Source organism: Arachis hypogaea, chromosome 14 (assembly GCF_003086295.3).
Source record: "Arachis hypogaea cultivar Tifrunner chromosome 14, arahy.Tifrunner.gnm2.J5K5, whole genome shotgun sequence".
NCBI lineage: Eukaryota > Viridiplantae > Streptophyta > Magnoliopsida > Fabales > Fabaceae > Arachis > Arachis hypogaea.
This window is the reverse complement of record NC_092049.1, coordinates 133149211-133221299: the sequence shown is the minus strand read 5'-3', so window position 1 is coordinate 133221299 and position 72089 is coordinate 133149211. Positions and strand designations below refer to the sequence as shown.

The window sequence follows — 72089 nt, the reverse complement described above, 5'->3', positions numbered from 1 at the left end:
CTCGAACCGGGCTCGTTCTGAGGACCGCAACACTTCCAGGCATCGTCAGCTGGACACCCAACACCCACCTAGGGATGTCGTTGTATGACTCATCCCAGTCACCGTAGATGAGGGCAATAGCCTTCTGCTTTGCCATCCATACCCTCCTGTAAGTCGGCCTAAAACCAAAGTGCGCTGCCGTGGCGTTTAGGAGCACCTTTATGCTCACGGATGCGTCAGCCCTAACCATTGGCATAATGAACGCCGAAATCACATGATAATCCAAACTCCTGTGGTCGCTAGAGATGGATGTGGCCAGGCAAGTGTGAGGTCCGTTGTACCGTTTGACCTCCCAAAGACCCTTGCGCTTCCGGAGACTCAGTCGAATCAACCATGTGCACCCATTCCCAAACTCGGAACACTTGCCCACGTACCTCCGGTGATCGGACTCCAGCACCTTGTACTGTACCCCTCGCCGGATGCTATAACTCTTCACACTTAGCAGGGCCTCGTCTTTATCCTGGAATTGCTGACCAACCTGGAACTCTGTCAGACCAGCAGTCCCTTCCGCATCTCTAGCTCCGAATCCAACAGCGTGCCCTAAAACCCCCTCATGCCTCATGGCGTCCAAGTCCAATGAGGAAAAATGTGGTGGATATTGCTGTGTGCCAGAGCTAGAACCACCGCCCGCCAATGCAGGACCAGTCGCTCCAACCTCGTCGCCGCTGTCATCCTCAATCGTATCCGGCTCGACGTCGTCCTCATCTGCATCACCCAAGACTCCGTCTCCGACGCCAACCGGTGGAACGCCCTCTAAAGCGTTCGGCATAATATCAAAGGATCCTGCCTCGTCGCCTACGCCGTCATTCAGATCAACAGCAAAAGACGGGGAGGCGACAAGTTGGACCGCTGGCTCGTACACTGGGACGGAGGAAGAAGCCACGGCAGCCCTGGAACTGGAGCCAGCTGCCGTGGCTACATTGGTGGTATTCCGGTTGGAACCCCCTGAGCTGGATACCACATCAATCAGCTTTGCGAGCAACTCTGGTGTCCTCACCTCCGGAAACTGCCTCCGACAAAGAAACATGACTTGCAGGTCCTCATCACTGCCAATCGTGAGACAATCATACTTCACCGTATCGTGCAGGATCGTGACTGGAATGCGATAGAAAAACTTCTTAACCCGCTTCGCACCTTCCAGGCCAAGTTTCATCAGCACAGATCTAACAAGGTCATCATAGCTTGTCGTCGAATTCACGACAATACAGAGAGGATCCTTATCTGTGAACTTCACTTCGGAACGAGTTTTCCTCTTAATGGATCCTCTGTGGTGAACCAGAACAACAAAACTCTCCTCACTAGCCATCTTACTGGTCTAATGAGACCAACTCACGCTTAGAACGGTTATATAGAGGCCTATCTCCCACTAATTCGAACCGGCCCGGTTCGAATTATGGTTTGTGTAATTCGAACCAGCCCGGTTCGAATTACTCAGGCCGGATCTCTCTCTATAATTCGAACCTACCTGGTTCGAACTTTGTCCAGTCAAGGTTCAAACCAACCTGGTTCGATTTATGAAGAATATTTTGGTGGGAGTTCGAACCACGTTGGTTCGAATTACATTCAAAGCTACTCTCCTCCTAATTCGAACCACCCTGGTTCGAATTACTAAGGTTTGTAGTTCGAACCGACCTGGTTCGAATTACATAAAATTAGGTTCTGGCTTATTGCTGAAACGATTTTCAGTTTGGCGTATTTACGTTACACATTTCCAACGTTGGCTTATTTGGATTTTTTGCCCTTTTATCTAATTCTCTTAAATAAAAAATTAATTTGTTTTTATAATATGTCTAATAATTATTAAATGAATTATATTCTATCATTATAGTTAATATTAATTTTTATTTTAACATAAATTTTAAATGATAGAAAAAACATCTTGAAACAACCAATGCAATAGATGAAACCAATTCATAAACAATGATTCACAGTTTATGCTTTAAGAAACATTTCAAATGCACCGGAGAGTAGTGACGGATCCAAAAATTTTATAAAAAGGGGTCAGAAATAAAAAAAATTAAAAGTACTATATTAAAACTGAAAATTTTAATAAAAAAATAATTATATATTTTAATATTATTTTAAACTAAAATTAATTTTAAAAAAATTATTTATACCAAAGTTTTTTTCATAAAATTTTAATTTTTATCTTTATTATAAAAGATATAACATAAATAATATAAATTTGTTTCTCTAATACTTTTAATATATGTATTTAAAATAATTTAATGAATATAATATATAAGATATATTCATATTAATAAATAATTCACTTAATATATTTTGATTTTAATATTATAAAAGATAAAATTTAATCTAATTTATTTTTATGTATATATTTTTTTATTACATTCAATTAAAAAATTATTGTAAAAACTAAAATATTTTTATATAATAATAGATAGAAGAATTACAAAAGAAAATTGAATTTTTATTCTTATTATAAAAGATATAACATAAATAATATAAATTTATTTTTATAATACTTTTAATATATGTATTTAAAATAAATTAATGAATATAATATATAAGATATATTTATATTAATAAATAATTCACTTAATATATTTTGATTTTAATATTATACAAAATAAAATTTAATCTAATTTATTTTTATGTATATATTTTCTTATTACATTCAATTAAAAATTATTATAAAAATCAAAGTATTTTTATATAATAATAGATAGAAAAATTATTAAAAAAATAATTGAAAGAACAAAAAAAAATAAATTTTAAATGCATGACATGGGACTTGAATCCATGCTTTGAAGTATATAATATCTTTCTTTAACCACTGAACTAGAAAGTATATTTGTCAAAATCTTTAAACATTATATCTAATGTATTTTAAGTTTTGAAAATTTAGGGGGCCATGGCTCATACTGGTCCCCCTAGATCTGCGTCTGCCGGAGAGTATCGGTGCACCAATTGTTTTAACCGTTGATTCAATAATATATATTATATATATTTTTTATAATTCAGATCAACGGTTAAAACAACTGGTGTACCGATACTTCCGATGCAATTGAAATGTTTCCTATGCTTTATATTATTTTAAACGCAAAAATGTTTAGTAACAAAAGAAAATCAGCCAAAGACAGTCATAACTTGCCTTTAGCATTCATTAATTATTGCGACAATTAATGAATGCTAAATAAGACAAGTTCTGACTATTTTTTTTTGTCTCCCTAACATTACCCTTTTAAACGTATGTAAACTGCTCTATTGTATCTTATAACAATTTATGTTTAACTTTTAAAATTTTTACCGTTTATAGCAGTTTATATAAATTACGGACTGAAACGTAATAATTTTACAAATGTTACAAATGAGTAATTTTAAATACTATTTTGTTTAAATATGCAATTTACTCCAAAATTTATGCATAAAGAAACCAAATAAAAAGTTAAAAACAGTGAAGGTTAGAATAATATTTGTGAAATTCATGCTTATTAATCGATCATTATGCAAAAATATATTTAAATATTCAATGGAACATATATATCTATTGTGGGGCTGATGAAGCAGATATTATTCATGCTTGTGATTATAAGTAAAAGTAAAATGTTATCAGACATAATAATAATGCATGTGGTTAGCATAAAATTGGCCAGACATTAGAAAAAACAATCAAATGTGAAATGATTCACTAGTTTTGACAACTTTATTTTTGGCCATTCTTCTACAAGTTGAAAACAATAATCTTGATTCCACACCACACACTAATTTGACAGATATGAACAATTTTCTGTTTTATTTATTTGTTTGTTTAATTGGTTTGTTTGTTTGATTGATGGTTATAAATCAAATTATATATTAATGCATGTAGGTGTCCTTTTCCTTGCCATAAAAGTCATTTCACAACAATTATAGTTCAACGGCTTTTCATCTCACTAGTAAGCAATTCAAAGATCTTCAATCAAGCAGTTTTTTTTTTTTTTTTTTTTGGGTAGTAGTTAGCTCTTGTAGTCCTGTTACATTTAATTAATTGGTTAAATAAAACATTTATATTTAAAATATAGTAGATACTTAAACAAAAATTCTATATTTGTCTTTGTATGAAGATATTTTTTATTATTAGATGATAAACTATAAGATTTAGTTTTGATATATTATAAAAAATGCAATTTTTATTTAAAATATAATTAAATAAAGAAGTCACACTTTTAACACAATTATTCTTATAAAAAGATATTTTTATTACAAAGGACATATTAAAAGAAAATTACGTTAAGATATATATATATATATATACATATATATATATATATATGTATATATATATATATATATACAAATAGTAATATTCAATATTATAGTCTTCGATATTTTTGTCGTTTTTTAATTTTTATATTGGAGATGAAATAGTATTTTCCATCGATATTAGAATTGAATGTGTTATTCTTAAAGGTAGAAAATAGCTATAAACAAATAAGATGGTCAGATTTAGAAAACCACAAATTAAACCTTTAGATTGGATTTTTAAATTTTTTTTTTTACAAGACCTACCCTTAGATTTAGGTTTTCTAAAATTTTTTTTTCTCCAAAATCTATCCACCGATTGTTTCCTCTAAAATATAAAAAAAAACTTACCTTGCATAAATCGGATGTTCGGTCATTCCAGTCAAATATAAACTTCCAATTTGCAATTTAAAATAAGAAACTCTCTATATTAATTAAAATTAAAAAATACATCATCATTAATCTATATCTGAGCATAACACATATTCATTTTCTATTACTAAAAAAATAGCCTATCCTTGTTTCTATTCTTTTATGTAATCTCTTCTCCCATCATAAAAGATCATCAGAAGAAAATTACGTCCATGGATTTATTTTGTATTATTGTTATAGTTTTAAATTTAATTCACAGAATTTTATTGTAAAATTAATGATAATTTATTAGTTATTTATTCAATGAAAAAATAAAAATTCCTTCTCTCCTCTCCTCTTCTCTTTTCTTCTCTCATTCTCTTGTTATCCTAAAAAAAATTATATTTAATATTTTTTAAGTAATTATTAACTTAAAAAAATAATAATTCCTTAGTTGGACAAAAAAATCTTTCTGCTGTGTGTTATAATTAAATTTTCACACACATAAGTGAAAGGACAGTATGGAGCATATTAATTGTGTCCTTTTGTCTCCGAGTACAATGCCCAACCAGATGAATGTAGCTAATAGCCAAAGCATATATCTATCTTATAAAATAAAATAGGTTTAATTATTTTTTTAATTTTTATAATTTTATTAAATTTATAATTAAGTTTTTATATTTTTTAATTAAATTTATACACTATTTTTAATTTGTAACTAAGTCATTTATATAAAAAAATATTAAAATTAATAGAATATTATTTTCAAAAATATGCAGTCAAACATTTAATTATGTTTTTAATTATGAATATTTTCAATTTGTAGAGAAATATTTAGTTAGTTCTAATATTTTTTACATTAGAAAAAATTTAATTACAAAATTAAAAGTAGTGTAGAAACTCAATTGAAAGAAAAAAATATAAAGATCTAATTGTAAATTTAATAAAACTATATGAACCAACAGAATAATTAAATTAATAAAATATTATATATGACTAATAATATTTTTTATTATTTAAATAAAATAAATTAATTATTTACTCAATTAAATAGATTTTCGAAATTTTACCATTTTAAATATTTATGCACGATTTTACTTGGCACAAATAGTGAAATCACATATTGCAATAATTACGCAATATTACACCATTCACCCAAATAAAAAAGCGTTATATGAATCTTCCCGATCATGTCTCTATGTAAATCGAATAAGTCAGACTAGATTTATCTCTCTATATAAATCTAATCAGCCTGTTTCGATTTGTGCATGCATGCATAAAGTCCTAGTAAATCTAGTCACCTTTTTTCAATTTATACATGTATACAAGATGTCCTAGTAAATCTAATCACCTTATTTCGATTTATGCAAGTACGTGAGCCCATAGTAATTCGACACAAACCGATTCTATTTACACATTAATATTGTCCTTATATAATTCGAATGGTGCTGATTAGATTTACTGTGAGGCCAACCTATATAAATATGATATGAACGTGAATTCTGTATGAGAGTGAAACACAATGGTTAGTGAGAATAGTTTTCTAGTATTGGTGCACTATGGAGTGTCGATTAAGAAAAAAACACGTTCTGGAATTAAGTTTACTGATAAGGATCCCCTTAGTGTTTTTTTGAAACCTTCAACGAGTTTCACTGAGTTCTTAAACTCTATAATCTAAAAACTGGGGTTGTAAGGCGTGAAACGAGTTGAGAAGTTATTCTATAAAATTCCGATTTCAGTTTTGCAGGATGGCGTGAAGTACGATTCGTTTGTCATTAGGAGTGACGAAGATTTGGAAGTTCTCTATTGTCGTCGGCAATTTTCCGAGGTCAAGATCCCTGAACTATTGGTCAAGTTTGTAGATATGGTCTCCAATTCAGGTGATTCCAACCAAAATTTTTTAGCTCCAGCAGCAGTAACTTGTTCTAATTCGAAATCTAGTGGTGCCTCTTTATATGTGCCTATAATTACATCTGAGCAATGTTAAATTAATTTATTTTATTTAAATAAAAAAACGACTAATAATAGTGAAAGACCTAGTTTTATATGATTCAATCAATTTTGCCTAGGATTATAATACACAACTAATTTCCAAGTTAACCATACACACAGCAATCATGATTCAATAAAGTAAAACAACCAATTTCAAAAGCTTCCACTCAAAACAAAATCTTATTTTAGTGTAGTAAATTGTGAACGTTTTAAATGACGGTCTGATGATAACCATGATTGCGCAATTTAATTTCTCCTCTTAGTTGTTTTTCTTTTTTCTATTTTATTATAGTTGAAAGTTGATGTTGAACTTAGACCTCTAAAGGAAGGGTTATAATAATAATAATAATAATAATAATAATAATTTATTATTATTATTATTAGACTTAATTATACTATATATATTTTTTATAGTTTTACTAAAGTTTTAACGATATTCTTTTTAATTATTTTCTGTTAAAAATATAATTTCTTTTTGGAATATTTATTTTTTCCTGTTTGATGTATGATCAATTATGAAATATTCTAAAAGCAAATATTTTAAGATTATTGATGGTTTTAGTGGCTAAGAGAAGGGGGGTTGAATCTTAGCCCCCTTTTTACGTTGCTAACACTTGCTGAACTCAGAGGAGACTTTTCTGTTTTTGCTCGTCACTGGACACGAGCAACTTTGTTTTGTCTCGTCCCTAGCCACGAGACTTTTCTTTTTGTCTCGTCACTTGGCACGAGATAATATTAGTTTTTGCTCCTGTGCAGTAGAAATAGAAATGTAGGAGAGAAGAGTTGAAGATTACACCCAGATATATCCTGGTTCAGCTGCTAAGTGCAGTGCAGCCTACATCTAGTCTCCATCACAAACATGATAGAATTTCACTATAATCAATCTGATTACAACTTGTAAAGTGCTAACCCAACTTACAAGGGGATTCCCACAGAATCATGAAAACACAACATAGATGAACAAAGGAACTCTAAGACATCTATGGCTTTTTCTTTTAATTTTGCACTCTCTGCCTTTTTCCGCTCTATGGCTTTTTCATTACAAACCTCACTGTTTGCCTTTTACCATGAGACTCAAGACATGACAAAATTAAACAGAAAATTACAAAACAGAATACATTGAAGGAGAAGAGAAAACTGTTAGCTCAGGTAGCTCTGAGAACACTGTGCCTTGCACTCTCAAATTTTCTCCTTGCTTCAAACAGTGGCTGTCCACCCTTAATATAGAAGAGGGGAGCCTCCACTTATTGAAGCCAAAACCGAACCAACTTCTTCCTCCTTCAACAAAACCGGTTCGGCCACAAAGAGAGAGAAGAGATAACCATGCATTAACCAACATGCAATTACCTCTAGTCCTTTCTTGATCATCACCCTTCATCAATCCGAGCTCTCCATCCTTGGCTTGCTCTCCAAGATGGATTTCTGGCCCTTGATGCTTCATGATGATAATGACTTCATCTGCTTTAATCTCTGCCTTCAACCATCACTTCGCCACTCTAGCTACTCCCTGTGGTGGTTGAGCAGAATCAAAGACAAGCCATGCTTCAAGAATCTCCCTTGCTGGCCGAGATCTTCTTCTTCCTTTTTGAGCATGCAAAGCTCAAGATAACCTTACCAAATCTGACCATATTTGGTAAGTATCTTAGCCACAGCTCATTTTTATTTTAGTATGTTTTCTTGCCATCATTAGCTTGATGGACTTGATGCATGCAACTCCTTCTTTTCGGTGATAGTAGCTTGGTGTAGCTTCCATGGTTCTCTGGTTAAGGACCGAAGAAAGAAGAAGAGAATGATGAGAGAGAGTAAAAGAAATCTGAAAGAAAAGCAAAGCAAAGTGGTTAATCAAATTGAATAAGAATAGCTTGCTTTTACTTCCCTAGTATAGAGTGGCGTGTAAGTCATAATAACCATCAATCAATTTCAGCTGAACTTTCTCTCTCATGTTCCCCATGCATTAATTAACAATGTAATAGATTTTGAAATCCATCACATGGTTGAAACTTGGTTCCGTTGGAAGCACTTGGCTTTCATTTTTCTTTGTTTTCGGACCAAGCTTGAAAACATTCATCACTTTGTAAGACTTGGGCTTGTAGTATTGAAATTAAAGCTGGCCCAAATGATTAACATTTGCTTTCCTGATGAAATTTGGAATATGCACAAAGCAAATGAAAATCATGTAACACACTTGGGCTTGGAACAATCAAGAATCACTTGGGCCCAAGTAACATCAACTTAGCCATATTCATCATATATTATCAAAACCAATGGCTGAGAGTAATTTGGGCTAGCACAATAAATTTGTTTTCGGCCCATTATTAAAACCTGCAGCAAAATTATAACATCAATATATTGAATAAAAATTCAGATCAATTAATTTTGCAATTAATTAATTTTGATAATGTTTAGTCATCACAAATATTAATTTAGAGTTTTCCAAACTCATCAATCTCCCCCTTGATGACAAACATTATTAAAATTGAAATGGAAAGAAATTTAGAGATTGAGTAAAGGATACTCCCTTTGAATTTGAATTTCTCCCCCTTTCTAAATGTCACATAGCTCCCCCTTGATGTATGCTTATTTTTCCAAGGGAAGCATAAACCTGTAACATTTGAATCAAGCTTCTAATGACAATGTTATTTAGCATATTTTATGATGCTAAATGCTTGATTTATGAGCAGTTTTAATTGATAATCAAATCTCTTTTGATATCACAAACTGATTTACTGCTCAAACATTTTCATACAACAAAAAGTATCCACATATTTTTCAAACATTTTCTTGTTTAGGATATTAGAGCAAAACAACATGATGAAAAATATTTGAAGAACAAAACAAGGCAGTTTTTATATTTTACACAATTTAAAGGAACTGCCAAAAATAAATTTTCAATCCAACAAGTTTATCAATGATGAATCAACAGCCAGGCATCAAAATAAATCAAACATCATTATAAACCAAATGCCAAATAAACTAATCATGATAAACCAAATGCAGTTTAAGCAGCAACCATAGTAAATGCAATATCAACATGCATTCTTTGAACAAAGGTGATCATGAATTTTCAATTTGAAAATTTTATCCTTTGTTCTCATCCCCTGTTCCAGCCCCTGTTTCGTTCCAGTTTCAATTTTGGAACACAAAATTTCCTCCCCCTTTTGTCATCATGGGGGAACCTGCACAAAACATGTTTAAGAAAACAGAATATACAAAAAACAGTTCAAAACATAATTAAACAGTACCAACAAAGTATTTCCTAGGTAGCTATTGTCAATTGCAACCTTAACAAAAAAACAAAAAAAAAACTAATTGAGCCAATAAGTGCCAATATCAAATAGTAACCAGAAACTTAATCATCAAACAGATTAAAGTCATATTCCTCCTCATCTTCATCACTGCCAGCTTCTCCTTCAAATTTCTCCAACATCAGACTGACCCTCTCTTGGCATTTCTTCCATGCCGACTCATGCTCATAAGCAAGTTTGCGAGCAGATTTGTGAAATTGAACCATGAGATCGGACATATTGATGAATTCTGTGAGAATTTCTCTGCGAGACCCGGTCATCCTTGAGGATTCGGGATGGCTTTCAAAATCATCATCAGAGGCCACGGATTTCTTTCCCTTTTTCGCAGTCCCGCCTGCCCTGATCTTGGAGACCTTATTCTCAACAGCCTCATTTGTTAAGTCTACCTTAAAGTACTCAAAAATGCATGTAAGAAACATTCCATAGGGTAAATTGGCCTTTTTTGTACTTTTCACGGATTCCCATATGTGACGAATCATAATATAGCTAAAAGAGATGGGAGTTGAAGTAACAAGAGTAAATATAATAAGACAGTCAGATACGGTTACCTTATTGTGAGATCCACTTTGAGGAGTGAGAATGTGTGTGATGATGCGGTGCAGCAGAGAGTTAGTTTGTCCCAGGGCTTTATGAGTTGGAATAGTTCCATCCAGACCAGACAAATTTTCACAGATTTGATGAATGACCTGCTTGTATGTAACTCCAACATGCGAGTCCCATTTATCACTCATGTAGACCTTTGGCCCTTCATCAATGTATCCAAGGGCAGCAGAGATGGTTTCAGAGTTCAGAGTGATCTGAACCCGTTTCACATAAGAATGAAGGCCACCATCAATAAACCTTAGATTTGCATAAAACTGCCTGACCAGCCCAGGGTATACCAGTTTATGAATATGGAGCAGAGGTGTCCATTTGAGACCTTCAAACATGGGTTGTAAGTCGATTCCTTTGGATGCTAGAGACTCGAGATTCACTAAGTAAGAGAGACACAAATGCCTTTTCTCAATGACTTCCTTGTGGAATTCAAACGCAGCACATGTAGAGAACCTGGCAGGATCGAAATGTGAGTGTGGCTTGTGAAACTTGTTTTTGAACTCCATTGACCCAAGGTTCGTGGGTTCTTTGGTCTCATGGAACTCGAAGTCCTTTGCCTTCTTGGAGCTCTTCCCTGATGCATGAGGAGTGGTTCTCTTCGGCGATGATGGAGGAGGTGAGGTCTGAGACTCCTCTACTTCTTCCTCAACGCTTGGCTCCCTCGCCTTCTCGCTCTTTCTTCTTCCAGAGGATTTTTGAGCAATGACCTTGCGCCTCATAGTCTCGGTTCGTTTGGAGGGTGGTGAAAGGGAAGAAGAAGAGGTGGAATGGATGTGAATGTGAGTATGTGTTTGAGGTGTAGAGGGTTTTTGAGATTGGCGAATTATCTCACTCTTCCTTGGGGCTGTTTTCTTTTTCATAATGGAGATGGAAGTTGGAGATGAAGGGGTGGCCGAATAGTGAGGTGAGTGATGGGAGGTTAGAGAAGCATTAAATGCTTAATTGGAGAGAGAATGAGAGAAGTTATTACCCATTAAGAGAGCGGTTATTATCCATGAGAGGGTTTCAAAAACTGAAAAGAGGTTTCCCTAAATCAAGGGATTAGTTGGAGGGAAAGATTTGATTTGACGACATGCTTCTTCCAACAAGATTTGATGAGACAACCAAGGGATTTTGTTGATTTAATTTTTCAAAAGAAATGAAACTAACAAAACTGTCATGGTGGGGTCAAAGAATTTTTGGTGGGGCCCATAAAATTTGAATTCTGCGTTGCCTCCCCCTTGACTACAGCTCTTCCATTCTGCCATTTATTGTTTCTCGTCCAAACCTACGAGCAAAAAGCTGATCAGAATCACATATTCACAAATTTTCAATGAAACTTAAATCAAACATTCCCAAACTTTTTCTCAAGGTACAGAATCTATCTTCAGAGAGGGGTTTTGTAAAAATATCAGCAATTTGGTCTTCTGATTTTACAAATTGAATATCAATAGTACCCTTTTGCACATGTTTCCTAATAAAATGATACTTTATCTCAATGTGCTTGGTTCTTGAGTGCAAAACAGGATTTTTTGAAATATTTATTGCACTCATATTATCACAAAATAGGGGTATACTGTTGATTTTTAATTTGTAATCTTCCAATTGTGTTTTTAACCAAATTAATTGAGTGCAACATGCAGATGCGGAAATATATTCTGCTTCAGCCGTGGATAAAGCCACTGTAGCTTGTTTCTTGCTTGACCACATGTTGAGTGAGCTTCCAAGGAAGCAACACATGCCGGACGTGCTTCTTCTATCCACTCTATCTCCCGCATAATCTGCATCACAAAACCCTACTGCACCAAATTCATCAGATTTAGGATACCACAAGCCATAATCACAAGTTTCCTTAATGTATCTAATGATGCGTTTAACAGCCGTAAGATGGGATTCTTTTGGGTGAGATTGAAATCTTGAACATACACCCACACTTTGAACAATATCCGGTCTAGAGGAGGTAAGGTACATAAGTGAACCTATCATTCCTTTATACCTTGTTTCATCCACATCTTGGCCATCGTCATCTTTTTCAAGTTTTGTATTAGGATGCATTGGAGTGCCCATTGCTTTGGAATTTTCTAGGCCAAATTTTTTAATAAGTTCCTTTGCATATTTTCCTTGGTAAATAAAAGTACCACTAGGAGTTTGTTTAATTTGGAGGCCAAGAAAGAAAGTAAGCTCTCCCATTAAACTCATTTCAAACTCACTAGTCATGAGTTTTCCAAACTCTTCACACAAGGAAATGTTGGCCGAACCAAATACAATGTCATCAACATAAACTTGAACAAGAAGTATATCATCATTAGATGCTTTAATGAATAAAGTAGTGTCGGTGGTACCCCTTTGAAATTCATTTTCCAACAAGAAGGCACTAAGCCTTTCATACCAAGCTCTTGGAGCTTGTCTAAGTCCATAAAGAGCCTTAGATAATTTAAAAACATGATTTGGAAACTCTTTATGTTCAAAGCCGGGGGGTTGTGCCACATACACTTCTCTATCAATAAAGCCATTAAGGAAAGCACACTTAACATCCATTTGAAACATTTTGAAACCTTTATGGGCGGCATAGGCAAGAAGCAACCGAATTGCTTCCATTCTAGCTACCGGAGCAAAAGACTCATCAAAATCTATACCCTCTTCTTGATCGTAACCTTGGGCCACTAATCTAGCCTTGTTACGAACAACTTGTCCATCCTCACCAAGTTTATTTTTAAAGACCCACTTAGTACCCGTTACCTTCATACCATCCGAATAAGGTACTAATGTCCAAACCTCATTCTTGTCGAATTGAGCCAGCTCCTCTTGCATAGCCTTGACCCATGATGGATCTTCAAGAGCTTGTTTGACATTGTTGGGCTCCATTTGTGACAAGAGAGCAAAGTTGCTAGGTTCGGTTTGCCTTTTGGTGGAGGATCTTGTTGTTACACCATGAGAGGGATCACCAATGATGAAGTCATGAGGATAACCCCTCATAGACTTCCATTCTCTAGGTTTTCGGCCAGGTGTTGAACTTTGATGAACTTCTGGTGGTCTCACTGTTTCAGTTTCTCGTGTCTGCTCAGGAGATAAAATGGAAGTTTCTCCTACAATCTGACGAGATAAAACCGGGCTGACAGATTCTTCATTTTGCACAGATTTAGGATTTTCTTTACTTGTTGCAGCCTCTTCACAATCTGAATCAATATCCTTCACAATACTGGGAATTAAGTTAGAATCACAAAAAGTAACATGTATGGATTCCTCTATTGTCCTATGCTCCTTGAGATAAACTCTATAGGCCTTGCTTGTGGTGGAATATCCAACAAACATTCCTTCATATGATTTTGGATCAAATTTTCCAAGGTTTTCTTTATTATTAAGCTCAAAACATTTGCATCCAAAAATATGAAAGTACTTAAGATTTGGAGGAGTTCCTTTCCATAACTCATAAGGTGTTTTCTTTAACCCTTTTCTAATGATTGTTCTATTCAAAATATAACATGCTGTGTTCACAGCCTCAGCCCATAAGAATTTAGGAATTTCACTCTCACATAACATAGCCCTAGTCATTTCTTGAAGGCTTCTATTCCTTCTTTCAACCACCCCATTTTGTTGGGGGGGGGGGGTTCTAGGACATGAAAAGTTATGAAAAATCCCTAAGTCATCACAGAATTTTTCAAAATCTTGATTTTCAAATTCTCTTCCATGATCACTTCTTAAATGGGCAATTTTCAAATCCTTTTCATTTTGAATTTTCTTACAAAGGGTGGAAAAAGCATGAAAAGCATCATTCTTATGAGCAAGGAAAAGTACCCAACCAAATCTAGAGTAATCATCTACCACCACAAGACCATAATGTTTACCTCCTAAACTTTGAGTTCTAGTAGGACCAAAAAGATCAATATGTAACATTTCCAATGGCCTTTTGGTTGAGATTCCATCTTTTGATTTAAAGGAGGATTTTACTTGTTTGCCTAATTGACAAGCGTCACAAGTAAGATCCTTATCAAACTTGATGTTTGGGATTCCTCTAACCAAATTTCTTTTGACTAGCTTAGAAATTTGATACATGCTAGCATGTCCCAACTTTCTATGCCAAAGCCATTTTTCAGATTCAAAAGATGTGAAGCATGTTACATTTTGTTCCTTTAAATCCTCAAGAGTTAATCCATACACATTGTTACATCTTTTAGCTTCAAGAAGAACATTCCCAGTTTTTTCACACACAACTAAACAAACAGATTTCTTAAAGATAACTTCAAAACCCAAATCACAAAGTTGACTAACACTAAGCAAATTATGTTTCAAGCCATGTACAAGGAGAACATCATTTATACAAGTAGAAAAGTTTTTACCAACTTTCCCAACAGCCACAATTTTTCCTTTTGCATCATCACCGAAAGTGACAAGTCCTCCATCATAGTCATCAAGCTTTATGAAGAAGGTTGCCTTTCCGGTCATATGCCTAGAGCATCCGCTGTCCATATACCACACATTTTCCTTCCTTTTGGATGCTAGGCACACCTGATCTATGTGGTCTGCCATGAGACATGTTTGTGACTTGGTCTCGGTTTCTTCATCATCATCATCAGAGTCATTCTCCAAGTCTTCCCATGTGGCCATCAGTCCTTTCTTCTTTCCTCTTTTCGGCTTTTCCTCCTTTTTCAGCTTGGGACAATCAGATTTGAAATGCCCCATTTCCTTGCAATTATAGCAAGTTACCTTGCTAAGGTCTTTCTTTATTCTCCTTGTGCTGCTGCCTTTGCCTCTGAGCTTAGCCATTTTCCTGAATTTTTTTGCAAATAAAACAAACTCATTTTTAGAAGAGTTATCACTGGATTCATCATCCAGAGGGTTAGTCACAGAAAAAAATGCAATTCCTTTCTTTTTTTGTATCCTTTTTCAGATAGGTATTTTCAAAAGCAAGAAGATTTCCTCTCAAATCATCAAGTGTCATGGAGTCTAGGCTACTGCTCTCAGAAATAATTAAAGCTTTAGTCTCCCACTCTTTTGTGAGACATCTCAACACTCTTCTTACTAGCACAGAATCAGAATGTGTAATTCCCAGAGCATCTAAGCCAACAATGATAGCATTGAACCGTTCGAACAGTTCATCAATGGACTCTCCTTCCTTCATTGCAAACATTTCATATTCTCTATTTAGCATATCTGTCCGAGTCTTCTTGACAATGGTGGTTCCTTCATGGGTGATTTGCAATTTGTCCCAGATTTCCTTTGCCGTTGTGCATCTTGATACCCGTCGGTACTCCTCGAAGCTGATAGCACAATTGAGCAGATTTATTGCCTTGGAATTTAACTCCACCTTCTTCCTATCTTCCTCGGTCCATCTTGCTTCTGGTTTGAGAGAAACAACTCCTTCTGCACTTGTGGTAGTTGGAAATTGAGGCCCTTCAAGAATAATCTTCCAAAGTCTGTAATCCACTGCTTGTACGAATATCTTCATCCTCTCCTTCCAATAGGTATAATTTTTCCCATTGAAAAGAGGGGGTCTGTTGCTTGATTGTCCTTCAGTTAGATTATAAGACACCACATTTGCGCCACTGTTTTCTGCCATGAGGATCTTTACTCCAAGCTGCAAAGCTTGATCTCTTTGAGACCAAGCTCTGATACCAATTGATGGTTTTAGTGGCTAAGAGAAGGGGGGGTTGAATCTTAGCCCCCTTTTTACGTTGCTAACACTTGCTGAACTCAGAGGAGACTTTTCTGTTTTTGCTCGTCACTGGACACGAGCAACTTTGTTTTGTCTCGTCCCTAGCCACGAGACTTTTCTTTTTGTCTCGTCACTTGGCACGAGATAATATTAGTTTTTGCTCCTGTGCAGTAGAAATAGAAATGTAGGAGAGAAGAGTTGAAGATTACACCCAGATATATCCTGGTTCAGCTGCTAAGTGCAGTGCAGCCTACATCCAGTCTCCATCACAAACATGATGGAATTTCACTATAATCAATCTGATTACAACTTGTAAAGTGCTAACCCAACTTACAAGGGGATTCCCACAGAATCATGAAAACACAACATAGATGAACAAAGGAACTCTAAGACATCTATGGCTTTTTCTTTTAATTTTGCACTCTCTGCCTTTTTCCGCTCTATGGCTTTTTCATTACAAACCTCACTGTTTGCCTTTTACCATGAGACTCAAGACATGACAAAATTAAACAGAAAATTACAAAACAGAATACATTGAAGGAGAAGAGAAAACTGTTAGCTCAGGTAGCTCTGAGAACACTGTGCCTTGCACTCTCAAATTTTCTCCTTGCTTCAAACAGTGGCTGTCCACCCTTAATATAGAAGAGGGGAGCCTCCACTTATTGAAGCCAAAACCGAACCAACTTCTTCCTCCTTCAACAAAACCGGTTCGGCCACAAAGAGAGAGAAGAGATAACCATGCATTAACCAACATGCAATTACCTCTAGTCCTTTCTTGATCATCACCCTTCATCAATCCGAGCTCTCCATCCTTGGCTTGCTCTCCAAGATGGATTTCTGGCCCTTGATGCTTCATGATGATAATGACTTCATCTGCTTTAATCTCTGCCTTCAACCATCACTTCGCCACTCTAGCTACTCCCTGTGGTGGTTGAGCAGAATCAAAGACAAGCCATGCTTCAAGAATCTCCCTTGCTGGCCGAGATCTTCTTCTTCCTTTTTGAGCATGCAAAGCTCAAGATAACCTTACCAAATCTGACCATATTTGGTAAGTATCTTAGCCACAGCTCATTTTTATTTTAGTATGTTTTCTTGCCATCATTAGCTTGATGGTCTTGATGCATGCAACTCCTTCTTTTCGGTGATAGTAGCTTGGTGTAGCTTCCATGGTTCTCTGGTTAAGGACCGAAGAAAGAAGAAGAGAATGATGAGAGAGAGTAAAAGAAATCTGAAAGAAAAGCAAAGCAAAGTGGTTAATCAAATTGAATAAGAATAGCTTGCTTTTACTTCCCTAGTATAGAGTGGCGTGTAAGTCATAATAACCATCAATCAATTTCAGCTGAACTTTCTCTCTCATGTTCCCCATGCATTAATTAACAATGTAATAGATTTTGAAATCCATCACATGGTTGAAACTTGGTTCCGTTGGAAGCACTTGGCTTTCATTTTTCTTTGTTTTCGGACCAAGCTTGAAAACATTCATCACTTTGTAAGACTTGGGCTTGTAGTATTGAAATTAAAGCTGGCCCAAATGATTAACATTTGCTTTCCTGATGAAATTTGGAATATGCACAAAGCAAATGAAAATCATGTAACACACTTGGGCTTGGAACAATCAAGAATCACTTGGGCCCAAGTAACATCAACTTAGCCATATTCATCATATATTATCAAAACCAATGGCTGAGAGTAATTTGGGCTAGCACAATAAATTTGTTTTCGGCCCATTATTAAAACCTGCAGCAAAATTATAACATCAATATATTGAATAAAAATTCAGATCAATTAATTTTGCAATTAATTAATTTTGATAATGTTTAGTCATCACAAATATTAATTTAGAGTTTTCCAAACTCATCAATTATTATATTGAGTTAATAGTTAAATTAGTCCCTGAAAGATAAGACATTCTTTAAATTCATCCCTGAAAGATTTTTTCAATCAAATTGGTCATTCAAAGATTGTGAATTAATCATATTTGTCCTCGAGTCGCTCCATTAACAATTTTCTTCAAAAATTGATGTCGTAAAATGTTAATTGATAACATATATAGTATCTGATATGTTTAATTGGATATTGACCAAATATGTTTATGAAAATTTATTAATTTAGTCATTTTTTTCGATTATAAAAATCCTATTCCTAATATGACCTAGTGACTAAATTGATAGGTTTTCGTAAACATATTTAATCAAATATCTAATTGAACATGTTATGTGTCATATATGCTATCAATTACTATTTCACATTATGAATCGTTGACGAAATTTATGAGTAGAGTAATTGAAGGACATATATGATTTGTAATATTTAAAAGACCAATTTGATTGAAAAAAATTTTAAGGGACGAATTTGAAAAAGGCCTTTTTTTTAGAGACTAATTTGACTATTAACTCTTATTATATTATTTTAAAAAATAAAAATTTGTAAGAATTTAATTATAAATTTTTATCAAATATAAAAATTAAGTATAAATTTTTTAATCGTAAGAACTTAACTAAATTTTCGGTAAAACTATTTGTCATACCTATTTAAACCTAATTAAAGATAAAAATTCTGATTAAATAAATAGAAGAACTGTAATTACCATTTTTTAAATTCTTTTCCTTTATTTAATATCTGTGGTTCGACTCAAAAATCAAAATTTAAAAGAAGCATCTATTATTTGATCAACTTGTTGTAGGTAACCTAAAGAAAGATCTATGTATGCATGTAAAATGTGAAGCTAAGCATAAAAACCAAAAGCAATTTTTGTTTCAATGAAGAAAGGAATCAGGTAAAAGGGTTCTTGTCTCACAGTAGTCCCGTGTTCTCATTGAAAGATTAATAATTGAAGGGGGAAAAAAACATTTTAATAGCATTTTGCCATTTTCTAACTTTATTACTTAACATAGCTTGCTTCTTTTTCAGGCTTTGTTATCAAACTCGGAAGTTGCCACTTGCTTGATATTTCTTTGATTCCATACAATTGGGGAAGTGTTTGTTATTATTGAGGAGCCAGATACTTAATGCAAAGAACCCTAACTGTGTTTAAAGTCAACATCAATCACAGACACATTCCATTGCCTTGGATGTTAGGACTCTATCTTATTTTGGATCAGATCGTCTCATTATTTTCCTACCATGTAGCAACATTAACATATTATTATAAAAGAAAAAACAATCATGTCACGTTCGAAGGAAAAAAGTCACCAATCAGCACCACTTATAGAAATATATATTTCATATTTTATAATTTTTTCAATATATTTTTGTAAACAAATTTGATTATTTTACTTTGGCATATTTAATTAAAAAAATATGTAAATCAACATATATAAATATACACAAATATATAATAACTTATTTACTGACTGATTTTTAATTTATATAGAAATCTTTTAACAACAATATAAGAAGCAAATCTGATAGATCAGACATAAAGAATTATATATTTTTTTTCAATTCATGTTCAATCCTTCTAATTTTATCTTAATAATTGAATAAAAAAATATCCTACTCCTAATATTATTTTGAGACTTTTAGTGATGTTTATTTTTTTTTAGGTTTAAGGTTTCAGAATTGAATAAAAACCTAATATTAAAAGAACTTCATTCATAAATAAACGAAGCTGATTAAAGTGATATTATTCATGTTCAACAAATTCTAAATAATGGTCATATGAGGTAATCATTCTGTCTCATTTCTGTTGAGAGAAAACTTTATGATTAGCCTCTTACTTGTTTAGTACGAACTTCCAATTTATGTTCATAAGTTAAGTTTGAGAGGTTTCAATAACACTCATAGACATCATGTTCTAACCGTAACTCTTTTGACATCATCAGCTATATCCTGAAGTAGCATTTTTCTTTGATTAAACATGAATCCATTATTTCTTCTCAAAGCAGATTATTCTCATAACCATATTTAAGTTGTTAACATCACAAACCATCAAATAAAGTTATGCATAACTCCAAAAAGAAAGTGATAATATTATGAAAATGGTAAATATCAGAGAAAGAAATCAAACCAAAAAGGTTTGATTAATAGATTAATAAGATGGAGATGTAGTGTTTCTTTTTCTTTTTTTTACAACAACATAATTATTCTCTCTCCCTCTTTTCTTTTTGTACAACAGAAATAATAAGGTATGAACCTAAAATCTCATACATAATATCCAAATTTCTTACCGGTATAATATTTCCCGCGGCTCTGTACATAGCTATACGGCTATACTAGGGGACTCGCATGATGATGACGACTCGCCAAGAAACTCTGATCTTAACTTCATCAATAAGCGACCAAGATAGTTTAAGCCTTCTCCATCTCGACCTCCACCCCAAAACAAATCATGTGGCGAAGCCTCGACAAGAACAGAACCGGTGGTTGAAAGAAGCATGGTATTCAAGTGTGGGTATGTCGAGAATTTGCATTTCAGTGCCCTGTACATGACATCAATCTTTATGTTGTCCCAATCAGGCCTTACCTGCATACCCAAACGTAATTTTCAATCCTCTTACAAAAATAGGAGAAGGAACACATGCTTAGACATAATAACAGGGGTCGCTGAATCTGATGTATGTTATAAAATAACTTGCCACATTTTTGAATTCATAAACCAGCATATACTATAGTAACAACAACAACTACAATTTGCATATAATAAGAAACCTCCAATAGTTTTTGCTTCTTTCTTATATGCTTTTGATAACTAAAAAAAGACCACTGCAAAAGAAGGATTATGAATTGAAATACAACCAAAGTCATGGCAGAAACAAATGTATAAACCTAGTAAAAAAACATCTTTCCGGGAATAATCAAAGCAACAAACCTAGAAAATTACTATATTAGAGTTGGAAAAATTGTAATGGCTACATACTGTACAAAAACTGATTTATCATTGTAAATCCAATCTTCAGTATGTTACTACATTCATAGAATCATATATGGCTAGTAAAGAATATAAGCCACAAGGGAAAATAACAGTTGCCAAATTGTCTCTGAGCCAGCAAATGAAAAAACTATGTATTAACAGAGTGTTTCAGAAGAGTCTGAGAATCGCTTAGGATGATACCAGATCAGGTCGCTTCCTTTGCATTGACCTTCCTATTTTTGCAGCTTCTTCTGGACTTTTTGCAGATTTAATCTTTTCAATGCTATCTCTTGCAAGAGTATCATCCATACCAATAAACTTGTGAGCCTAATCATCAAATTATATCTGTAAGTGACTCAAGACCGCAAAGATAGAATAGAGGCTACACAAAAAAGCAAGTACCTGGTAGTAATGCTCCACACTCAACCAAGTCACATTATCACCATTTTCATCAGGCATTTGAATGGGATGGGGAGAGAAATTTGACAATGCACCATAAGGATCCCATGTTTTATAGAAAAATATGATGCTTGACTCGTATGGTGAGACAGTAGGATCAACAGCATAAGTTTCATCGAGTGACGGAATAGTAGGCAATATGTCTGGTAAGGGCTGAAGAAATCCACTGATAAGCATGTCAGGCCCAACCTGGATTACAGTTTCAAATAACATGACCTCATTAAAGAATGGCAAGGCATTATATATCAAGAGCAAGGCCATTTTTTTTGTGAAATTGCTTCACTTTAATTATCCAATGGTAGAAACATTTGATGGATTCAATGTTAAACACTTAGATCAGATGATACTTTATTACTTTTTAAAAGAAGAAAAGAAGCAAAATACTTCTAAGGGAAAAGTGAACCGATCCTACTAACCTGCTCATAGCAAACGTCAATTAGATTCAAAGCTTGAGACATCTCAACCATCCCAAGTTCACCCACAGGAGTTGGTGCATTCTTTCCACCAATGATTTTAGGAGCAACAAATGCATAGACCTGCAGGAAATAATGTGATCATAATCCCAACAATGTTAAAACTTCAAAAAATGATAAATTCAACTAAGCCAAAATAACTCAAGTTGAATTTGACACCAAGAAGTACAGTTGCCCATACAAATGAAGCGTTTTGTAGTGTTAGTGACTTCACCAATGAAAATGGAACCCCATCCCCTAAATAAAACATCCACATGTAGAATACAAATGAAAACAACTAGGCCAGGATTATAGAGGGATTGTCACAGATGAAAGGAAGATTCTTTTCATTCTTGTGTTAAATTTTATTTCCCATAGAACTTAATTACTTGTGTTAATTAAAATAAAGACAAGAAAATTCATTATCATGTTAGGCTCATGCAAAACTTCCATTTGGTTTTTCCACCTACCCGTTTCAAGTGGCCTAAAGATAGAGCATCATTGATGCATATTTTGGTGGATGTTCAAAACATCGAAAAGGATTTAGTTAACAAGGCTAGGGGCGTCGTGATTATCCATAAGTTTATCCATAACAGGACTGTTGCTTTTAATCAGTCTATAATCTACTACTAAGCATTAAGATGGTTACAAGAATATCTTGCTTACGGCTATATTAATAATAAACGGTACTTCCATTTTCACCCACACAAAGGGGGGAAAAAAAATGAAAACTGAGAAGAACAAGTACCTTGTGAATTACACCAGATGAAATAGCAGCTGCAGCTAATGTTCCTCCACATTCCCAAAATATTGAAAGATATCCTCGATCATGAAAATACTCCATAACATCTCGTGGATTTAATATGTCGAATTCAACAACTTCAACTCCTTTAGATGCAAGCAGCTTTTGTAAACTCCTCCTTGCACCTCTCTGTGTTACCACTATAGTAGAAACCTCAGACATGTCCCATAGGTTTGCTTCCTCTGGAAGATTGAGGGTCTGGGACATTACTATACGAATAGGCATATGCCCACCTCCATGTCTGGCAGTCAGTCTTGGATCTGATTACATTTTGAAAGATATAAGGCACAAAAATTCACATCCCTAGTTTCGTAGGGTGGAAAAGGTAATACTCACTGTCCTTCCGTACTGTGTTTCCACCCACAATAACAGCATCACTTCTACCCCGTAGCTCAAAAACCAGATTTCTAGATTGCTTACTGCTTATCCATGAGGCATGGCCACTGCTGGCGGCAATTTTCCCTATTGCAGCAAAAGAAACATAAGCAGTTCAAAACAGTGTAGTGTGTAACCATGAAGTTTTATATTCTGCCAGAATTGGTGGCCCTTAGTTAAGTTGTATAAACTGAGAACAAAATTAAAAAAACTAATTAGGAAAAATGAATAAAAGCTCACCGTCAAGGGTCATAGCATACTTTAGAACAGAAAAGGGAACGCGTGAAGCAGCTCTACAAATTAAAGGAGCATTGACAAGAATACAAGCTTTTTGGGCATCCTGCAAATAAAACAAAGAGCATGCCAATGCGAATATGTGAAGAAAAAGTAAATCAATCAACCCTGTAAATCTCCACTAGAAAACCAATATTTCATTTCAATAAAACAATAATGCAGATTTTCTCTCTTCCTCAAATTCAAACAGAAACTAAAAAGATTTAACATACAAAGAAGGTAATGATGATGGTGACAGGTGAATTGCACACACCTCCATAACTTTGCTTGTGAGGTCCTCTCCAAGGAGATCAACCTGCAAACCTTGGCTCCTCAGTGCACGCACAGCATTGCCCCTGAGATGCTGCAATGGATTCCTCATTCCAATGACAACCCTTTTGACCCCTCCCTGGTTGGTTTCACAGGCATGGTCGTTTATAAAATATCAAATATCAACAAGCACAAACTAGAGACAACAAATAGCATTGTACACCAGTGACAAACGAGATATAAATTTTGGTAAGGACTAAGTCACCAAATTTATCCGTGAAAAAAAAAATACAATATTGGGCATGTGCGTCCTGATACAGAGAAAAAATTTAACAGTATTTGAAGATTTAAAATGTCATATTTACAGACTAACAGGACCTTTCTAAATTTTCAGAAACTATGCTGAAGTTTTTCCAAGGATCAATGTACCCAAAGATTTATTTCTTCGTGGACTAGAAATTTAGAGAAACAAAAAGAAAACAAAGTCAAACCTGAACAAGAGCAGAAACAGCTGCATGATCGCCATGGCAATCACCAGGTTCCATGTTGAGGTATGCAGTGGCCCCGCGGCAAAGCTCCCCTGCAGCCGCCACAGCTTGTGCCTCGGCAGGAGTGGTGCCCTGAGCATATAGGTAGGCCTCACTAGCAACTGCGCCAGTCGGGGTGGTGATGACACAGCCAAAGTTTGGGTGGGGAGAGGTTAAGCCAGCAGACTTGTCAGCAAGAACGGCTGCACGTCGGACAAATGCAGCGTCGAAGGCATGAGGTCCATTGTTTGAGGTGCTGTGGGATGATGCCTTTGCCATACATTTGCAGATAATGGAGACCGGGCTGAGATTCAGACACAACGCCATAATCAACACTCACGAGCTTACTTGTCTTTGTAGCTTGCTTCACTCTCTGTTTCAGTTTGAGTTTTGTATCTCTGTAACATGTATAGTGGATCCTAACTGCCTAACTGCAATCAGTGAGAGAATTGTGTTAGAACCAACCTCCCTTTTGGGTGTGTTCTTCACCGTGTTCTTCTTCCACTATCTGAATTTAGCATTCTATCACTCTAACTCTAAATTTCAACAACTTGCAAGTAGCAGTAGCAATACAAAAAGTTTATATTTCAGAATTGCATTGTCCCATTACTCTTGATAAATCCTTCTCAGTATTCACTAGTCAGTTAATATCATTGCACTATCGGTGAGTGACCATATCAGCTATGAGGCATTTCATCATACAACTTGTGTGCAAAAGCAAACAAAAACGCCGAATGCAGAGGGCAAAAATCCATTATTCAATCCACGATTCTAAGAAGTTTAGAATATTCAAAATATCTTTTTAAGTTTGTTTAGATACAACAAAGAAATGAGAAAAATGTTACCGTACCAATGGGTGATTCTCAATTCTCAAACAGTGATGAGGCCAATCTCGCACGAGATGCACGTGCAGGTCACGTGTGGCGTTGAACATGCAAGAAGAAAGAGGAGGCTGGCGACTACATACACTCTAATTTATTAAAAATGATAGAGAAAAATAATAGTTCGTATTATTTTAAATTTGGATAGGTTATTTAAATATTTTTTTTATTATTTAATCTAATTAAAGTTTTGTTTTGTTTTTTATTATTTAATATTTATTCTTTTTTTTATCAGTAATAGTCCGTGACAAAATTGATTCTCGATCTTTCTTAATTTTCAGTTCGACTTCACAAGTCACAACTCACAACCTCTGAGTTGGTAATGATTTTAATATGATCTAGCACTCTAATGTGTCCTCATTTGTTGTTGATTCACGATGTATTGAGGTAAAACATTTTCCCACCATTGTTGCATATATATTATTCTAACAATAAATTTACTAATAGTATAATTTGAGGAATAGATTGACTCCTATCCCTGTCACTTTCAATCAATTTTTATTATAACAACAATTAGATTTAAAAAATACTTTGAGACAAATTAGTCATTTTTCAAAATAAGAAAAAGATCAATTTGTCCGACAAACATAATTCTCAAAAACAGAATAAAAATTTGATAGGACTTCTTTTTAAATAGCAATAAACCAAAACAAAGAGAAAAAAGGAAGATAGAAAGCATAGCGGGTCACAAGGAATCCATCCCATTATTTAACACTCACTCACAATAGAGTCAAATACAAAGTGAAATATAGGATAAAAAGTGCCATTCCAAGCAGATCAAACTAAGGAGCCAATAATATCTCATAACAATAACAAGGTACAAGAGCCATCCACAGGGCTTGGTGTAATGTAAATGCTATCACACTTATTCCTCCTCTTCTGCCTCCTCCAGCCAATTCACAAAGGGTTCCAATGCTTTCACAAAGGTTTGCCTGTACCAGTTCCAAATATGTAATTGAGTCAAAACCAAAATAGAGGGGGAAAGGAAACACTATATGGTGTCATGTTTTCCGGCTTGCATTACCTGCCCTTCGTGTTTGTTCCTTTGCGGAACCAATGAAGGATGGTGTCTTCAGCCAGCACATCCTGCTCGTAGAGCGATCTAATAATCTCCGGGAACAGCTTCATCAGTTTTGCATCTTCGTAGCATTGCATTTGTACCTTGTACATCAGTTCTAGCTCCAGTTTCCCAGTGGTGCAGAATGTGTTCAACAGTTCTGCCCAGGTTTTTACCTTCATCATAAGATACACAAATTTTATCACCGGTTTTCATTACAATAACGCGTTAGAAACCAATTCATCAAATGGTTTTTCTTGATAAGCTATTAAATGGAAAATTCAATCAATATAAACGGGACTACCTATTATAACAAATAAACGCGGCATACATTAATGCCATAATGAAACACATGCCAGATGCTAAGCAATACGCAAATAGGTATAGATGAAGCAGGTTGGAGAGATACCTGGCGTAGGGCTGAATTTGCATTCTGTTGCTGATTTTTCCCTGACCACTGGACAGCATCCATCAAAACATCCCACAAGACCCGGACAACCTCAATATCTGGCAATTTAGCATCTCGGACCCGCACCTTCACATTCTCAATTACTTCAGATATATCAACCTCCTCCGTTATCTGAGTTGTCAAAGCAGACTTCATTTCCTTAAGTTTCACCTCAAATATTTTCTTCTCATTGTACTCAACCAATGCCACTAGTCCTTCCTTGCTACAAGGTGACATTGAACAGACATGTAATGTAAGTTCCAGCAAAGAGTAAAAGTAAAGTAAAATAAAATAAAATAAGGCATGCCAAACACCATAGCCTATGAGTCTAAGTAAATAGCCACCTTCAAAGAAAATTTGCAAGACAAGGATAAGCAAAAGACCACATTAGACAATCAATAAGCTGAAAAAACAATCATCCGGCTATTGGAATAAACAAAAACATAAAAAACTTTGGAAGAGCAATGTCTTGTAAAAATAAAATCCATCATGCTACAATACCAAACAGTCTCGGTATTGATATATCCTACTTGTTGATAACAAGAATTACCTGAAATGCTCAGAGAAAGACTCGTTGGATCTTTTTGTAGGAGGGAAAAACTCCAAGAGGTTATCCTCTACTTTTCCTCTTTTCAGAATTGAAATAAGATCATCAAGGCTGTTGTCAATCAGATACTCCTTAAAGAAGTCAGTTATGAATGACAGAACTAGCCCTTTGGCCACAAGGTTATCCTTAAGAAGTGGTTGGAACACGGTCTCTGGTGGAAGACCAGAGAGCTTCTGGGAGAATGCAAGTGCTGTGAAGATTGCCAGCTTTTTCCTCTCATTTTCCTCGAAAAGCTCCAAGGACTGGAGGAACTTTTGCATAACATTTTCGAGGTTCTTAATGAGGAATGGCTTTCGCCTCAAAATCTTTTGTATGTAGATTACAGATGGTAAGATGACTTCACGCTTTGGCTCACACTCTATTATAGAGTATGGATGGCGCTCCCCCTCATCAGGCTTGGTAGTTCCGGGTTGTGTACGACCCCCAGTGAAAACAACCTACAGTAATGAAAATCTGAGGTGTAAGCGATCCACAGGACATCTTAAGTCGTACATAAATCAAGTAATCAACTACGCTGAAGGATCACAACACATTGATAAATGGCCTGATTGATGTTGCTCTAGATGGAATAAGTATGAAATAAAATATCACACCCAATGTCCTCCCACGTCATCCAAACAATGAAACTATGATTTGTTGTTTGTCCTATGTATCGCATATGCTTTGCAATGAAGAAAACAAATGGCCCCTTCATGGTGAACACTGAACAATACAAACGAAACGTAAGATAACTAGGATCTCTCTTATGCTGTTTTGTGACCTGTGTCTAGATACGGATACATATCATGATATCAAAATAAACCTGCATCTCAAAAACCCATCCACTGGGGTCCTCATTGACTGCGATCACTATAAAGAAAGACAAACCACGAGCAGAGAGTATAAAGAAATTTTTTGCACAAGCATGCACGCAAATTAGAAAATGAGGTCAACCATCTAAGCGTGCCCACCATAATAGTTACAGATATGAAAGCATGATACCATAGGACAATGACTTATAATGTGACTAAGTACCCCCTACAATGGAATCCAGAATCAAAGATTACCAAGTGCACTCCTAAAACCCATAGGATGGAGACAAATTATTAAAAAAAAAATCTCAACAAAATTTTTCAGCTGGGTTTGACTTGCCTCAAAAAAGGTGTCACCGTATCTTGAGAAGTTAAGGTCTGAAGATTCAATGTTCTTAGCAACAAGTTCCTATAAAAATAAATCACCAAATCAGAATATTGAAATTATCACTATAAGTGAGAGTGCGCAATGAAAATAGTCAGTCAAGAAAACATGATATAAATTGCAACAGTAATATTACCAGATCACCAGCATTATCCAAATAAATCTGGACCACTGCATCCGCGAATGCTGCAGGGTCCAGTGGCGCTGCAATATTCCGTTTGCGGGTCTTAATCCGCGTGCCACTGTAAATGAGATCAACAATGAATAAGAACCCATATATATATAGGAAGTACCATCATAATATCAGCTCATAACATGACCATGTTATACATGTACATAGCCAGAAATATTTGAGAGTAACATGACTTAAGTGATCAATCTCTAGATTGATATGAATATTATATTGCCCATTCTGTATTGACACTATGTAACCCTAAACTGTGACAAAACAATGTTCGTTTAGGACAAGTTTAGATGTTAGGAGTAGAAGGTACCATGTTCAAAGTTAAAATTCTGTTTTCTGAAAGAAAGATTCTTTAGTTAAAAAGAATCACTTTTTTTTTTGTTATAATAAAAAACAACTGCTCCCTTGATCTACAATACCACCGTACATAAACATAAGAGAAAAACCCAAAACAGCCCTGAAAATTACCTCAAAAAGACAATGAGGCCCTTAACAAAAAAGTCAATGTTATTTTTTTTGCACAGGCTAATCAGTCCCAAAAAAAATTGGGTGTTTTTTTTTTTTCTTAAGGGCCTCCTTGTACTCTCGAGGTAATTGTCAGGGTCAGGATGGGGGTATTCACTCTAAACATAAAGAGGGGGAGAAGAAGATTACAATACTTACCCAAGAGTGGGTCTCTCCTTCGAGCTGCAAGAAACACAAATCACGATTAGTAAGGGGTTAAACAGTATATAATTTTCAAGCACTAATCATTATACACACTTTCCATGACTAGAAACAAAAAAGAACAATTTTTATTCGAAGAAAACACAACATGATATGATTAGGTCAATAATTAAAATCAACAGAACCACCAAATTGATGCCGGATCAGCTGGTGCCAGATTTATCACCAAAAAAAACAAGTGCTAGGTTTTCTTCTTTCTCAAAGAAACAGGAAAATTTCACAAAGATTCTAAAATCTAAATCCTCTGGATCTAAGAAAGATCACGAGATAAGAAAAGATGAAATATTTTCGATCCAATAAAGGTAATAACGAAAAAAAAATATTTGATGGTAGCTAGAACGAGATCGCATCGCAAAGCTTGGATCAGTGAAATGATAAGGACAGAAGCAAAATCGCAGAGGTGGAAGTAAAAGGAAGAAGAGTACCTCATAAACCAAGACGAAGAGGAATCGGAAGATCGGTGAGTCTGCGACTCGTTACTTTTTTAGAGAGAGAAAGTTAGAGAGAGAAACAGAGAAGAAGAAGAAAAGAGAATAAGGAACGTAACTTTGATCAGCACCGGCCACCAATATTTATGTTGTATTCTTTGTTTATTGTTAATTTTAATTCGTTGTTTATTGTTAATTCCGTGATTAATTATTAATTAATTAGTTGTTACTTTACTACTCTTAATTGTCGGTTTGGCATGTGAGGATTGGGGTTTGAAAATTGCAATGGTTAAAAATTACAAATGAGGATTTTTGTTAAATAAATAGTATTCATTTTATGAATTTAATTTTTTAGTTAATATTAATTAGTTTTTAAAATAATATTTTATTTTAAATTATAAATTTTAAATTTTTTTAATTATATATTTTATTTTTTACGATATTTTTAATAAATTAAAAATTAATTTATTATGGATCTAAATTTTATTAAAAATTTGTTATTAATCAATAAATTAATACGTACATAATATAAAATTTAAAATTTCAATATTTATTTATTTAAATATTAAAAAGCTAATCACTAGATTAATTTAAAATTTTGTTACTGCTTATTATATGGATTGTTAGGAACATGGATAGTTTCTAAGCAAGTTACAGATGTAACTAAAAGAAACAAAGGGAATGTTGGGTTAACCAATTCGGGTTATTCAAGTAAATAGCTCATTCCTTTCATTAGATTTTGAGAATTTGTTTGTATTTTTTAAAAGTATAAATTTTTTATTTTATATTTGATAAATTTAAAATTATTATATACTTATATTTATAATTTTTAAAAAATTATAGTACTTTTAAAAATAATTAAGATAAAAATTTTTAAAATTAATTTATATTTTTTAAAATTTAAAAGTCTAATATAATTTTATATATTAATTAATTTTTAAATTTAATGTTTAAATTTATGTCTTTATAATATTTTTAAATTTTAAAAATTATTTTATTAAATATAATTATTATTGTTTGTATTTATTAAAATTTATTTTTAATTTAATTTACCAAATATAAATACTATATTTTTAAAAAATTATCTTTTAAAAATTAATTTTTATAAATTATTTTTTTGTTTTTACAAATAAACTACTTTTAAAAAATAAAAACTTTATTAAATTAATATCAAAATGGTGACACTTTAGTCACCAAAAAAAAAATTGGTGACACTTTAATTTTTATTCTGCCCAGTCCGAAAATAATGTGGCTCTAATATAAGGTACATCTCAGTAAAGCCCATAACACTGCTTTTTGTCAAGGCCCAAAATAACATCATAAGCTTTTTAAGGCTTCATCCTTTTGGGCTATGTCAAACCACAACGAAAAACAAGACCAAAAATAAAAGTGCATTACAATGAACAAATTTAGATGAGGCCTGGTCCATTAAGTATTTCAGACCCAAAATGAAGAGTCAATGAGCACAAACCACAAAATGAGCTCTTGTTAGGCCCCTGTAGTTTTCTTCTTTTGGGTTTAGGCTCTCTTTGAATGACAACAGAAGCAAAAAAAATAAAAAAAAAACCAATGCTGCAATGCAAGTTAATATAGATAGATAAGAACTTATACCTAGGATTGGGTTGTCCAATCCATCTAAAGTACTTAAGATTGGGTTGTCTAATCCACCTAACCCAAAAAAAAAAAAAAGATAAAAATTCGCTTCTTTTAAGCATTTCTTTCATATTCGAATCTTCTTAGAGGATAAAAATAAAGCTTATTTACTTGAAAAGGTTATCTACTTTGTGCCTCTGCAATATTCGAAAAATTATTGGACTTTTGATATGATAAATACCCATGGTTGAAAAAGAGCTTCTAGTATAATATGCATGAGAGAGTGGGTGTATGTATTGTATATTTCTAGTGGTATATATGTATGTCTTACTGGAAAATGCATGAGAGAGTGGGTGTATGCATTGTATGTATTTTAAAGTGTAACTTGACCAAAAATGTGATTTTTTACTTCATTATACTTTTTTTTTTTTTGGGACAGAAGATTAATGTTTATCAATCACAGTTTAACAGCTAATTCGTATGACAGTAAATGTGTTAAACTCAATTTGATATTTTATATTATTTAATTTAATATTTCAACAAACTAAATATCTAGAGAAGTAAATATATCAATTTAATTTATTAAAAAATCCAAAATGGAACTCATATTTTTATTGGAAGTCAAATAGTTAGGCTATCATGCTTACAAGGAAGTGCACCTATAAATATTTAACTAAATTGATAATGAAAGAACCAACTTAATTTATAATTATGAAACCGAGATAAAATTAAGAATAAAGTATCGGTTTTGTTCTAACTTTTGGGGTAAGTTTTAAAGTTGTCCCACGTTTCAATCGTCTTATTTAAATTCCTAACGTTTCAAAATTGACTCAACGTTGTCCTGCCGTTAGGAATCCGTTAACAGAAAGGACAAAATTGAGACGATTTTGAAACGTTAGGGAATTAAATAGAACGAAAATGTTGGAGACAAAAATGATACATAGAAATAAATTTTAATTTTATCTTTCAATAATATCAATTTTTTACTATACATAGTATTCAATTATTTTTTAATCACATGCATCTAAGTAAATTACACTTAATCATATTACCTTCATTTTAAAAAATTAATTATTTTATAATTTTACTCTTAAAAATTTTTAGTTATCATGAAATGTTTGTAGAATGACTAGTATATAAACTTGCAGAAAAGAAAAAAAAATAATATATATATATATATATATATATATATATATATATATATAATAAAATATAAATTATACCTTTTGTATATAATGTATCAAAATTATTTAAAATTATAAAAAATAAATTTATTTAAAATGAAAGTAATGTGATTAAATGTAATTTATTTAGATGTAATTAAAAAATAATTGAATACTATGTATAGTAAAAAATTAATATTATTGAAAGATAAAATTAACTAAAAATTTATTTTTATATATATATATCTGAAAGGTATCAGTTTCAGTGTTGAATGAAAAGCAAGAGAGAGCAAAGATCGAAGAAGAGGAGAAATTTAAGAGAGAGAGAGAGAAGCTTTCTGTTCTGATTTTTGGTAAAGTGGAACTTAGATTCTAATTGCAACAACCCAACTAACACACATTCAGCTAGCTATATAAGCTGAGCCTAATGACAGCTTGCACTTGCAACTAATTCTGCTGAGTCAGCTTGGCTTAACTAACTTAGCAACTGATTCAGTTTCAGCTCAATCACTACTCTATCATGCACCCTGCTATCTGTTTTCATTGTGTTGCTCAACACTTGCTCTGCCATACACTCTGCTGCTGAGGTCTTTTGGTTTGCTGCCATTCTGCAAAACTCCTTTATCACTAGGCATGGTTGGCTCATGGACTGTTCCTGCTGTCCCTTCAACACTACACAACAAATTTTGCTCAACATTCAGCCTTGCTCTAGCAGTTTCAAACATTCCAGAGGCAATTGCCTTTGTTAGAATGTCTGCCAACTGAACAGACCCTGGAATATGGCTAACATGTACTACTTTCTTCGTTACATAGTCCCTCACAAAGTGAAGATCAGTTTCAAAGTGTTTAGACTTTGAATGCAGGATGGGGTTGGCTGCTAAAAGTACAGCACTCAGGTTATCGCAGTATATGGTGGGAGTAGAAGCTGTGGCCCTTAGCTCACTCAGCAGGCTCTTGATCCATATAAGTTCTGCAACCAGATCCGCCATAGCTCTGTATTCAGCCTCTGTGCTTGACCTGGCCACCACAGATTGCTTCTTAGAGGACCAGGATACCAGGTTTCTTCCTAAGAAGACACACATACCACCAGTCGATTTCCTATCATCAGGGTCTCCTCCCCAGTCCGAATCACAGTAGGCTGTGATGTTCAACACGTCATTCTTACGGAGATGTAGCCCATATTTGATTGTTCCACTTGCATATCTGAGGATTCTTTTAACCAGTTTCCAATGCGATTCCAACGGGTCTTGCATGAACTGTGAGAGTTTGCTTACAGCATAGGCGAGCTCTGGTCTTGTAACGGTCAGATACTGAAGACTTCCTACCACTGAACGATAAAGTGCTGGCTCATCAAACCTGTCACCACCAAATTGAGATATTTTCAGTGATGATGGGAGAGGTGTTTTACAAGGCTTGCAGTTTGTCATACCTGCCTTTTCTAGTAAATCATTAACGTATTTTTCTTGGCTGAGTAGTAATCCACCACCTTTAGTCTTGCTAACCTGAATGCCTAGAAAATAATGAAGATCCCCCATATCCTTGAGTGCAAACTTGCAATTCAACTGGTTCACTACAGCCGTTATAGCACTTGTTGAGCTTCCAGTGATGATCACATCATCTACATACACAAGCACAAAGGTGGTAGCATTGGTATCAAATTTTGTGAAGACTGAAACATCAGAGGCTGTGGCAGTGAATCCAAGCTGATGCAGAGCTGTAGACAGCTTATGATACCAGGCCCTCGGAGCCTGTTTCAGGCCATACAACGCCTTGGTAAGTTTGCATACCAGCTTCCCATCACCCTGCACATAGCCCTGTGGCTGTCGCATATACACATCTTCAAGTAACTCTCCATGCAAAAATGCATTGTTGACATCCAATTGTCTAATTGACCAATTGTTTGCCAAGGCAAGTGTCAAGACTACCCTGATTGAAGTTGCTTTGACTACCGGACTATAGGTCTCTGTGAAATCAAACCCAGGCCTTTGAGAGAAGCCTTGAGCGACCAGCCTGGCCTTGTACTTCTGTAGTGTGCCATCAGAGTTGTACTTAACTCTAAAGACCCACTTGCTGCCAATAGCTTCTCGGTTCTCTGGTAAAGGTACAAGCTGCCATGTCTTGTTCTTAAGCAGGGCTTGATACTCATTGTCCATGGCTTCTTTCCATTTCGGATCAACCATTGCCTCTCGCACTGACCGTGGCTCTACTGCAGCATGATAAACCTTTGGTCGAAGACTGCCAGTTTTGCTTCGGGTGATCATAGGGTGTATGTTTTGAGTACTAGGCACAGGTTCACAACTTGGAAGAACAGTTTCTAGATCTGAGATTGGGACTGGGATAGGTGTGGCTGAGGGCGCTCTCTGAGGGATGAGAAGTGAAGATGCAGTGGGAGGAATTGAGGCTGGGGATGAAGCTGAAGGTGAGTGGCAGGTGACAGAAGCTTGAGAGCAGGGTTGAGAAGAGTGTTGAAAGGCTTCTGAGTGACTTGTGACATGTGATGGAGGCAGGGGTCTTGGTGAGGAGTGAGTGTTTTGAGTTTGTGGAGGTAAGTGAGGGCTGGGAATCAATGGAATGGATGGCATTGGTGTAATTGTCTCAGACTTGTTCTGCTCATCAGTGTCATTCACGAGGTGTTTTCCAGTTTTGAAGGGAAACTGCACTTCATTGAACACCACATTTCGTGTGATCACCACTTTTCCTTCTGGTGTAAGGCATTTGTACCCTTTGTGAGCAGTACCATACCCCAAGAACACACAGGGTGCTGATCGAAATTCAAGCTTGTGACGATTGAACGGTCGCAAGTGAGGGAAGCAGAGGCAGCCAAATACCCGTAGACAGCTGTAGTCTGGTTTCTTACCAAGAAGCTTCTCTGTTGGAGATATGTTTCCTAAGGTTGGTGTTGGTAGAACATTGATGAGTTGAGCTGCAGTGAGAAAAGCATCACCCCAGTATTTCATTGGCACTCCAGAACAGGCCATGAGTGTCATTCCCATCTCTACTACATGCCTGTGTTTGCGCTCTGCAGTTCCATTTTGTTGATGGATGTGAGGGCATGAAAATCTGTGTCTGATCCCTTGTGATTGAAGCTCCTTTGATAAGCTAACATACTCAGCAGCATTGTCAGATTGAAACAATTTAATTTTTGTGCCAAATTGTAATTCAACCATCTTTTGGAAATTAAAGAAAACTGATTTGAGTTGTGACCGTGCTCTAATTAGATAAAGCCAAGTGAATTTAGAAAAGGCGTCGATAAAATTGACAAAATAGAAATTTCCATTCAAATCTGGCATAGGAGCAGGGCCCCATATGTCTGAATACACCAATTCTAAAGGAGATTGATACACTGTACTTGAACTTGGAAATGGTAATCGGTGTGACTTGCCTATGCTACAGGCTGTACAAGGCTCTTTATTCTCAACAAATGACAAATTGCAATTTTTCAAGACTGTACTAACTACTTTGTTTGCTGCATGCCCCAACCTTGCATGCCACAAGAGAAATTGCTCAGTTGTGGACATGGTGGAGTTGTAAGCAGCTGGACTTATTGAAGGAAAGAACTTGACAAATTTATACATCCCTTTATCAACTTCACCCTGTAGAATCAACTCTTTGGTTTCCTGTGATTTGACACAACAACCATGAGCATCAAACTCAAAAAGCACATTGTTATCACAGCAGAATTGATACACACTCAAAAGATTTTTGGTTATTTCAGGCACATGTAACAATTTTTGCAACAAGAACTTCCTAGAACTCAAATCAGTTTTAAAAATGGAATTTCCAATAGAGGTGATTTGCAAACCTGTTCCGTTTCCCACAATTACTTGTTCTGATCCTTCATAGCCTTTACTGCTCATCACATTTTGAGGGTCTGGTGTCATATGGTGTGTTGCACCACTGTCCGGATACCAATTTTGATCATAGCTGGTGGATGGTGTTTCTAGAGCACTCAAGTGAGCTTGTGGCTGTGGCCTAACTTCTGTACACTCATAACCCTCTCTTGAACTCTGGCTTTCATTCCCATAAGACGAATCATACCTGAACCAGCATCTGCGAGCTGTATGTCCAACCTTATCACATAGTTGACAAACTGGTCTGTTACCTCCACCATCATATCGTCTGTCATTTTGGCCACCACTGGCAAATATTCTATCATTATCATAGAATCCTCCATCAGACCTTCCATAAGTTCTTCTTTCATTGCCAGAAAAATTGCCTCTCATCGTCCTTCCACCTTGTCCTCTAAAAACACCTCTGAGATGCCCTCGACCTCCATAATTGTTTGAGTATTGAGCTACATTTGCTTGGATTGACAGATCTGTCCTCCGGAATCTTTCTATCATACTTTCATGTGCAAGAAGCAAAGACTCTAGCTCTCCTACAGAAACCCTAGATGATCTTGAGACTACAGCTGTAATCAACGGTCCATATTCCTCTGTTAAGCCATTGAGTATGGCACTAACATGATCACTTTCCCTTACTGGTTCTCCAACTGAGGCTAATGTATCTATTGTTTCTTTAATTTCTAACACATAGCTACTGGCAGAGCTTCCAATTTTAATGCTACTCAATTTGTTCTTTAATTGCAGAATTCTTGCTCGAATTTGTGATGCAAAATGATCCTCTAACCTGCTCCATACCTGGTATGTGTACAAGCAGCCAACCATACGAGTAGTGAAGGGTTTTGTCATCGACGCCAACAGCCAGGATTTGAGCAGAGCATCTTGTCGCTTCCATCTTGCAAATTCTGGATTCTTCTCTTTTGAAGCTGTGAACTGAGTTGGAATACCTTCTCCTGTGATGTGAGCTAACAGATCATGACCTTCGATTGTCGATTCCGCTTGATCTTCCCATTGGAGAAAGTTGTCGTCATCAAGCTTCATCGAGATCGGTGAGGACGTGAAATTAGGTTGACGCTGAACCTGAGCTTCAGCCGTTTCTGTGTTTATCTCCATGGTGATTGAATAATCCTAGCTCTGATACCATGAAAGGTATCAGTTTCAGTGTTGAATGAAAAGCAAGAGAGAGCAAAGATCGAAGAAGAGGAGAAATTGAAGAGAGAGAGAGAGAAGCTTTCTGTTCTGATTTTTGGTAAAGTGGAACTTGGATTCTAATTGCAACAACCCAACTAACACACATTCAGCTAGCTATATAAGCTGAGCCTAATGACAGCTTGCACTTGCAACTAATTCTGCTGAGTCAGCTTGGCTTAACTAACTTAGCAACTGATTCAGTTTCAGCTCAATCACTACTCTATCAATATCGTTTTTGTTCCTAACGTTTTCGTCCTATTTAAGTCCCCAATATTTCAAAATCGTCTCAATTTTGTCCCGCCGTCAATTCTGTTAGCAGATCCCTAACGATATGACAACATTGAGTCAATTTTGAAACGTTAGAAATTTAAATAGGACGATTAAAACGTTAGAAACAATTTTAGAACTTACCCCAAACTTTGGGTACAAAAACGATACTTTACTTTAAAATTAACCATATTTAAAACTCAGAAATCAACATAATTATCTCGGGAATCAAATTGAGCTTTCTTTTCCATTACAAAGATATAAAGAATAAAGATACCGTTAAATATTTACATGACATACTAAATATTAACGTAACAAGTTAAAATGCTGATATGATAAAATATATCATATCAATATTTAAACCACTATATTAGTACTTAATAAAATAAAAAATAATTATGGACAAATTTTTTTTTTAATTTTACTAAATCAAAACTAAATAAAACAATTTATAAAGAATAAAACTAAAAGAAAAATTAGAATTGAAAATTGATTGAAACCAGAAAAGTTTAATGGTCTTCATTTTTTACGGATGATATGGGACTGAATGAAAGGAGACGTAAAAGAAAATGTTATTGTTAATATAACTTAATGCATCAAACTTCTCTAAAATAAAAATATTAATAAAATAAAGAGTAAAATATAATTTTAATTACCATTAAATTAAAATAATAAAATTTATATATAAAATAAAAATATAATTTTAATAATAATAATTAATTTCTTATTACCATTTTATGATCCTCCTATTTTAAAAGATTTTTTTCCTAACTTAAAAATATATTATTAGACCTTCTATAGTAATCTATTCCCTATACACAAGTTTATATCTTAATTAAAGTGTCTAAAAAGTTCCCCAAACATTCTTAGAATTTTTTTTATATTTATTGCATTAAAAATAATAAATTCTTCAAAATTGATCTAAACTATGTGTTATATATTATTATGAATTTTAACAAAATATCAACGACATTTTGTTCTTTTATAATTAAAATAATATTTTTTACAAGATGTCAATGACATTTTATTTTTTATAATTAAAATAAATAGTATTATTTTTTTTATAAAATATCAGTAATATTTTATCTCTTTATAATTAAAGTAATATTTTTTACAAAATGTCAATTTTTTATAATTAAAATAATATTTTTTTACAAAATGCCAATGATATTTTGTCTCTTTTTAATTAAAATAATATTTTTTATAATTTATAATTAAAATATACATTTTATCTTTTAATAATTAAAAAATACATATTACTATCATAATAGTATAAAATATTAAAATAATTAAATATTTTGATATTTCACAGTAAAATTATTTATATTTAAAAATTTTAGCCACCAGGAGGCTTGGAGAATGAAGATCAATTGAATCCTCATTTCCCACGAGTTATAATTTAAATTATACTATATATTATATCTTCAAAGATTCAAAAGCGAGCATACCATATGAGAATAAACATTAAGAAATTGCACCCTCGTGTCACACGCACCCAAGCTACAAAGAGTGATTGAAATTTAGTGTGATTTTCTTTTGTTTTGATCCATCGGCTTAATTAAGAAATCATAAAATCAAATATAATCATTAAAAAAACCTAAATCAGTTTTTCTAAAATTTTTAGTAGAATATTTTAGTTCTCAATATTTAATGTCGCTAAGTTTTTATTTCGAAACAGTTTTCATATCAGATTTTTTTTTTTTACCAAAGATAGAAGACTCGAACCCGCAACCTCTTTTTTTTACCAAAGATAGAAGACTCGAACCCGCAACCTCTTAATTGAGTATGGGGAGATTATGCCATTTGAGCTATTACTCATTGGCAAAATTTGGAAAGATAGGAAATTCGAACCTGCAACCTCTCTTAATTGAGTATGGGGAGTCTATGCCATTTGAGCTATAACTCATTGGCAAAATTTGAAAAGATATCTGACTCAAACCCGCAACCTCTTAATTGAATATAAGGAGTCTATGTCATTTGATAGCAGTTTTCATATCAGATTATTTGTGTACATTGAGAGATTCATATGAAATTTTTAACCATTTTTAAAACATAGTGTCTTTATCAATTAAATAACAATAAAAATTAATTTATCTAATATTTTACCAAAATTTGACATAAATAGTGATTTGTCTAATAAAATAAAAAAGTCAATGACCGATTTTATAATTAAAATTGTAACACCCTACCACACTAAGCTTTACGCTTAAGTCGTAAAACAAAGGTGGTGAGGTATTACGACCTCTAAAATAAAATGAGTACATATAATAGCAGAAGAATTATAATATGCTAGGAGCCTTGAAGAAAAGGGGGAAATAAAAATCGCACAATAAAGGCGCTACGCTCAAGGAACGAGTTAACTTACGTGCTAAGAAAATCATAACTATCAAACATAAGATAACAGAAATAGGAGTAGAATACCAAAGATACAAAATAACAAGCTCCTAACTCAGCCTGCGAAGTCAAGACTGGCCGGAGAATATTTACACATATATACCCAAAATCCAAAAGTACATATACACAATCCTGCCTCTCCATAAACCTCTAAGAGGATCAAAAAGAATAAGTCATGCGGAGAGAAAGCTAAGTACATATATATACATCATAGCATAACAAAATATCCCAGTAACCACTCCGCTTCAAGAGTCCAGACGCCTAACGAGATGCCTCTCGACCTGCATCTGAAAAACAACAACATAGTATGGAATGAGAACCGGAGGTTCTCAGTATGGTAAAGGTGCCACACACATAATATATAAGGTCCTGGGAATGCCAGAGGCAATCCTAGAACATCGACACTCAGATTATAGAGCTTAAAGTATTAAACAGAAGCCATAAAAGGTGGTTTCCTAAAAATATTTAATCATAACTTAACTTAACCTTAAATCTAAGTCCTATACTGCCATTCCTTCATACCTCCAACTCCATCATGTATTTTCACAGACAAATAGACAGATAAATGCAAACACAAGAAGGTTACAACTACTGCAGGTAACAAATACACATTTAGCATGGCAAATACAGATAGGCACACCCAATTAGAGCACAAGCAAGTAATTCAAGTAATATGCATATGATGCATGCCTGTCCTATGGCTGATGAGGCTCATCTGTCGGTTATCCAGCCAACCCGACAAGTCTGAATTGTCCTTAGACTGTCCCCCGACGTGCATCCCCAAGAGTCTATGCATAGATTTTTCTCAAATAATCAATATTGCTCAATGGGGGTAACATTCCCGGGAATTTATATAGTGCCCGGTCACACTTACGTCGTAGGGTCAACAGAGTATCGAGTTTTCAACCTGGTACACGTGGTGGCAAGCCACGGCACTTAATCCAGGGAATCTCGTATCTCAGATTATTCAAATTCATAAGCCATATAAATAATTCAATTAAAATTCATCAACATCCACATCATTCTCAATCGCATCTCATCCATCATTATACGTCAATCATATTCAATCATTATCCTTCATTATCACATCTCTCATTCCGTCCATCAATAGTTCTAATTCAAAACATAATTCATTCTTTTCCAAATGAATCAAACTTAAAACATGCTCATTTTCTTAATAACTCAAAATCAAACCATATAACCTTTGAATCTTAAATCTTTATAAATAATCATATAAACTAAATCTCTAATTTTTATAGAATTTCGGCAGCATCTCCTCTAAAACTCGGACTTTGCCACCCTTTTCGGGTCCAAACCTGCTTTCTTTTCAATTCAACATACCCTTCCTCATCATCATAACAACCACCACGATAAATCTACCTCAGATAAACAATTAAACTCATACTATATTCAAATCCAACAACCCAAAATTCAACTAAGGATCATAGTTCACAATTCCTGAGCTTTTAACACAAAATACCTCATTATCACAACAACCTCCACAATAGTTATACCTCAAATCAATAATTCACCAAATCATTAGTTAATCAACAATAACATTCAACCATAATTCCCTCCAAATTAACATAACAACATTCACCATCCAAAATTAAAAACTAATTATCCAATAAACTTCAACCAATTATATTCATCGACAAATTACTAAATATTAAACATACACCTGCATTCCAACTTATCCTATGGTCATCTAGCCTAAGTTTTCACAGAACATTATATATTAAATGCAAGAAACCTAAACCATACCTTGGCCGATTTCCACGTAACGATCAAAGCTATTTATTCAAAACCAAGACAGCCCCTCAAAACTCAACTAATCCGCTTTCTCCAAGTTCCAGTATTCACAATTTCAAGCTCCAATTATTTATTCACAACCTAATACACATTCATAACACATATATATCCAATTTAATACTCAAAGCTCAAATTCAATGAAAATAAAATAGAATTATCGTATCCTCACCTTACCCAAGCTTCACATAAGCAAGAGTGAACGTTTTTCTCAAGCTAATTGGATCCTAAAACATCAAAAATCAAAGAAATTCAATACCCCTTCTCAAAACTCGAAAATTGGGGGAAAAGAGTGGCTGAGAATATTTAAGGGCTTACCTATAAAATTGTTCCGGTAGAAATGTAAAGCTCGACGCGGTGGACGCGTGGTCGCAAACGGTGCGGCGATCGGAGCTCGGATCGGAAAGTTACGGCGCCTTGAACTTGGAACGAGGGTTCGGACCCCTTTTTCTTCTCCTCCCTGGACGCAAGCTTTCAGCGTCACGTTGCTGAAATGAGGGAGATGCAATGCGTGGGTTCATTTAATAGGTCGGTTCGGTTGGACCGATGATCCGATTTGGATCCGGTTCAACCGGTTCGGTCCATTCGGTCCAATCTTGGACCGATTTTCTCAAAATTAGTGTCAAAATTTTCGTTTCGATGAGCTCTATCCTAATTTGATATAATATTCACATTTCTAATCCTCCTTATTAAAAACTAATTTATTGACTAATTATTTACTAATTTAACCGGGGTTTACATCCTACCCACCTAATAAAGAATTTTGCCCTCAAAATTCAGATGTAGTCAGTAGTTATCTGAAAAGAGATGTGGGTAATCCTTTCATTGATTCGAGTTCCCTGGTATGTTCCTCGATACCAGCTCGACTCCAAACTACTTTTACTAATGATACTTCCCTTCCTCGTAATCGTTTAACACTGGTGTCATCAATCCTCATCGGAATTACTGGAAGTGTTAGATCTTCTCTCACTCGGATTGGTTCTGGTTCTAGAACATGACTTGCGTCAGGAGTATACTTCCGAAGCTGTGACACATGGAACACATCGTGCAAATTCGAAAGATATGGCGGTAAGGCAATTCTATAAGCCACTGGTCCAATTCTCTTCAGAATCTCAAACGGTCCAATATAACGGGGATTCAGTTTCTTGGTCTTAATAGCTCTTCCCACACCAGTGGTTGGTGTAACTTTCAGAAAGACATGTTCTCCTTCTTCGAATTCCAAAGGCTTTCGCCTCTGATCAGCATAGCTCTTCTGGCGGCTTTGGGCTATAAGCATTCGACTACGAATCTTCTTTATCTGCCCAGTCGTTTCAGCTATCATTTCAGGCCCTAATAAACTCCTTTCTCCAGTTTCATACCAACATAGTGGAGACTGACATTTTCTGCCATACAGAGCCTCATATGGAGCCATTCCGATGCTCGCATGATAGCTATTATTATAAGCAAATTCTATTAATGGCATATACCGATCCCAGCTCGCCGACTGGTCCAATACACAAGCTCTTAGCATATCTTCCAAGGTCTGAATAGTTCTCTCTGATTGACCATTTGTCTGAGGGTGATACGCAGTACTCAAGCTTAACTGAGTCCCAAATGCACGTTGAAAAGCTCCCCAGAATTTTGATGTAAAGCGAGGATCTTTGTCAGATTTGATAGTAGAAGGCACACCATGCAATTTGACAATCTCTTTGATATACATTCGAGCCAATTCCTCCATTGTGGAATCTCCAAAGGCTGAAGGGTCCCTGATGGTCTCTGATGCTCAATCTTAACCTTCTGACATGTTAAACATTTAGATACATGCAATGCCACATCATTCTTTAATATCTGGCACAACAATCTGGTTCTTGAACTTCCACAAACCTTCCTGTCCTTCTAACACTCTCCACTGTTTCTCCTGTTTGACTGCTGGTAATACCTTACGTAACGCTTCACTGTCTCGATGAGCCTTCAGAAGTTCTGATTTAAAATCACTTGAGATCTGCAATTGACTCAAACACAGAATTCCAGATTCTTCTGTAACTCCCAAATTCAAACCTTGAAATGCCCTTAGTAATTCTTCTTCCCGTAGCATCATCCAAGTTGCATATAAAGACTTTCGACTCAAAGCCTCTGCCACAACGTTCGCTTTTCCTAGATGATAATTCAATTCAAAATCATAATCTTTCAGAAGCTCCATCCACCTCCTCTGCCACATATTCAACTCTTTCTGCTCAAAAAGATTCTTCAAACTCTTATGGTCTGAGAAAACATGAAACTTAACGCCATAGAGGTAGTGCCTCCAGATCTTTAAAGCAAACACAACAGCAGCAAGTTTTAAATCATGTGTCGAATAGTTCATCTCATACAGCCTTAATTGCCGTGAGGCGTATGCTACAACATTCTGGTGCTGCATCAAAACGCACCCCAAGCCCTTCAGCGATGCATCACAGTACACTTCAAACGGCTCACTTGGTTCAGACAATACTAACACGAGTGCAGTAGTCAATCTGTGCTTTAATGCTTAAAAACTCTCTTCACACTCTGGGTCCAAATAAAAAGCGTATCCTTCCTAGTCAACTTAGTTAAAGGTAAGGCGAGCTATGAAAGTCCCTTAATGAATCTTCGATACTATCCCGCCAAACTTAGGAAACTTCTAATCTCTATTACTGAAGTTAATCACTCCCATTTCATCACTACTTCTACCTTAGCAGGATCCATGGCTATTCCCTGCTTACTCACCACGTGACCGAAAAACTTTACCTCACTCTTCCAAAACTCGCATTTAGATAACTTAGTGTATAACTTCCTATTTCTCAAAATTTGTAATACAGTTCGTAAGTGATTAACATGCTCCTCTTCAGTCTTAGAATAAACAAGAATATCATCAATGAAGACAATATCAGACTTGTCCAAATACAGCCGAAAAATCCTGTTCATATAATCCATAAATACTGTCGGGGCATTAGTTAACCCGAAAGACATCATTGTATACTCATAATGACCGTAACGTGTCCTGAAAGCAGTGTTCGGAATATCCTCGTCTCTAACCCTTATCTAATGATACCCTGATCGCAGGTCAATCTTAGAAAACACACCGGCACCCTGTAACTGATCCATTAGATCATCGATTCTAGGCAACGGATATTTATTCTTCACAGTGATCTTATTCAATTGCCGATAATCGACACACAGCCGCATACTCCCATCCTTCTTCTTTACCAGTAATACTGGCGCTCCCCACGGAGAAACACTTGGTCGGATAAAATGCTTACCCAACAGATCTTCCAGCTGAGCCTTCAGTTCAGCCATTTCTAAAGGCGACATCCTATAAGGAGTAATTGAAATTGGACCGGATCCAGGTACCAACTCAATTGCAAATTCAACCTCTCGGTTAGGGGGAAATTCATTAATATAATCCGGAAACACATCTGGAAATTCACATACAACCGAAATCTGCTCTAAACTCTGATCATCACCTGATATTCTTGCAGTTAATAACATAATACCCTGACATTCAGTTCCAGAACAGTTTACTATCATAAAATTCAAATAGTAACTATTCACCACAACTGGCGCTTCTGACCTTTCTAATATAAACTGTACTGACTTCTCAGAATAATCAAGCAAAACATGGCTCTTAAATAACCAATCTCCCGACTATCACAGCGTCATCTGTCTGCAGGATACATCGTGTCCCCTGTCACCAATACTGAGCCTCACCTTGCAGTTGATAAGTTCCAAATTCAACCAATTACTTCTCAGGAACCTATTAGGCCTGCAACGTCCGTTCCATAGCTTGAATCCAATTATCTGCGTTAGTGGGATTTGAGGTTCCCCTGAAGATCGGAGGATGAACTTTCAGAAATATAACAAGTGTCATAGGACCGCCCTCATCATTATTGTTCCCGTGATTATCCTGGTTTATCTTATTACCCAGTGCCTCGGCTGTTGTCTACATAGCTGCAGCCATATTTCCTAGAGTAGCCATAAAGTCTACTGGATCATTCCCTACCGGGCTAGGAGTAACGATGCGTATTCTACCTCTACCTCGCCCGCGACCGCGTCTGCGAGTCGACATCTGGTCCTTATACACATCAAACAAGTGATATTAAGTTGATCAGTCTCAATATCGCAGGTCCAATGCTTTTAAGTTCCAAATGCATGCTCACAAACGTTTATGCCATATATATCAATCAGATATCCTAATAGCACATAAACACATATACAGAGAATGCACAGAAGTACAATCAGTCCGTCTTTCAGGCTCTATAGGAACGAACTGCTCTGATACCATAATGTAACACCCTACCACACTAAGCTTTACGCTTAAGTCGTAAAACAAAGGTGGTGAGGTATTACGACCTCTAAAATAAAATGAGTACATATAATAGCAGAAGAATTATAATATGCTAGGAGCCTTGAAGAAAAGGGGGAAATAAAAATCGCACAATAAAGGCGCTACGCTCAAGGAACGAGTTAACTTACGTGCTAAGAAAATCATAACTATCAAACATAAGATAACAGAAATAGGAGTAGAATACCAAAGATACAAAATAACAAGCTCCTAACTCAGCCTGCGAAGTCAAGACTGGCCGGAGAATATTTACACATATATACCCAAAATCCAAAAGTACATATACACAATCCTGCCTCTCCATAAACCTCTAAGAGGATCAAAAAGAATAAGTCATGCGGAGAGAAAGCTAAGTACATATATATACATCATAGCATAACAAAATATCCCAGTAACCACTCCGCTTCAAGAGTCCAGACGCCTAACGAGATGCCTCTCGACCTGCATCTGAAAAACAACAACATAGTATGGAATGAAAACCGGAGGTTCTCAGTATGGTAAAGGTGCCACACACATAATATATAAGGTCCTGGGAATGCCAGAGGCAATCCTAGAACATCGACACTCAGATTATAGAGCTTAAAGTATTAAACAGAAGCCATAAAAGGTGGTTTCCTAAAAATATTTAATCATAACTTAACTTAACCTTAAATCTAAGTCCTATATTGCCATTCCTTCATACCTCCAACTCCATCATGTATTTTCACAGACAAATAGACAGATAAATGCAAACACAAGAAGGTTACAACTACTGCAGGTAACAAATACACATTTAGCATGGCAAATACAGATAGGCACACCCAATTAGAGCACAAGCAAGTAATTCAAGTAATATGCATATGATGCATGCCTGTCCTATGGCTGATGAGGCTCATCTGTCGGTTATCCAGCCAACCCGACAAGTCTGAATTGTCCTTAGACTGTCCCCCGACGTGCATCCCCAAGAGTCTATGCATAGATTTTTCTCAAATAATCAATATTGCTCAATGGGGGTAACATTCCCGGGAATTTATATAGTGCCCGGTCACACTTACGTCGTAGGGTCAACAGAGTATCGAGTTTTCAACCTGGTACACGTGGTGGCAAGCCACGGCACTTAATCCAGGGAATCTCGTATCTCAGATTATTCAAATTCATAAGCCATATAAATAATTCAATTAAAATTCATCAACATCCACATCATTCTCAATCGCATCTCATCCATCATTATACGTCAATCATATTCAATCATTATCCTTCATTATCACATCTCTCATTCCGTCCATCAATAGTTCTAATTCAAAACATAATTCATTCTTTTCCAAATGAATCAAACTTAAAACATGCTCATTTTCTTAATAACTCAAAATCAAACCATATAACCTTTGAATCTTAAATCTTTATAAATAATCATATAAACTAAATCTCTAATTTTTATAGAATTTCGGCAGCATCTCCTCTAAAACTCGGACTTTGCCACCCTTTTCGGGTCCAAACCTGCTTTCTTTTCAATTCAACATACCCTTCCTCATCATCATAACAACCACCACGATAAATCTACCTCAGATAAACAATTAAACTCATACTATATTCAAATCCAACAACCCAAAATTCAACTAAGGATCATAGTTCACAATTCCTGAGCTTTTAACACAAAATACCTCATTATCACAACAACCTCCACAATAGTTATACCTCAAATCAATAATTCACCAAATCATTAGTTAATCAACAATAACATTCAACCATAATTCCCTCCAAATTAACATAACAACATTCACCATCCAAAATTAAAAACTAATTATCCAATAAACTTCAACCAATTATATTCATCGACAAATTACTAAATATTAAACATACACCTGCATTCCAACTTATCCTATGGTCATCTAGCCTAAGTTTTCACAGAACATTATATATTAAATGCAAGAAACCTAAACCATACCTTGGCCGATTTCCACGTAACGATCAAAGCTATTTATTCAAAACCAAGACAGCCCCTCAAAACTCAACTAATCCGCTTTCTCCAAGTTCCAGTATTCACAATTTCAAGCTCCAATTATTTATTCACAACCTAATACACATTCATAACACATATATATCCAATTTAATACTCAAAGCTCAAATTCAATGAAAATAAAATAGAATTATCGTATCCTCACCTTACCCAAGCTTCACATAAGCAAGAGTGAACGTTTTTCTCAAGCTAATTGGATCCTAAAACATCAAAAATCAAAGAAATTCAATACCCCTTCTCAAAACTCGAAAATTGGGGGAAAAGAGTGGCTGAGAATATTTAAGGGCTTACCTATAAAATTGTTCCGGTAGAAATGTAAAGCTCGACGCGGTGGACGCGTGGTCGCAAACGGTGCGGCGATCGGAGCTCGGATCGGAAAGTTACGGCGCCTTGAACTTGGAACGAGGGTTCGGACCCCTTTTTCTTCTCCTCCCTGGACGCAAGCTTTCAGCGTCACGTTGCTGAAATGAGGGAGATGCAATGCGTGGGTTCATTTAATAGGTCGGTTCGGTTGGACCGATGGTCCGATTTGGATCCGGTTCAACCGGTTCGGTCCATTCGGTCCAATCTTGGACCGATTTTCTCAAAATTAGTGTCAAAATTTTCGTTTCGATGAGCTCTATCCTAATTTGATATAATATTCACATTTCTAATCCTCCTTATTAAAAACTAATTTATTGACTAATTATTTACTAATTTAACCGGGGTTTACAAAAATGCCTTACTAAAATTTTTTAATAACTTATTTAGAATATTACTCAAAAAGAAATTAATAATCATGAAAAAATGAAAAGTACAGCATCCAGTTTTTTTTTTTTTTTTTCAAACTCTGTGAGTTTCATGCTTTAAATTAAAGACACCAAAATTACGAGCCGAAGTTGTAAGAATTTTTAAGAGAAATCAAAACCATGATAAATTGTTACAACTTTCAAAATGAAAATTTATGGATAATTAAAGTAAATTGGTTGTTTATTTATAAGCACAAAACAACAAAGTACTTACCCAACTAACCACTTATATTCGATGTTGTAATTAATCATATTAGGATATACCGTACTAAATTGACAAGTATCTATTACTTTATTATTAAATTATTTTTTTTTCTAATATATTTTCCATTCCGTTAAATACTAATTTGTTGCCAATTTAAATACAATTTAAAGATTTGTTATTAACCAATAAATTATTACATACACAAAAAAATCAAATTCTAACATTTATTTAAATAGATAAATAAATTGACTAATCAACTAATTCAATTTGGTTATTACTTTAAAAAAAAAATGCATGGCAATTCATTTTAAAATACCCAACCATAGTTTTAGGTTTAAAGAAAGATAATAGATTAGATTGTAATATGCCTTTTATCTGAAATTCTGAATACTAGCCTTTTATATACATTATTCTTTTGAAAAAATCAACATACTAATTAGTATATAAACTATTATATGAACCGAAAGTTTATATTATAACAAAAATAATTTTAAAAGATACAATGTAAACAAGTCTCTAAAAATTTCAAAATTATGAAACAAATAATTAGATATTAGAAGTATATTATTCTTAAAAAGGTTTTAGAAATTATATTTTAATATAAATTTTTAAGTATTATTAAAAAAATAAAATATTTTTATTTTTAAAATTAACAATATGACATCATGTAATATTTTTTAATTTTTTTTGTGAATCACCAAAATCTTTTCAATAGAAATAAAAAATCTAAAAATTAGATTTTGCTCCAATTTTTATATACATATTCTAAATAGTTATCTAAATATTTTTTAAAAAATTCAGATAAAATACACAAGTCATTTTTTAAGTACAAAATCTATTTTCCACTTATAAAAGAAAATGAAAAATATTAAGGCTAATACCTTTAATGCAAAAAAGGAGATCATTGACTAATATTAATTCAAATATAAAGTAAAAATAAATAAAAATATTAATCACCTATTATTTTAAAAAATATTATCATTTGAGAATTTATTTGTCATTTATATTTTTAGAAATTATTTTTTATCATTATTATATATTTTTAAATATCATTTTAATAATTTATCCTTAATTAGACATAAATCTACATTTTAGTATAAAAACTCAAATCAGAATCTACGATAAATTTAAAAGTATTCACATCATCAAATTAAATCTACCATTTTCCTAAAAGGGCGATCTCAAATACAATCCAAATCATATCACATCAATAAGATCTGTTAATTTATTTTTCGTGGATAAGTTACACATTTTAAGTAATAATTTTTATTTTTATGGCTCTAGTAGTATCGTACGTTAAAAAAATAAAAGGAAAAAAGATAAAAACCATTAGAAGCAATTAAAATTTGTCTGATTAAGCTGGCCATTCCATGAATGCCATTTGGTTGTGATGATTAAAGGATTTGATTCGAAAGGTGCAAATAAACCAAATTTATGAGTGCGTATGGGTGAAAAGGAAGGACCAACAAAACAAAATTACAATCACAAAATATTTCTGATTTCAATTTTTTTTATAGTGATTCTTATTTTTCTAAATATAATTTATTATTAAACGGTCAATTATATTCTTTAGTTAATATAGCATTAAAACTTATTCTACCATTTTCTCTTCTAATTAGTTAAAGATGGTTTAACTATATTATCTTTAAATTACTCAAAATTTCAAATTCAACCAAAGTGATAAATAACAAAATTAGTTTAATCCAATGGTCTGTTCACACGTTCATTTAAATAAAAGTTGGAAATTTGAATCTCATCTTGTGTATATTACAATTCATTCGTCAATAGATTTTTATTTAAAATTCATATTTGCAACATATAAGATTTTTTTGACTTGTTAGATTGAATAATACGGGAAAAAAAATCGTAGTAATAAATGAAATATAACAAAAAGAAAAATTTACAAAATTTAAGAGGGGTTTGTTTTAATAATTTGATATATGAAGAACAAATGAAAAGCCAATATTATTAGCACACCACAATTGAATTCTCATTTATGTAAACATTTGAATTACAATCATTTGATTAAATCATAGCTTCAATCCACCTTTATTTATTTAACTTAAAATATAATAGGTCTCTCAAATAAGCATTAGTAACCCAAGTACACAGGTAAAATTTTACAAACAAAAATGCTAAAAAACACTTATTAAGAATATAAAAATAATTTAAAAAATAAAGTTATTGTATTTGCTAGGATACTTAACATAAAAAAGTAGAAAATTTGTATTCGAAAATTCTTAATAAATATTATAACCAAATTGACGAGAACTTTTTGTGTGTGCTTTCAGAGCAATAAATATTCTTATTCTCCACTATTTATTTTGTTCAATTTGAGCGATGTGTGTTAGTTTAATATTATTTTCATTTTATTATTTCTTTCAAAATTTAAAATAAAAAATAATAATAAACCTATAATACTAACATAAAAGTTAATAAATTAGAGTAAAAAGTTGGTATGTTCTTGAAATACCAAAAAAATTTTAAAATGTTAGTATCCCATATTTGTGTAAAATATATGTACTTTTTTATACTTTAAATTTATATTTTATATTTTAATATATATTTTATATAAATAACTAATTTAGTGATTACGTAGTATTTGTTTGGGTGTTATTAAGTTGATAAAAAGATATTTTTTTTATTTTTTAACGTATTTAAAAAATTTTTAATAATAAAATAAAAATACTAAAAATAAAAAATATATTTTTATAGAAGTTATAATTTTTGTCTTTTTAAAAAATTATATCTTTTACATAATAAATAAACAAAAAAATATTTTTATATTATTATACTTAAACATAATTAATAAATAAAAAAATATATTTACATGAGATATTTAAATATTAAATTTTTTTATTTTTTAAAAATATTTTAAAAATACAATTCAAAAAAAAATATTTTCTTAAAAAAATCACCAGATAGGTCCGTAATTTTGTTGTGGACATGTAATATGGTGGAATAAATTTTATAAATGGTTTTTGTTTAAATGGTGTTGGTAGCTATAGAATGTAAGCACCTACACAGTTTCGTCCAAAATTGAAAAGGTCAAATGATTAGTTTGAACGAAAAGCAGTTTATTTAATTATAAGAAGAGGGTGAGTACCCCTTACAGGATCCTTAATATAAAGGTGGGTCTCATTTCCGAAATTTCATTAATATTTTTGCGTAAATTAAGTAAAAAAGGAAACAAAACAAAGTTTGATGAGAAGAAGGGGAAAATGGCGCACTCTACGATCGCCGTTACACTGAGCCAGCAACTCTTTAAAAGGACCACTGTCCTCTTCCCTCACTCTTCTTTCAGATCTCGTTCTCTTCTTCCTTCTTCTTCTTCTTCTTCTGTTTCCTTCTCTCCTAACTTTCATACTCCTCTTTCTTCTTCTTCTTCTTCTTTCGCTCTCAGAGCCTCTTCTTCTTCTTCTTCTTCGTCCACCTCCTCCACCGCTGCCATGGGTGAAACTATCGCCGCCGTCGATGCCGGAATGGACGCTGTTCAGCGCCGCCTCATGTTCGAAGACGAGTCCGTTCTCTTCTCTCTCTCTTTCTCTCTCTTTTATTTATTTGAATATTTAATTATATGTTTTCGTTGACTGATTCCTTTTTGTTATTATTATTAATTTATTATTGTTGTTATGATATGAACATGTTTTTGTGTTTTTTGATTTTTTTTTACTGTTGATGTGCGATTTGCATGACTTGTTCGTGAGATTGTGACGGAATGGAAATATGTCACGAATTGAAACTCCTCTCGGTGTTCTGTTTTTTCTGGTTACCTTTTTTATTTTTAAAGGAAAAAAAGGTAGTAGTTCATTTGAAATGGATGGGAATTTGGATGCATGATGAGTGTATCGGTTGTGTTTGCGTTTTTTTTGGACGATGTCGTTTGTGGTCGAGGTGTGTTGTTGAATCCTGAAATTCAAACACGAGCTGGTTTTCTTTTTTTTTTTTTTTCGTATGAAAAATTGATGTAGCGGCATTGGATTGGAAATTTGGAATTGGATGCATGGTGATTGTTTTGGTTTGATTAAAATTGGATTGTTTGCTTATGCTGTTTGGTGTTGAAATTGAAACGGGGAATTCACTTATGCTTATGCTGTGTGTGTGTTTACTGTTGTGACTCTTCATAACAAGAGCTGATTAAAATGTTTTCCTCAGAGTTTTCATATATTCTGCTATGCTGCTGGTGTCCGTTGTCTATGTTAACTGAGTGAGGTAGTTAAAGGCAATTTGTGCTGTCATGGCGCCAAAATATGCACACTGGTGTCAATTTTCCAATTTAACCAAAGTAGTTAACGGGATTTCCGCTGTTTGCGTGCCAAAAGGCGCGCACAGGTGTCTGTTTTCTATTAACCATGGTAGTTGAAGGCAGTTGTTTGAGCTGTTAATGCGCCAAAAAGAGGATGCTCCTGTCTTAAAAGGCAAATTGTGTCGTTAAGGCGCCGAAATCCACACTAAACGGCAAATTGTGCCGTTAAGGCGCCAAAATTTACACGTGTGGCGTGTCGCGAGAGTAATAATTTGAAACCCCCAGGGATCCGAGGAATGAAAGTGAACTATTTGTCTGCTTATTATTAAATTTTCAAATAAATTAAGTACTCAATCTTATATTGTAAAAATTTAAAATTCATAACTTGAGAACTTAAGCTGTTTGTTGCCGACTATTTTTAAAATTATAAATATAGATTCTAATTAGCTACCCTTTACATTGAAGTGAACAAAGGCTGCACTGGTTGCGGTGTTTTTACAGTTGTCAATAAGACCATGAAGGTAGAGCTGCCATCTTAGTGAGAAATTCTACCATTCTGGTCCCTGGCCTATTACCACTTTTCGCGCGCTTTGGAATTGTTTTATTCATAATCACGATTTGTGTCAGGATGAACTGATTGCTTGTTTCTAAACTTTTGTGTGTTACTTTTGGAGTTTAAAGAATGGTTTTCACGGTGGGATTTCTGAATGTCTATTGTTTGTGTTGTGGGTTGCGTTTTTACATTCTTGAGGTTAATGCACAATTTTCCAGATCGATATCACTAATGCCTTTTCACTTTGCTTCTCTTTTGACATTTTAAATATTATATACTTCACTTTTACTTATGCATCATTTGTTCTTCATCTTGCTGGAATATGTAATTGATGTCTGTTGCAACTTTTCCAGATGCATTTTGGTGGATGAGAACGACCACGTGGTTGGTCATGATTCCAAATACAACTGTAAGTGAAGCTTCCGCAAAAATGTGCTTCAATTTTATCTCCTAATTCTTGTTTTCTGAAGAATACATAGTTTTATGATGATTTATAATGTGTCTAAAATATGATGTTATCTTATTGCTGGAATGTTGCATCGTTAAATATTCCATGTTGACTCTTTGATATGATTTGAGAAAAAATGGTTAAATATTTTCAATTAAAGTTGTTGGCTGTCATGTAATACCGTGATATCCATTTTTGTGAAGCTTTTGATGTGTATAAAAGGAGTAAAACTTTAATTGTTATTATGCATAGGCAGCATAGAATTGTTTACAGTAATTGTATTAATTAGTAGATTGTCAGAATGATTTACCAACAATGCGTCTTATTTTAAATATAAATATTCTCTTTTATTCTTTGTATTGGTGCATTTTATGATACTTAATCCTGCACCTATGCAAGATAGCAACATGGTTCACCAATCTTGCATTTAGAAGATGTTTGCAAAGTTGTTCATTGTATTGTTCATTATAAACTTATTTTAAGTAATAAAAACAAACTGCTAAGTACATAGGATACAAGCCTAACATATGAATTAAAATTTCATATTTGCCGTATATTAGTGACAATCATTTTGAGCAAATGTGATGACTGGATACCAGAAATTAATGCAATATCTGGCAGTGCCATGTTGAAAAGTAACACTGGTTTCCAGGAAATGTTTTGGTGTTTTTATAACTCAAAAGTTATTTCTGTTGTTAAGTTATGCTGTTCGTTCTGGGCCCACAGCCATGGGTAGTTCATTAGTTTGAGCATCTTCAATTTTATAGGTCACTTGATGGAAAAGATTGAAGCTGAAAATTTGCTGCACAGAGCTTTCAGTGTATTCCTGTTCAACTCAAAGTATGAGTTGCTTCTTCAGGTATGTATTTCCATTTATAATTTTGTGTATGCTCATGAATAAAAGGTTTTAAATCTGCATGAAAATGATTAGGTGAGCTAGGGACCAGTCCTGGGTATATGACTAATATGTACAGGGGGATAATTTTTTAATATCAAGTATCAATTAATTCAATGGTGCACTTTTACAAGTGATGTTGTGTAGCTTTTTCTAAGTATGACAACTTGAGTCTGATCATTGTTCACTATGAAAACAAAGGACACACAGTCTTCATGGTGACTTGCTAAAAGTTCCTCCAAACAAATGGTTGAGTAACAAGGTCATAACTTTAACAACATTCATGATGTTACTTTAGTTGTTCCATTCTGAAATTTCTGGTAATATACCATCAGATAAATTTTGAATTATTGAACTATGAATAGTGTTGACATTTAAATGTATGTAGTTTGTGAATTCATGGTGACTTGCTAAAAGTTCCTCCAAACAAATGGTTGAGTAACAAGGTCATAACTGTAACAACATTCATGATGTTACTTTAGTTGTTCCATTCTGAAATTTCTGGTAATATACCATCAGATAAATTTTGAATTATTGAACTATGAATAGTGTTGACATTTAAATGTATGTAGTTTGTGAATTTATTCTTGTGCTATATCTGAATTCAGCCATTGCTTCTTATCTGTATTTTTCCGCATGCCTATTGGTTAAAACTTGTGTATGTTTGCATGCCCGTTTTCGAATATTAGGCTCCATAATTCGATGTCTTGACTGAGATTCTCTATTTTTTTATGATGAAGCAACGATCTGGCACAAAGGTAACGTTCCCTCTTGTGTGGACCAACACCTGCTGCAGCCATCCACTGTACCGCGAATCTGAGCTTATTGAGGAGGATGCGCTCGGTATGTTGTGTTTAGTTTTTGTTTTGTTTGAAAGACTATGATCTTCTTTGTTATCACTGCTAAGTAATGCTTCTTCTTGCATTTCCAGGAGTGAGAAACGCTGCCCAGAGGAAGCTTTTGGACGAGCTTGGTATTGTTGCTGAAGATGTGCCAGTTGATCAGTTCTTGCCTTTGGGCCGCATACTTTACAAGGCACCTTCTGATGGCAAATGGGGAGAACATGAATGTAAGCTGAGCTTAATTAGTTTCAAGCTTTAGGTTGTGTCTGTTTTACCTTATTATACCTGAAAATCACTTTTTAAAACTGAACAAATCTGTTTATTCATATTTAGATCTTTTTTGCTTTTCCCATGATGTAGAAGATTTGAGTTGTAAAATCTTTTTTTCCAAAGCTTAAACAAATGCACCCTTAGTCAATCAAATTTTGTTAATTTGATCCTAAATCAGGCACGCATTATGGTTGTTTATATTCCAGATTTACCACACATTTTCCTGAACTTTTTGCTCCAATTCCTTACAGGATAGATGTTCTTTTGTGATTTCACTAACTGATATTTTCTGTATCCTCTCCTATGATTGCAGTGGATTATCTGTTGTTCATCGTCAGGGATGTTAAGGTGAACCCTAATCCAGATGAAGTTGCTGATATCAGGTATGTGAATCGCGACCAGTTGAAGGAGCTACTGAGGAAAGCGGATGCCGGCGAGGGAGGCTTGAAGCTGTCGCCATGGTTCAGACTCGTTGTGGACAATTTCTTGTTCAAATGGTGGGACCATCTTGAGCAAGGAACTTTGGGACAGGTCGCTGACATGAAAACCATTCACAAGTTGAGTTAAAAGAAAAGAAATATATCACAGATGTTTAAGATATGGTATGAGGGGTAGCTATAATTTTAATCAAATAAAATTTGGTCCTTATTGTATTTGTACCAAAATATTTGAACTGATTGAAAATGATTTTCGTAGTTGTGGCCAATAATGTTGAATTGTTGATCGTGTCTGTTATTGATAATAGCCAGAACTTTATTACCGCCGTGTATCTTATAACTTGCAGAACAATTCTATTATATGTGAAATAAAAATAAAAAAGAAATTAGGATTTTTACGGTGGCCAAGTGTGCTCTGTGAGAAGCCATGGTAGTTGTTCTCTTGACATTTTATGAAGCTTTTTGGTTAAAAACTGCTCTCTCTAATCAAAACAACTTTTTTTTTTTTTTTAAATATTCACTATAATATACTGTATTAACGTGGATTTGATTTTTTCTCGTTTTTGGTCTTGGGTGATTTGCAAATATTGTTGTACATGATTCATGAGTTTTTTAACTATACTCTAGGTCTTATGGATTAAGGTAAGAACTATACTATATTTCTTCTTCTTTTAGCTTCTTATGAGTTCTATTCTTTTCTTTTGGGAATGCCTTTTCTGATGTAATGGTCTTTTGAGCAATAAAATATCTAATACCTTTGATTAAAAAAAAAAAAAGCTATACTATGTAAAATAATAAACAAAGAAAAGGTATATGTTTTCAACTAAAGTTGAGAGTTTTGAAGAATAGGAATTAAATGAAAGAAAAATAAGAATCGAATTATAAAATAAATAACTCCGAAGAGTTCTAGCAATAATTTCATATTGCTTAAAGATAAAGGTTTTTATAAGATTGAGCAATTCTTACCTTTAAGGCTATCATTGTAGCCGACTAGAGAATTTTTTATTTTTACTTTTTTCCGGAAAGCATGATTAGAGACCTATATCTTTTGATGTTAAAAGATTGTTATTTGAATAAAGCATGATTAGAGAGATTCTTTCTTTGTGGGACAGTGAATCAAGGAGCCGCGTGATCACGTGTGCAGATGCAGATTATAATCTTCATTTTACAGCTTAGCATATGTTTTTGTTATGAGTAGTAGTTGTGTTGCAGTGACACCCACCCTAGCAGTCTGCTGAAATTAAGAAAAGCACTTGTCTAGTGACCCTTTTCTATTATTATTATTTTAATCAAATAGCAGACGCCTAAGCCACTAAATTAATTCAGATAAGCCCCACTTTAAACAAATTCTAATTATTTAATTAGTCAGCGAGCTTTTTCCTTTGCCCGTGGTGATTAGCAATCTTAAACATATGAAATGTCTTTGTTCACACAATTAAAGTATCAATGACTTGGAGTTTGTTCACACCTGTACAGGTTTGTGTTAGATATAATCCCAAATCAATCAACAACTCACGCTATTGTCCACTCTTCATTTGTTTTAATGTTTTATAATATCTTGTGGTGACTTGTGACAGTGATATTTTACTGTCACTAATAACTATTTATTGTCATGTAAATTTGATTTGTTTGAGATCATATTTAACTTTAATTTGGGTGCTTGAAGGAATAATACGTTAGGAAAAATATCCTTTCTTAATATAATATTTTTTTCTATGATTATGATGATCTCCACTGCTCAATAAATACTTGAAAAATATAATATATAATCTAAGAATTTGGCATAAAAAACATTAGTTAAGAGTATAAATAAATAAAAATTGGTTTTTTCAATCCATAAATACATAATTTAATAACAACTGTACTTTTATATAAATATATGTATGTTTTTAGCATATAAATAATAATATTTATAGAATTAAAAAAAATTGGAAAAATTAAATTTTTTTTGTCAAATTTATAAAAAATACACATTGTATATAATGTTTTTCCAGCATAATAGTACGGATATCAAGTTAATATTTAAAAATTATTAAATAATTTAATAAATTTAACTAAATCATGGTCTAATAATACTTAACTAACTGCACGCTAATCTTCGCCTAACATTAATACACCATGAGATGAGACTACTCAATAATGTGTTCTTAAATATTAGACAGTGATTTAGCAGAGAAGGTAAAGGTGGGCGGTGTTGAAGAATCTGAGAGAGAACTCTATTTCTCTATCACCAACAATCCCATCCTCACTTCCGTACACTCTCACTCTTCTCTCTTTCTCTTTTCCTCAAACCGCCGCAGATCTATTCCCTAATCGGTGAGTCTCTGGATCCCTCCTCTTCACAGATATTTCAATCTTTTGTTGATTGATTTATCTCTCTCTCTCTCTCTCTCTGCTTGTAATTTGATTTTGATTGATTTTCATTTTTCTCAATCTTGATTTATTTATTCTCAACTGATCGCATTCATCCCAATGCTAAATTCCCAAACATTCTTACTAATTACGCTAATTTCCTCCAACTCAGAACCTTAATGGAAATGAATTTAAGCTCTTTGGTGGTAGTTTATGTGTTTTACTCGTTTAGGGAGATACATGGAGAAAAGAAACTCTCAGGCACGCAACTAGAATGTGACATTTCTAGAATGTGACATTGACTTTGTAAAAGAGGGGTGATCAATGTAAATATCACAAATCAAAAGGTTTCATGTATAATATTGTCTAATCCGAGGGAGATAACTGTAATTTATCCTTATCATGGTTAATACTTAATACCAATCTAGCTTTTGATATACACCTTTTTTTTCTCCCTCTTTAGAGTGAGTTACTCGTTCCTATGTTAATTGCAGTGCTTGTATGTACTTTGAGAATTTCCTTAGCCATAGGCGAATGTGTGGGCTTAACACACCCAACTACATTGGATCGGATAGGTTCTGATACCGTAGCAAAGACCATATTCTTGGACTTGTAATAGGCATTCCTAGGGAAGGGGGAGTGCAGTCCTTAGTCAGCAGAGCTAGCTATACTTTTTGGAAATAAAGCAATATGGATTTTGTGTTCTATTTTACTCTTGCTAGGGAGTTAGGTAATTTAAAGTTGCTTAATTTCACAACACACTCTCAGTTTCATTATAGAGCTTATGCCATCAAGTGTTGTCTTAATGTGATGTTTCCGCTATTAGTTGATTTATTTCTGATATTTTGTTGCACCTGATAGTAATCTTTGCATGAACTTTATAATGAATTTCATGATATTAATTATAAGATGCCACAGACTTCTGATTTTGAGGTTTCTGTATGCAACTTGTCCTACATGCTTAAAGAGAGTGGGATGATAAAGTCATAGTCTTCACTATTAAGGGTGTGTTTGTGAGTTCTATTTTTAAAGGAAAGAAGGAAAGAGGAGGAGGGAGGGAAGGAAATCCGTTCAAAACTCCTTTCCTCTCCTCCTTTCTCCTCTAAACATGCTAAATGGCATTTTATAAACCATTGGTCTATGGTCATCTGTTATCAACTTATCATAGTCTAAATCTTCCGTGCGAATGTTTGTTATGCCTAGGTGCTTCGGGTAAATGGCCTTGGTCACCACAGCCGAAGTATGTGATGCAAACCCACAATTAATTTTGAGTGGCGAGCTTCGTGCCCTTCAGCCAGTTTTCCAAATCTATGGTCGTCGACAGGTCTTTTCCGGACCGATAGTTACCCTGAAGGTGTTTGAAGACAATGTTTTGGTTCGGGAGTTTCTTGAAGAGAAAGGCAATGGAAGAGTGCTTGTTGTCGATGGTGGCGGGAGCTTGCGCTGCGCAATATTGGGTGGCAACCCTGTAGTACAAGCGCAAAACAACGGATGGGCAGGTATCATTGTGAACGGATGTATAAGAGACGTGGATGAGATCAATGGCTGCGATATCGGGGTGAGAGCACTAGCTTCCCATCCAATGAAAGCTAACAAGAAAGGCATGGGAGAAAAGCATGTTCCTATAAATATTGCTGGGACAAGAATCAGTGATGGGGAATGGCTTTATGCGGACACGGATGGGATTCTGATCTCTCGAACGGAGCTGGCTGTCTGATTCCCAAAGTTCATGATCACTGCCTCCATTTCAAAATATCCATCAATCTGGATAAAGTGGTACATTGGAAAATTGAATGTAGTAGTGTAGATACATTGAGTTTTTCTATCTAACCACTTTGTCTAAATTGACAGATATTTTCAACAAATGTAAGGACTATATTTATAGGCATCTCCTTGGCCTGATGTAGTGCTTTCTGTGCTTGTGTTCTTGGCCCAGCAGTTTCCTAGTTTCCACTAAATTGTAACGTTATTAATCACCCATGATAATGAAAGTTGGTTGAAGTGTTTGTCCACTTTGACCAAATATAGAAGTACTCTCAGCATTCTGGAAAGATTGACTTGGATTGGAATCAGTATTTTGTCCTAAGATGATGATGATATGTAGCAGATAATTTTGCCCCCTCATTTTAGCGGGGTTTTCTTTATTGTTATTATTTAGAGGCTTGAAAAATATCATGTCTTAATATGCTTCCAAACCAATGGCTTTACCATGAAAGCCAAAGCTTGAGACTCTGAATCAAGCCATAACCCAGGGAAAACGCCAAAGCTTGGACATTATGTTTCACATGAAACAATCGCTAGTTTGAAAGAAGTTTTGGTATAGCTACTTGTTTAGTCATACAATTAGTTTAGTAATACATGTTTGATTCTCATTAAATAAAGTCTCAAATTTGAATCTTTTAACAGTGAAAGAAAGAGAGAGAAAAGTTTACTCATTGAATGAATTAACCAATCACAACAACGTAAACATTCCCGACTCAAACAAGGTGGTCTCTGGAAAGGGAATATTAAGGTTACGTGGCTTGTTTCTGTTTCTCATGCAGATTGCCACGACATCACCTTGGAAGACACGTGTGCTTCCACACCATGCAAGAGTGCAGCATCTGTCATATGATCATATCTTTCTCTTCTCCCTTTCATTTCACAAAACAAACACACACAACTCTCTCTTTTTCTCTATTCAAACAATTAACCGCTTCAACAATGGAGGAAAACCAAAAACCCTTTCTTCTTCTTCCAAAACCATACAACTTTGTATCAAAACTAGTAAACTTCCACGCAGACTTAATCTATAACTGCATAGTCTGTATCTTCTCTCCATTCTACTCACTCTTGTCCTTCGCCTCAGAGTTCTATCATCAGGAAACCAAGTACACCGCCGTAGAATCATCAGAACTTCATCAACAAGCTCATCATGGAGGAGGAACCACCACAACCACCACCACCACCACCACCACCATCACGGGGCTCTTCTTCAAGAAACTTGGGCTTGGGCTTCTGAGTGCTGCATACTTGTGCATAGTTCTGTTCTTGGTTCTGATCGTGGCAACGGTTTTGGGGGTTTGTTTGGTGAAGCTGTGGGTGGAGGAGCCGGTGGTGGTTAGAGAGAATGTGCATTTTGATTACACTGAAGAAAACCCTTCTGCTGTGTTCTCGTTTGTTGGGGGAATGAGTGGTTTTGTTGGAAGAACAAAGAGGAATAAGCATATAAGTGTGCCTGTTGGTCATATGTTTCATGTTTCTTTGCTTCTTGTCATGCCCGAATCTGATTTCAATACACAACTTGGTGTCTTTCAGGTTCCTGCACTTTCTCTCAATTTTCATTGACATTCTTAACATATATTAACATAGTAATAACTTAATTAGGATCCCAGTGTATGCATTCCATTTTGTTTCAACATTGTGTTCACATGTCAATAAGGAAGGAGGATGAAATTAAGGTGAAAACTCACGCAGTTATTTTAATGTGAAATTATTAGTTAAAAACTGTTAGATAATAATTTAGTTAAATATGTCAAATGAGCCTACTGTTCTTAACGAACAATTTTAAGTGAGAAGACATATGCATATTAATCTCCACCTGAAATTAAACCTCATTTGTTTCTTGTCAGTTAAGAATTGGTAGATAATTTGGCATAGATTATAATCTAGATTATTAACTTTACATAAAGATATTTATAGATAATTGCACGAGAAGTTTTCACTTTCTTCAAATGTACTTTAGCTTTTGGATTATCTTAAGAGAAATGTTTCTTGAATATAGCTTTTCATATTAGAAAACCATGTTTGCACTCAAATTTTTTTGGGTATTGTATATTATTTTTATAATATAAAAAAAATTGACACTTTTTTTTTATCATATATAACATTCATTCTTATTTATTTGAAAAATGTTTTAAATTTTTTTGTTTGTTTTGCATTTAAATTAATAGTATATAATTTTTTATTTTTCTATTAAAAATAGATGTTGACTCAGAGTCAACATACCACCGTTCACTATCACAAGTGCAGGTCCAATATCAATGGGCCAATTCTATGATTTTTTTTTTATTTTGGTGTTTAAATTGTTTTATTTTTTTGGTAAATTAGGCAAAAGTGAACAAAACCAAAAGTACCATAGCAGTCACCTATCACCTATCAATGGATTGATTGTTCATAATATATGTCGACATAGAATAAATAAATGATAAATCCAAAAAAATAAATAAATAAATGATTGGTTAGATAACAAAGATGTGTTTGTGTAGACACAAAAAAAAATTGGGTGAAGTTTGCAGCTACCATTTATTCATTTTCAAGTATAAAAAAATATTAAAAGACCATTAAAATTTATTTTTTAGTCATTATTTTTAATTATCAATTCAATTTTTTTAAGCTAATAATTTAACAACATCTTTCTCAGTGATGGGCATTTCAAAAACAATGGCTCTCTGTTCAAGTATTCCATAATTCATACCATGTGATGTGATGTAATTTATCCGTTTAAACATTTTGAATAAGAGAAGTATAATATCAGGTGGAAACTCAGGTGCAGTTGACTTCACGTGAAGTTGATATCTGAGAGCTGTTAGATGATTTGACTGATTTGACTAAATTTTCATCTAACGGCTTTCAGATATCAACTTCACGTGAAGTTGACTTCACTTGAGTTTTCACCGTAATATCATAATTTTTATACCTAAAAGTTGTTTTTAGCTTATTAGTGTTTTCTAAAACTAGACCCATGCTAATTTACATTATATGTCACCCTAACAAATTTATAGTCTCGTGTATATTTGCTGAAGAGTTAGCTACACTAGTTGTTGTTGTTCTTGTGCAGTTGACAGCCGAACTCCTTACGGTGAACGGAAACGTGATAGCAAAATCGAGCCGGCCTTCAATGTTACGGTTCAGAAGCTCACCGATTCGACTAGCCCGGACATTGATGATGGGTTTGCCTCTAGTACTCGGAATGTCCGAGGAAACCCAGAGCATCATTGTTGATATCTTGAGGCACAAGGAAGAGTATAGAAGAACCAAGGCCATTAGAGTAACCATGCATCCAAGATCAGGAACCTCATCACTTCCACAATTGTATGAGGCTCAAATCATGATCAAGTCACGGTTACCTTGGTCCAAAGAAGTGGTCCGGAATTGGAAATGGACCTTTTATGTTTGGGTGTCAATTTATGTCTACATTGTTCTTCTCATGTTCCTACTATGTTGCTATAGGAGACTATTGTTTCTAGTCACACCGGATTTGTTCGGCCGCGGCGGCGAACTCCCAAGGGAAGAGCCTCCTAGAGAGCATGATGAAAGTGAGATTTCTGAGTTGTTGAGGAAATTGAGGAGGAGGAGGAGGAACAAGAGGAAAGCTATATCGGACCATGATGATGATGGTGATGGTGTTGAAGAAACCATTGTTGGATCTTCAGGTGAAATCAATAATACAGAAGATGGTACAGGTAGTGTTCCCGTAGAACAAGTCGATGAGGACTCTGGATCGGTGTGTTTTTAAAGGCTTAATTTTGAGAGTAAAAAAATACCGTGAAAAATGCTAGAAAGTTATCAAAATTTATTATTTTGGCGATCACTTTTGGCTGTCAACCCAATTTCTTTAGTATAGTAATTAAAAAACATTTTTAGTCCATATTTTTAAACATTGACGGTTAATTGTTAGTCAAAAATAATAAATTATGTTGGCTCTCTAGCATTTTTCAATATTGCAATATTGCGACAAAGTTGGTGTTTGTAACAAAAATAAAGTCGTTTTTAATTTGCGACTTTTAGATGAGTATGAAGAAATTATGTCATTGGAGCTATAATTGGAGTTATAGTTTGTTGGTAAAGTGAGAATCACTGTGTTTATAAACTTATAAATAAATAAAAGTTATTCGTTGGTTACTAAAGGCCTAAAGGGTTAATATGTTTAATTAAATTGTTTAATATATGTGTTAATATTTTGGTTATTATTTTTGGGTGAAGCTATTTTTGTGTTGATTATAAAAACTAGATTGAAAATTTACGCTAAATTTATCTAAACAAAATTAGTATATTCAAAAGGTAATATATTATTTGTAGGCGTTACACAAGTCAAATGAAAATAATGTGATATTGAAGGGAAGGGTGGAAATAGGCCAAGTTAGACATGTAATACGGTTTATTAGTCTGATTTAACGTCTGTTATAAGTTATTTACTGAATATTAAAAATAAAAATAACAGTCTTTAAATAATTAAAAGTGTGATAATTAAAAAAAATAAAATAAATAAATAATCAAATAAAATTAAAAAAAGTAAGTAATTTAGTGAATAATAGTCTTTAAATAAAATTAAAAAATACAATTTGAAGTCTTTAACATTATATTTTTCAGTATAACAAAATTATATAATTACGTATTTTTATAAGTTTAGGAGTTAGTGTGATCGATTAAGGTTCCATTTAGATAAACAGTTTAATTAATTATTTTTTTTGAAAAAATAGCTAAAATAATAAATATTTATATTAAAAATAATTTATAAATTAGTTATTTTGTGTTTGGCTTTTTAGTTTTAAAAGTGCTTATTTAAAAAAAATGTGATAAAAATTTTTTTATTATGAGAGAAATTATTTTTTTTATGAGTATTTAAATAGTTTCTTAAAAAGCTATAATTTGGTTTTGAAAATTGCACTAGACATTAATACTACTATTTTTCATAAGTCAAAAACTAAAAAAAATAACTTTTAAAACTTCTCAAACGGGTCCTTAATCACTTAAAATAGTTTTTTAGGTTTTGAAAATTGTACCAGATATTTATACTACTACTTTTTATAATTCAAAAGTTCAAAAAAATAATTTTTAAAGCTTTTCAAACGGTTAAATTAAAAAAAATAAATAATGTGGATAAAAATTTATCGAAGTTTAAAACTCTCAGTAATCACAAATAAATCTTCGCAAAATTAATTTTTGTGGATACGAATATTGAATACTCCACCTTTCTAAGATTTACATAAATTTAAAAAACGATTAGACATTTTCATCCTCTCAATATGCAAAATGGGAGCATATAAAGCACTGTTAACTTTTGAAAGTCTGTTGAATGCTGAAGAGACCTACACGTTCAAAATGAATAGCTTACTTCAGATATTTCATAGTGTATGGAGGTGAAACGATTCGGAGAGAAGTGAATCTCGAAGAGTATGGTTAGAGTGTTTTGGGGTTCTGTTACATATTTGATCAATGGATACGTTCAAGATGATAGGAGGACAATGGGGGAAGGTGGTTGCGTGTGATAAAGTCATGGAATCGTGTACCTCATTTAGTATTGGACGTGTTCTAATTGATACTTGTGTTATGGATGTGATCAACGAATAGATCCATATCACATTAGGTACCAGTGGATTTGATGTATTGATAAAAGACTTGGGACAGGAAGTATATAGCTTGCAATGTAGGTCAAAAAATGTGGCGTAGGAAGTCGAAGGTGGCGTTCACCAGAATAACGGAAGAACAAGGGTCTCCAATGATGTAGCTATAACGTCGCCAATATTAACAAAATTGATAGATTACGGAGATCAGGCAGCGGTAGTGGTTACGGAGGAGAAAAGAAAGGAGGTTGAAGATGAGGATAGAATGGTAAATTCTGAATCAATTTTAAACGAACGGAGTTATGATAATTTAAGGCTCAATCAAACAAATTTGGTAACGCATCAACCAATTAATGTTGGTGAAGGCTTAGCAGATTTTGGGGGATATGAAGAGAGTTATGAAGCAGATTCTGAGCTCACCATCCCGTGAAATTATAGGTGTAAGTTTAATGGGCTAGTAAGAGGGATAAAAAATAATAAAGGGGTAAGGGATAACAATTGGGCCAACAATGTTGATTTTCAAAACAATTGCGATTTAAGCCAGGGGCCAAGTCCTGTACCGCATGGCCAGGAGGGAGGCGTTCTTAGCTGTTCTGGGCTGGTTCAAGGCCAGCTAGGTCGGGTTGGTAAGGATCTGGTGGCAAGGATCGGGTCTGGCACTTCTCCAGTGCTGGTAGGGAGGACTCCTGGACCTAGAGGGTATGTTAAGGAGCATGAAGGTATCCGAGCCGCTCACACTGCAGACAATGTGGCACGACGTCGGGTGGACTGGGTGGCGGTGTCTGTCTCGGTGGCGGGCGATTGTGCCAGCTGCAAGGGAAGCGACTGTGGTGCACTAGGAGGTGGAGGCAAGTCAATGAGGAGGGTGTCCCAGGTTGAAGCTGTCCCAAGGCCTGCCGGTGGGGCGCTGGAGCTGGACAATGCTGGTGCGGTGAGGAAGATAGAAGGAAGGGCAAAACTAGTGGTGACAGGGGGCAATTGAACAAAATTTGAGCTTGCACAGGAATCCATAACAGAGGCAGGAAGATATATGAAATGGGTAATGGAACATAATGAATTTTCTGAAGGAATTGAAGGCCTCCTTGTTACTGGAATGAAGCAAACATGTGAAGAGGACGTTGGTGCTAACAAGGACAAGAAGGTTGTTAAGGCAATGTTATTACCTGAGGGGATTCAACGAGAGGAAGATGCGAATGGAGGAGTTGACGACGAACACAGTTTTGGGGATTATTATCAAATCGGAGGTATTACTGATGTAGGTGAAGTTAACGAAGGCCTGGGTTCAATTCATATGATGGCAGAACCCTGCTGGGGAAAAATGCGGGAGAGGGCTATGGAGACACAAAAAACCATATGGAGGAAGAAGGGCAGGGCAATGATGATGATAACAGGGGTGACGAGTGTGTAAGCCTGGAAGAGCAATTGTTGGAATTGAGATTTATAAAATGAATCAGGAGCAATGCTATGCAATGAAGAAGACGACATAATGGCTATCCTCCAAGAACAGAATGAAGAAATTGCTCAAAAAAGAAGATTGGCAAAGCAGAAGGCTAAAGCAAGACGGAACAAGCCTAAAAGTCACAATCAGGTGTGTAATAATATTTTAAAATAATTATTAGTTCTTGAAATGTTAGGGGGTTAAAGGGTGATGGAAAGTTGAGAATGGTTAAAGACCTTAAGAAAAAACAAAGGTTGAATATGCTAGGCCTGATAGAGACCAAAAGATAGGTAGTAACAAAGTTTGATGCTTTGAAAATTTGGGGGAATGGTTGTGTGGGGTGGGAGTATGTGGAGTCTGATGGTGCTTCTGGAGGATTATTGTTAATGTGGGATGAGGGTTTTTTTTAAATGAATAATTGTTATAAAGGTGAGAGATGGCTGTGTGTTGAAGGTGTGTTGTCAGAGAATTCTATTTACTGTGCTTTCTTCTTGGTTTATGGTGCGCATGCTAGAGATGAGAAACTTGTTGTATGGGAGGAGTTGAGCTATATGTGACTGGCTTGTGTCAGGGACCCTGTTGTTTTTTGGGGGGACTTTAATGAGATTGCACAGGTGGAGGAAAGGAGAGGTACTGCTAGTTTATCTTTGTCAGTGCAAGATTTCAAGAATTGGACAAATGACATGGGTTTGGTGGACTTGTCAATTACTAACCGTAAGTTTACATGGTTCAGAGGACGGTCTTGCAATCGTATTTTCAGAGCTCTGGTTAGCTTGGAATGGCTTGAGGCGTTCCTGGATATTCGCTTAAGGGGGGTCCATGGGGCTTGTCAGATCACTGCGCTATTATAGTGGAAGACAAGAGAATAAGGGATGGACCGGGACCGTTCCGAAGCCTAGATTCATGGTTTACACATGAAGGATTTCTAAGTATGGTCAAGAAGGAATGGAGAGGGTTGGAAGAGATGCAATTCACTGATAAGATGAAGGATTTGACGGGTCCATTGGGGAGATGGCACAGAGACAACTTTGGTCACATGGACAAGAAAATCATGAAGTTTAAGGAAGAGATCAAGAAGATTGATGACATGGTGGATAATGGGACATATGATGGAACATTGGAAGCAAGAAGGAGGACGTTAGCTACGTGCTGCGAGAAGTGGTATGTGAAGAAAGAACTACATTGGAAGCAGATGTCGAGGTCTATCCATGCGAGGCACATGGATAAAAACACAAGATATTTTCATAACTTAGCTTCTGCAAGAAGGAGGAATAATAGGATTGATGCTCTGATTATTAATAGAAGATTGATAAGGAATCAAGCTAAGATCAAAATTGCCATCAGAGAGTTTTACAAGGAGTTATATCATCAAGAGAAGTCTCCTATGGTGGGGTTCAGAGACGGGCTGGTGGAAAGGATCGATGATGAGGATGCTATGGCTCTAGAGAGGCTACCAACTCCTGAGGAGGTTAGGGAGGTAGTGTGGGATTGTGAATCGTCTAAGGCTCCAGGAAGTGACGGTTACAATATGAATTTCATAAAGAAGTGTTGGGATGATATTAGCTCTGAGTTCATGGCAGCGGTACTGGGTATCTTCCAATCTTCAAGGTTGCTGACAGATGCTAATGTCACTTGGGTGGCACTAGCCCCTAAGTTTCCTGGTGCTAAGGAAATCAAAGATTTGCGCCCGATTAGCATGGTGGGGTGTGTGTATAAGGTAATCGTGAATATGTTAGTTAGGAGGATGAAAAGCAGTTATGCCAGGACTAGTAGGCGAGACGCAGAGTGCATTTGTCAAGGGTTGGAAGATTCATGATGGGGCCCTTATCGCGTACAAAACGGTTTAGTGGATCAAATTGAGGAAGAAGGAAGCAGCAATAATAAAGTTAGACTTCCAGAAGGCTTATGACGGAGTAAAGTGGAGCTTTGTAGACCTAGTGTTGCAGAAGATGGGGTTTAGATGAAGATAGAGGGGTTAGATTATGGAATGTGTGAGTTCGTGCTCTATGTCAGTTTTGATAAACGGCTTGCCTTCTAAGCCGTTCAAGATGGAAAGGGGCCTGCGACAAGGTGATCCTTTGTCTCCGTTCTTGTTTGTTCTCGTTGTTGATGTCCTACATAGAATACTTGGGGGAGGCTGTTAGGAACGGTTGCATATCGCCGTTGTTGGTTGGGAAAGATCATATTGAGTTGTTGCACCTCCAGTTTGCTGATGATACTATTTTATTCTATCCTCCTGAGGAAGAGACCATCAAGAATTATAAGAGGCTGCTTCGTTGCTTTGAGTTGATGTCAGGTTTAAGCATTAATTTTGATAAATCAAGTTTGATTCCCATTAACTGTGATGAGCAATGGGTACAACGTATGTATAGTGTGTTAAGTTGCAAGCAAGACACTCTTCTAGTTAAATATTTGGGCATCTCATTAGGTGTGAACCCACGGTTGGTTAAGACGTGAAAGTCAATAATAGACAAAGTGGAGGAAAAGTTGAGCCTCTGGAAAGCCAATGCGCTAAATAAATCCGGTAAGTTGGTGCTTATCAAATCTGTGCTAAATAGCCTTCCGGAATATTATTTGAGCCTATACAAGATGCCAAAAGCTGTTGCAGAGAAACTTATTTCCTTGTAAATAAGATTTCTACGGAGTAAGGAGGACGGGAGGAATGGTACGGCAATGGTTAAGTGGGAAGTGGTCCAGACTCCTAAGAGATTGGGCAGGCTGAGAGTTGGAGATGCTATGGTTCGCAACACATCCCTTCTGTTTAAGTGGTGGTGGTGGTTCTCAAAGGAGGAGTGTCCATTGTGGAAGAAAGTAGTTTGCTCTTGTAATAACTTGAATCCAAATGAGCTTCTATCCTATCAAAAATTGCCTGATCGGGGGAGGTGTAACACCCTACCATACTAAGCTTTACGCTTAAGTCGTAAAATAGAGGTGGTGTGGTATTACAATCTCTAAAATAAAATGAGTACATATAATAGCAGAAGAATTATAATATGATAGGAGCCTTGAAGAATAGAGGAAACAAAAATCGCGAAATAAAAGCGCAACGCTCAAGGAACGAGTTAACTTGCGTGCCAAGGAAACCATAACTATTGAACATATGACAACAGAAGTAGGAATAGAGTGCCAAAGATACAAAATAACAAGCTCCTAACTCAGCCTGTGAAGTCAAGACTGGCCAGAGAATATTTACATATATATATATACATACATATCCAAAACCCAAAAGTACATATACACAATCCTGCCTCTCCATAAACCTCTAGGAGGATCAAAAGAACAAGTTATGCGGAGAGAAAACCAAGTACATATATATACATCATAACATAACAAAATAACCCTGTAACCACTCCGCTTCAAGAGTCCAGACGCCTAACGAGATGCCTCTCGACCTACATCTGAAAAACAACATAGTATGAAATGAGAACCAGAGGTTCTCAGTATGGTAAAGGTGCCACACACATAATATATAAGGTCCTGGGAATGCCAGAGGCAATCCTAGAACGCCGACACTCAGATTATAGAGCTTAAAGTATTAAACAGAAGCCATAAAAGGTGGTTTTCTAAAAATATTTAAACCTAACTTAACTTAACCTTAAATCTAAGTCCCATACTTCCATTGCTCCATACCTCCAACTCCATCACGCATTTCCACAGACAAATAGACAGATAAAGGCAAGTACAAGAAGATTACAATTACTACAGGTAACAAATATACATTTAGCATGGCAAGTACATATAGGCACACCCAATTAAAGCACTAGCAAGTAATTCAAGTAATATGCATATGATGCATGCCTGTCCTATGGCTGATGAGGCTTATCTGTCGGTTATCCAGCCAACCCGACAAGTCTGAATTGTACTTAGACTGTCCCCCGACGTGCATCCCCAAGAGTCTATGCATAGTTTTTTCTCAAATAATCAATATTTCTCAATGGGGGTAACATTCCCGGGAATTTATATAGTGCCCAGTCACACTTACGTCGTAGGGTCAACAGAGTATCGAGTTTTCAACATGGTACAC

The 72089-nt window shown here is 34.6% G+C and overlaps 5 protein-coding genes and 1 long non-coding RNA gene across 6 annotated transcripts; 3 read left to right on the top strand and 3 right to left on the bottom strand.

The window, feature by feature from the left end:
* Window positions 1–20148: 20148 nt before the first annotated feature.
* Window positions 20149–25154, bottom strand: LOC112744263 (riboflavin biosynthesis protein PYRR, chloroplastic). The gene is made up of 10 exons (XM_025793830.2): window positions 25019–25154; window positions 24133–24599; window positions 23646–23780; window positions 23339–23438; window positions 23060–23185; window positions 22670–22983; window positions 21886–22005; window positions 21413–21658; window positions 21212–21337; window positions 20149–20623 (listed from the first exon to the last, which is right to left on the bottom strand). Exons 2-10 carry the CDS (start codon window positions 24493–24495, stop codon window positions 20360–20362), a joined length of 1794 nt encoding a protein of 597 aa, XP_025649615.1. The 5' UTR covers window positions 24496–24599; window positions 25019–25154; the 3' UTR covers window positions 20149–20359.
* A 573-nt stretch (window positions 25155–25727) lies between these two features.
* Window positions 25728–29819, bottom strand: LOC112744262 (uncharacterized). The gene is made up of 8 exons (XM_025793829.3): window positions 29673–29819; window positions 29185–29208; window positions 28474–28579; window positions 28293–28361; window positions 27105–27598; window positions 26516–26777; window positions 26074–26282; window positions 25728–25981 (listed from the first exon to the last, which is right to left on the bottom strand). The coding sequence occupies exons 1-8, from the start codon at window positions 29675–29677 to the stop codon at window positions 25915–25917; spliced, it is 1236 nt and encodes a 411-aa protein (XP_025649614.1). The 5' UTR covers window positions 29678–29819; the 3' UTR covers window positions 25728–25914.
* Window positions 29820–40431: 10612 nt separating this feature from the next.
* LOC140178418 (uncharacterized) lies at window positions 40432–71659 on the bottom strand. Its single transcript, XR_011871640.1, has 3 exons — window positions 71526–71659; window positions 46783–48194; window positions 40432–41889 (listed from the first exon to the last, which is right to left on the bottom strand). It is a non-coding gene; the product is annotated as an uncharacterized lncRNA (long non-coding RNA).
* On the top strand, window positions 52236–57348 carry LOC112744261 (isopentenyl-diphosphate Delta-isomerase I). The gene is made up of 6 exons (XM_025793828.3): window positions 52236–52779; window positions 54412–54467; window positions 55274–55365; window positions 56142–56244; window positions 56333–56470; window positions 56827–57348. The coding sequence occupies exons 1-6, from the start codon at window positions 52481–52483 to the stop codon at window positions 57078–57080; spliced, it is 942 nt and encodes a 313-aa protein (XP_025649613.1). The 5' UTR covers window positions 52236–52480; the 3' UTR covers window positions 57081–57348.
* Window positions 57452–61472, top strand: LOC112744260 (putative 4-hydroxy-4-methyl-2-oxoglutarate aldolase 2). The gene is made up of 2 exons (XM_025793827.2): window positions 57452–59266; window positions 60506–61472. The coding sequence occupies exon 2, from the start codon at window positions 60519–60521 to the stop codon at window positions 61017–61019; it is 501 nt and encodes a 166-aa protein (XP_025649612.1). The 5' UTR covers window positions 57452–59266; window positions 60506–60518; the 3' UTR covers window positions 61020–61472.
* On the top strand, window positions 61919–65190 carry LOC112744259 (seipin-1). The gene is made up of 2 exons (XM_025793826.3): window positions 61919–62599; window positions 64122–65190. The coding sequence occupies exons 1-2, from the start codon at window positions 62006–62008 to the stop codon at window positions 64797–64799; spliced, it is 1272 nt and encodes a 423-aa protein (XP_025649611.1). The 5' UTR covers window positions 61919–62005; the 3' UTR covers window positions 64800–65190.
* Window positions 71660–72089: the final 430 nt, after the last annotated feature.

What these genes read in the sequence shown, in the direction of transcription:
- LOC112744263 (XM_025793830.2), bottom strand. Translation starts at nt 24,495, where the DNA reads ATGGCGTTGTGTCTGAATCTCAGCCCGGTCTCCATTATCTGCAAATGT. An exon ending in TCACAAGCAAAGTTATGGAG is followed by an intron (nt 23,439 to 23,645) that starts GTGTGTGCAATT and finishes TTTTATTTGCAG; the next exon opens with GATGCCCAAAAAGCTTGTAT. An exon ending in AAAGGAAGCGACCTGATCTG is followed by an intron (nt 20,624 to 21,211) that starts GTATCATCCTAA and finishes TTGGGTATGCAG; the next exon opens with GTAAGGCCTGATTGGGACAA.
- LOC112744262 (XM_025793829.3), bottom strand. An exon ending in AAGGAGAGACCCACTCTTGG is followed by an intron (nt 28,580 to 29,184) that starts GTAAGTATTGTA and finishes TCTCATTTACAG; the next exon opens with TGGCACGCGGATTAAGACCC. An exon ending in CAAATTCAGCCCTACGCCAG is followed by an intron (nt 26,283 to 26,515) that starts GTATCTCTCCAA and finishes CTTATGATGAAG; the next exon opens with GTAAAAACCTGGGCAGAACT.
- LOC112744261 (XM_025793828.3), top strand. Translation starts at nt 52,481, where the DNA reads ATGGCGCACTCTACGATCGCCGTTACACTGAGCCAGCAACTCTTTAAA. An exon ending in AGTATGAGTTGCTTCTTCAG is followed by an intron (nt 55,366 to 56,141) that starts GTATGTATTTCC and finishes TTTATGATGAAG; the next exon opens with CAACGATCTGGCACAAAGGT. An exon ending in CAAATGGGGAGAACATGAAT is followed by an intron (nt 56,471 to 56,826) that starts GTAAGCTGAGCT and finishes CTATGATTGCAG; the next exon opens with TGGATTATCTGTTGTTCATC.
- LOC112744260 (XM_025793827.2), top strand. Translation starts at nt 60,519, where the DNA reads ATGGCCTTGGTCACCACAGCCGAAGTATGTGATGCAAACCCACAATTA.
- LOC112744259 (XM_025793826.3), top strand. Translation starts at nt 62,006, where the DNA reads ATGGAGGAAAACCAAAAACCCTTTCTTCTTCTTCCAAAACCATACAAC. An exon ending in CACAACTTGGTGTCTTTCAG is followed by an intron (nt 62,600 to 64,121) that starts GTTCCTGCACTT and finishes GTTCTTGTGCAG; the next exon opens with TTGACAGCCGAACTCCTTAC.